The 72,089-nt window shown below is 41.8% G+C and overlaps 1 protein-coding gene across 1 annotated transcript; it reads left to right on the forward strand.

The window, feature by feature from the left end:
• The first annotated feature begins 25,203 nt into the window (after positions 1–25,203).
• Positions 25,204–46,269, forward strand: LOC132406507 (vascular cell adhesion protein 1-like). The gene is made up of 6 exons (XM_059992274.1): positions 25,204–25,431; positions 30,551–30,829; positions 31,033–31,344; positions 32,921–33,214; positions 34,766–35,047; positions 44,358–46,269. Exons 1-6 carry the CDS (start codon positions 25,365–25,367, stop codon positions 44,495–44,497), a joined length of 1,374 nt encoding a protein of 457 aa, XP_059848257.1. The 5' UTR covers positions 25,204–25,364; the 3' UTR covers positions 44,498–46,269.
• Positions 46,270–72,089: the final 25,820 nt, after the last annotated feature.

The raw sequence follows: 72,089 nt of genomic DNA on the forward strand, positions 1-72,089 counted from the left end.
CAGGTTGTTTCCTTGGTTAGGAAGGCATATGTGCATTGGCCTTCATCAATTGTGGGACTGAGTTTTAGAACCAAGAGGTAATGTTCCAGCTATATAGGAAGTGGAAGATGGAGTTCAACCCAAATAAGTGTGAGATGGTTCATTTTGGGAGGTCAAATATGATGGCAGAATATAGCATTAATGGCAAGACTCTAAGCAGTGTGGAGGAACAGAGGGAACTTGAGGTTAGAGTCCGTAGAACACTCAAAGCTGCTACCCAGGTTGACTCTGTGGTTAAGAAGGCATACAGTGCATTGGCCTTCATCAATCGTGGGATTGAGTTTAAGAGCTGAGAGGTAATGTTGCAGCTATATAGGACCCTGGTCAGACCCCACGGAGTACTGTGCTCAATTCTGGACACCTCACTACAAGAAAGACATAGAAACCATAGAAAGGGTGCAGAGGAGATTTACAAGGATGCTGGATTGGGGAGCATGCCTTATGAGAATAGATTGAGTGAACTTGGCTTTTTCTCCTTGGAGCAACGGAGGATGAGAGGTGACCTGATAGAGGTGTACAAGATAATGAGCAGAATTGATTGTGTGGATAGTCAGAGGCTTTTTCCCAGGACTGAAGAGGGCATAGTTTTAAGGTGCTTGGAAGTAGGTACAGAGGAGATGTCAGGGGTAAGTATTTCACTCGGAGAGTGATGAGTGCGTGGAATGGGTTACTGGCAGCGGCAGTGGAAGTGGAAATGATAGGGTTTTTTAAAAGACTCCTGTATGGATACATAGAGCTTAAAAAAAATAGACGGCTATGGGAAAGCCTAGGTAGTTCTGAGGTAAGGACATGTTTGGCACAGCTTTGTCAGCTGAAGGGCCTGTATTGTGCTGTAGGGTTTCTGTATTTCTGTTCTATGTTTCAGCATATCCTTTCTTAGATAAGGGGCCTAAAACTGCTCACAATACTCCAAGTGAGGCCTCACCAGTGCTTCATAAATCCTTAACATTACCTCCTTGCTTTTATATTTTAGTCCTCTCAAAATGGTCTGAAAATCACTTGGACAGGACCATGGATAGGAAAATTTATTTGCATTTCGATCAAGCATTAGCATGTAAGTGACTTTGACTGTGGAATGATTGTTGGTGCCAGACAGGGTGGTTTGAGTAACTCAAGCTGCTGACCTACTGAGATTTTCACGCACAACAAGAGTTGCCGAGAATTGTGTGAAAAACAAAAAAACATCCAGTGGGTGGTGATTCTGTGGACAAAAGCAGCTTGTTAACAAGAAAAGTCAGAGGAGACTGGCCAGAGTGGTTCAAGCTGACAGGAAAGTGACAGTAACTCAACTAACCACTTGTTAAACAGTGGTGTGCAGAAGAGCATCTCTGAATGCACAACACGTCGAACCATGAAGTGGATGGGCTACAGCAGCAGAAGACCACACTGGGCTCTTCAGGTATATCTAATAAAGTGGCCACTGAGTGTGTTTGACTTGCTGTGCTTGGTGGTAGCACAGGGCATTAAAGTAAAAGTCTCTCTTACTCTGAGAAGTGGAACTTGGTCAGCACCAAAATCACCAAGGAACAATTCTGTGCTCTTAACTTTCAGCTTTTAATTTCTATTTCTAATCAACTTTATAGATCCTCCACAGGAAGCACAGATCTCTGGAAAGCAGAACTGGGCTGAAGGGGAATCCCAGATTTTAACCTGTCGCACAGATGCCAACCCAGTTCCCAAGGTGCGCTGGATCAAAGATGGAAAAACTTGCAGTCGTGGTCAGAGACTGCACGTCCCCTCGGTCCAGCTGGGAGACGGTGGTCAGTACATTTGCGGAGTCAGCAATAATACTGGTTCCACCAGCTCCTCTCACAATGTAGAGATCTTGTGTAAGTACAGGAGGTTTCTTTGTGGAATAGACCATAAGACTCAGGAGCAGAATAAGTTGCTTTATTCCCTGCCTGTACAATATCATCACACAGTCAGATCAAAAACAAACAGAATATGCCCAGGGCACAAGGGATTGGCAGCTCTGCAAAATGGAACTTCAGTTTAATGTCTGAGTTAAAGGACAGCACTGGGCCAGTGTAGGACCTCCTCAGAACAACTTGTATATTATGTAACCATTAATAAAAGTATAACAGACAAGATTGAAATAAATGAAAAAAATCAAAAGAATCAAGGGGCATTGCTGCATGCCAACAGAGTTTCTGCATTTGCCATCCTGGCCACACATGCCATAGGTTCACCAACACCCCTGGCCTCGATTTTGTGCTCCATTCTCTGGTGTACAACTTAAATCCAGAACTGTTTGAAACGAGACTGGCGGTGCTCCCGTGAGCCACAGTGGACACGGTGAGTTAGTGCTGAGATTCTTCACCTTGTGTTTCCTGGAGAAAACTGTGGGCTGGTGCCAAATCCCACCCACCAGAGAAGCAGACAGTGGGATTGCTCCCTGCACAAGGCTCTCTTAAAATGCTTCTGGTTGAGAGGAGCTCCTGTGGCTCGAGAGAGAATCTGTTGTTTCTCAGCCTGACAACGATGAGAGTTCTGGGCTCATCACATGGAGAGATGGTTTGTTTACTGAGGGAGGACTCTGGAATGAAGGCTCTCTGGACTTTGACCACAGCTGCTCAGGAGTCAGCTCAGCACACAGTCCAATGTGATTTTCCAGCCCTTTGAATACACAGTGTAATGATGTCTAGTCGCCTCATTATAGGAAAGATGAGGAAGCTTTGGAGATGGTGCAGGGGAGATTTAGCAGGATGCTGACTGGATTAGAGAGCATGCCTTCTATGCAAAGGTTGAGTGAGTTCTTTGGAGCCAAGGAGGATGATTGTATAAGATTGTAAGAGGCGTAGGAAGAGTGGGCAGCAGCGCCTTATTCCCAGGCAGGTAATGGCTGTAGCAGAGGAGATCCTTTTATGGGAGTCAGAGGCAGGTTTTTACAGAGAAGGAGGAAGAGTCTGGACTGCACTGTCAGGGGTGGGTGTTGAGTCGGATACATAAGGGACTTTTAAGACACTTAGATAGGCATGTGAATGAAGAATGGAGGACAATGGGCTGTGTAGGAGGGAGGGGTTGGGTTATTGATGGAATAGGTTTATAAAGGTCGGTACAACATCATGGGACAAAGGGCCCACCCTGTTCTGTGTCCTATGGGAGGGGCTGGTTAATTTCACTCTTTTCACTCTTTTCCAGATAAACCACGAAACACAACTATATCAGTAAATAACAAAATCGTGTCCGGGCTTACAGTCTTCATCAGAGAAGATGATGAAGTTACAATGACCTGTCACTCCATTGGAAACCCCCAAGTAACACTGGAATGGGAAAAGCCCGGTCAGGGCGTCAAAGGGTTCTCCACATTTCCCGGCGGTCCTGCGGTTCTCCACATTTCCCAGGCAACATCAGAACACAAAGGAATTTACACGTGTAGAGCCCGCAATGCACATGGAACAGATGAGAAGCAAGTGGAAATCAAGGTGGAAGGTCAGTGAGTTACCTTGGTCACAGTGCATGGATGAGAAAGTAAATAATTAACCCTTTCAGAGCCGAGATATCATCCCCGTGTGATCATGAGTAAATGTTGAGAGTTATGACATGCCCAGGATAAACAAAGGTGTACAATCTCTCTATCTTTCAATAATTTTATTAATTATGTAAATTGCATGGATATAAATACAAAGTTCATAAGGATACAAGTAATACGAATTACATTACATTTAAATCAAAGTAATCATCACAGTATCACATATTCCAAATCAATCATATAGAAACAAAGATTGAATTATGAAATGAAATAAAGTAGAATGGTGGTATTTTATTTTAAAGAAATCTATTGCCACTACCAAAATGAGCTGGTTGGTGAAAAGAAGAGAGAAAAAAACCATACCATATAATAACATAATGATGATGGCTCAGAACCATACTTCAATAACAGTTCAAAGATTATGAACATAACACAGAAAGGGTCCCCATAACATTAGAAAATCATGTTTAGAGTCAGAAATCGAACAAGGAATCTTCTCTAGATCAAGGCACAAGATAACTTCAGAATGATTGTGTAATGGCTTTTGTGCATGTTCCCTGGGTGATGATTGGAAGTTGCTGCTGAAGATCTTGATACCCATCCTAATACTGTTACTCCTGCTGGTAATCACCTGGTTCCTAACAAACAGAGCTCGGAAAACAGGGCATTACAAGCAGTACCCCACAAAAATCAGGAAATCCCTTCTGGGAATGATCAGGAATCTTTTCCTCTAAAAGAAGTAAAATCAGACAAAGTTCTAAACAATAACCACTCACAGACTAATAGACATGGTGTTACATCGATCAATTCTGCACAGATAAAACAATAATTTAATGACTATTGTTACTGAGGGACATTGCTGATTCCAATACTACAGTCTACCGGCAACATATACTGTGCTAAATGCAAGGACACTTCACTCCCAAGAGTGTTGAATTCCGGGCTGTTTTTGAATCAATTCATCAAAAAGTTGATTTGGATTTCTACAAAGACAGAGTCACCATCTGAGCATGACCATTGGGGCTATTTCAGCAGTAAGGGCATTTGAGCCCGGCAACTTTCCGTCCCCCTCATGGAAATTACCGTTGGATCACAGACTTGTTCACGTGTTGCAAACATCTACTTCCATGGTAACTATTTGCATGAATGACACAAATATTGTCTTTATAGCCTGTTACAAGTGGATAAAATGTGAGACAACACCTTTCACAACTTTCTCATCTTCTTGTTTAAATAGTCGATATCCAATCACTTTCTATCCCTGTAATCTCCTCCAGTGACACAACTCCCCGAGGACTTTCTGGCTGTCCATTGCTGATTCATCCCCGCACTAGGGGGAGCTGTGCTTGCAGCTGCCTTCAGTGTTAAACTCTGCAGTTCCCTGCCCCGACCACACGGTATCTCTCTCTTGTTTTGTTTAACATCCCCTGGTGTCCATTGATGTACGGTTCTGGGAGTGTTATAAATGGAAGTCAGGGGCACTCTGTCCGAGTGCCTTCCCAAATAAATTTGTGTTCTAATCCTACCCAGACCCAATTCCATTGAATATATTTAGTGATGGCACATCCACAACCTGTGCATGAAGAATTCCATCAATTTACAGCTGGAGAGAAGAAATTCCTCCCTAATTCAGTCCCAAATGACCACCCACTCACCCTGAAACTTTGCCTCTCGTTGCACAGTCTTCCATTTTTAGAAAGAGCAGACTTCCTGATTCCTTTCACATTGAGATCGGTTCTTCTAACCTCTAGTGGTTAGTGGTACACCACCTGTTTGTGGAGAGTTGAATTTACAATCTTCACAAATTAACTTTTTTTCTCTAAATCATTCAGAAAAATAAGGAAAACACTGGTAAACTTCTTTGTAAAAGCTGGTTGTACACAATTCTCAGGACTAACATTTCTCATTTCACACAGTCGACAAGCAGGGATATGTCGTAAGCAACACTGAAAAATTTAGGAGGAACACAGCAAGTCTGGCAGCACCTCTGGAAATGAATAAACACTCGACGTTTCAGGCCGAGACCCTTCATCAGGACTGGAAAGGAAGGGGGGAGACAACAGAATTAAATGGTAGGGTGACGGGAAGCAGGATAGCCTGAAAATGAGATGTGAAAACAGGTGGGAAAGGTAAAGGGCTGGAGAGTGGATCAGAGGAGAAAGAGAAAGAGGAGGAGCAGGTGAGAAGAGCTAAGGAGTCAGAGTGGGGAACAGAAGAAGAGGGGGGGATGGAGGGAAAATTCCTTTTACCTGGACAAATTAATATCCATTATAAAGAAATATCATAATAAAGAGAGAATCAGTTTTATTTGTCATATACAATTAGGAATTTGCTGTGGTGTATTGGTGGGACAAGCAACTAAAGACTAACATAAAAATAAAGTTCAAAGTAGAGAACTGGTGTCAAATGTGCATAAATATTGGCATATATTTGTCCAGCCTTCTTAAACACTTGACTACCGTTCATGCTCTGCATCTCGAACAAGGTCAGGTCTGGGAGGGAGAGTACTTCAAATAGTCTTGCAGCCAGAATAGTTCTGAGAGTCCATTGAAATTGTGGTTACTGCCAGAGGCCTCGTGCTCTGGAACTGGAATTGGAATGAGGGCAGTATCGTATGTAGAGAGACAGTGAAAAGCTTGTCTTGCTGACTGTGCGTACAGATCAATTCACCACACGGTGCACTGAGGTAGTACAAGGGAAAACAATATCAGAATGCAGAGTAATGTGTAACAGTGACAGAGGGTGCAGTGCAGGCAGAAAATAAGGTACTAGAGTGTAATGAGGCAGGTTGTGAGGTCAAGAGTCTATTGTACTTATAACAGCAGGGTAGAAGCAGTCCCTGAGCCTGGTGCTGTGTGCTTTCAGACTCTTGTATCTCCGGCCCATATGGAGAGGGGAGAAGAGAGAATGTCTGGGGTGGGAGGGGTCTTTGATGATGCCAGTTGCTTTCTTCAGGGAGGGGGACGTGTAGACAGAGTCTCTGAAAGGGAGGCTGGTTTCCATGATGAGCAGAGCTGTGTCCACACTCTCTGCAGTTTCTTGTGTTGACGGGCAGAGTAGTTGTCGTACCAAGCTGAGAGAGGTTGCTTCCCATGCTGCATCAATTAAAAATCGGTCAGTGTCAACGGGGACATATCTACTTTGTTTAGCCTCGGGGGAAGTAGAGGCATTGGTGACATTTCCTGGCCGTGGGATCTGTGAGTATGGGCAAGGAGAGGCTCATCCACACCGCTAGGAACTTGAAGTTCTTAACAGTCTCCACCACAGTTTGTACAGACAGGTGCGAGTGCACCGCACCACCCACCACCCCTCAACCCCAACCCAGACCTCCTAAAAGTCAATGAGCAGCTCTTTGGTGTTTCCTGCGCTGGGAAGGGTTGTTGCCTATCTGTCCCTTTCCTGCATACTGACTCAGTTATTTGTCTATCTGTCCCTTTCCTGCATACTGACTCAGTTATTTGCCTAGCTGTCTCCTTTGTGCATACTGACTCAGTTATTTGTCTATCTGTCTCTTTCCTGTACACTGACTCAGTGAGATACAGCCCGCTATGCAACCTATCAGTCAGGTGTTCCCAACCTTTTTGATGCCATGGACCCCTACCATTAACTGAGGGGTCCGTGAACCCCAGGGTGGGAGCCAGTGGTATGAGTGGAGTTAGAACAGAATCTGGCAGAGTGTGGAATGTTATATACCAGTGTTAAACAGTGACAAACACACCCCCACCAGTACTGTACCCGGTGTTACACAATTACAGACTCTTCCCCTTCATTATCGTACCCCAGTGTTACACAGTTACAGACACTTCCCCACCAGTACTGTACCCAGAGTTACACAATTACAGACCTGTCCCCACCAGTACTGTACCCAGTGTTACACAATTACAGACCCTTCCCCACCAGTACTGTAACCCAGTGTGATACAGAACTGTCTGATGTTCATTTTATTCCTGTAACTCCTAATTTTTGCTAAATTACTTTTCACGTTAAATTCATCTCATTTCTGCCTCAGTTTTGGACGCACCCAGTTGTGTTTCTGAAATCTAAATAATCAGACTCAGTACTTTTCACTGCCTTGAGCTTTCTGATGTCACGTAACTACATTGTGGACTCAATCGAATTGCAAATAGTTTATACTGTATTGTAAACAGTTTTTGTCACAGCATTACAAGTATAACAGTATGCGTTTCACTGTCATATTTTTAACCTTTTGTTGCAGCCGGTGACTAGTATTTACTGTGTGTTTCATTACATAGACACCCATAAACCATGTCTTGTGTAGACGATATTTTCAGCACTGGTATTCATGTTCCTACCGCTCAGCAACATTGTCGATACTGATAGGTATTGTCGATTATTTAGGTATGTGAAAAGCAAAAAAATAGTTAAGACCAAAATTGGACCATTGAAGGCGGAAACGGGTGAATTTATTATGGGGAACAAGGAAATGGCAGACGAGTTGAACAGGTACTTTGGATCTGTCTTCACTAGGGAATACACAAACAATCTCCCAGATGTAATAGTGGCCAAAGGAACTAGGGTAAAGGATGAACTGAAGGAAATTTATATTAGGCAAGAAACGGTGTTGGATAGACTGTTGAGTCTGAAGGCTGATAAGTCCCCGGGACCTGATGGTCTGCTCTAGAAACCGTGGACGCATTGGTAATCATTTTCCAATATTCTATAGATTCAAGAACAGTTCCTGCTGATTGGAGGGTGGCTGGTGTTGTCCCACTTTTCAAGAAAGGAGGGAGAGAGAAAACATGGAATTGTAGACTGGTTAGCCTGACATCAGTGATGGGAAAGATGCTGGAGTCAATTATAAAAGAGGAAATTACGACACATTTGGATAGCAGTAGAAGGATCAGTCCGAGTCAGCATGGATTTATGAAGGGAAAATCATGCTTGACTAATCTTCTGGAGTTTTTTCAGGATCTAACTATGAAAATGGACAAGGGAGAGCCAGTGGATGTAGTGTACCTGGACTTCCAGAAAGCTTTTGATAAAGTCCCACATAGGAGATTAGTGGACAAAATTAGGGCACATGGTATTGGGGGCAGAGTACTGACATGGATTGAAAGTTGGCTGGCTGACAGGAACCAAAGAGTACCGATTAACGGGTCCCTTTCAGAATGGCAGGCTATGACCAGTGGGGTACCGCAAGGTTCAGTGCTGGGACCGCAGCTGTTTACAATATACATTAATGATTTATTAGCAAATTTGCTGATGACACAAAGCTGGGTGGCAGTGTGAAATGTCAGGAGGATGTTATGAGAATGCAGGGTGACTTGGACAGGTTGGGTGAGTGGGCAAATGTATGGCAGATGCAGTTTAATGTGGATAAATGTGAGGTTATCCACTTTGGTGGCAAGGACAGGAAGGCAGATTACTATCTAAATGGAGTCAAGTTAGGAAAAGGAGAAGTACAATGAGATCTAGGTGTTCTTGTACATCAGTCAATGAAAGCAAGCATGCAGGTACAGCAGGCAGTGAAGAAAGCTAATGGCATGCTGGCCTTTATAACAAGAGGAATTGAGTACAGGAGTAAAGAGGTCCTTCTGCAGCTGTACAGGGCCCTGGTGAGACCCCACCTGGAGTATTGTGTGCAGTTTTGGTCTCCAAATTTGAGGAAGGACATCCTTGTTATTGAGGGAGTGCAGCGTAGGTTCACGAGGTTAATTCCCGGAATGGCGGGACTGTCATATGTTGAAAGATTGGAGTGACTGGGCTTGTATACACTGGAATTTAGAAGGATGAGAGGGGATCTGATTGAAACATAAGATTATTAAGGGATTGGACATGCTGGAGGCAGGAAGCATGTTCCCGCAGATGGGTGAGTCCAGAACTAGAGGCCACAGTTTAAGAATAAGGGGTAGGCCATTTAGAACAGAGATGCGGAAAAACTTTTTCACCCAGGGAGTGGTGGATATGTGGAATGCTCTGCCCCAGAAGGCAGTGGAGGCCAAGATTCTGGATTCATTCAAGAGAGAGTTAGATAGAGCTCTTATAGATAGCGGGGTCAAGGGATATGGGGAGAGGGCAGGAACGGGGTACTGTGCAGCCATGATCACAGTGAATGGTCTACTCCTGCACCTACTGTCTATTGTCTATTAATATAGAAGAGTGTTTCTAGTCAATACGTTAGTGTCGGTAAATTTTAATGAAGTGAATGTATATTTGAAAGAAAACTTATGTTGTCAGTGAAGCTCTATTAAACATCAATGTTGGTGAGAAGAATCTTTTCACACCATGCTTGGTGTTGAAAGTAACTGAAGCAATGTCTCACTCTGATGTGCTTGATCACACATCAGGCACAATGTCCAACACCCACAGGGTTCTGCAGAAGTTTCTCACCGTCTATTTTTCACTTACTGAGATGTAGAACAGGACAGCCTTGAGCCACATCACTCAGCAACCCCCCCCCCCCCACCCCGATTTAATCCTAGCCACATCACGGGGCAGTTTACAAAGACCAATTAACCTCAGAACCAGTACGTGTTTGGACTGTGGGAGGAAACCGGAGAACTCAGGGAGGAAGCCTTACAGAGGATGTTAGGAATGAACTCCTGACGTCCCGATCTATAATAGCGTTGTGCTAACCGCTACGCCATCCCTCCCATCTACACCGTGTCCATATCCCTCCACCTTCCTTATATCCATATGCCTATTTAAATATCTCTTAAAAGTCTCTAATGTATTTGCATCTACCACTACACCAGGCAGTGCATTCCTGGCATTCACCACTCTGAGTAGTTAAAAAAAAACTGACCCCTTACATCCACCTGGAACCTGTTCCCTCTCACATTCAATGCCACCCCCCTGGTACTAGATGTTTCAACCCCAGGAAATAGATACTCTTTGTCCACCCTACGTCTGCCTCTCTTGTAATTCTCTAGCAGATCACCCCTCAGACTTCAGCGACCCAGAGAAAACTGAAGTTTATCCAGCCTGTCTTGTTAGCACATGCCCTCTGAACCAGGCAGCACCCTCTTCTACACCCTCTCCAAAGCTTCAACATCCTTCATATCGATGGGCAACCAGAACAGTATGTAGTACTCCAGATGTGGCCTAATCAGAGTATTAGTGGGCACAGATTGCTGCAGAACTCCAGTAAATACAGACCTTCAGCTCAAATAAGTCCCTTCAACCACTACCCTCTGTCTGCTATGGGCAAGCCAGTTCTGAGTGCAAACAGTAAATTCACCATGGACCCTATGCATCTTAATCTTTTGGATTACCATCCCATGAGGGACTTTGTCAAACACCTTCCTAAAATCCATGTAGACAACATCCATTGCCCTACCCTCTTCAGTCTCTCTCGTCACCAGTCTTTGGTCTTAATCAGCTCAGCCACATTAAGTTCTTTGCTGAGTCACTTCCTCCAGTTAAACTCTGTTACTCCAGGATTGCCGTATAAGTATTGACGACCCCTGTCCTGTTCAGTAGTAAATTGGTCACACAGAGTGATACAGCAGAGAAATGTTCCCATTGGCCACTGTGTTCATGCCAACTGAGATTAAATTCTATCAGTCATGACTCTGCCCACATTACCAACTCATCAATATCATCCGGCAGCCGATAACACTCAGGTCAACAAAGCAGTCAATGTCCATCTCATCTGCACACTAACCAAATACATTTACATCCAAGTTCATACTTTGCGCAGAAGGTAGGAATATCAGCGGTGATCCCTGTGGTAAACCACAGCTCACAAGCTTCCAACCACAAAACCAAACACTTCATCACCCACACGTGCCCATTCAGCATCTAATTTGCCAGTTTTCCCTGGATGCCACTGGCAAGCACCGCTCTCATTCCGTCTTTCTCCATGCACGTCTGCATTATCTCTCTGTAATGCAGTACATTGAATCCGACATGTGTCCATCCATTTCTCCAGAACTTCCTTCAACTTGCATTCTGAGTCCTTTAAGTCTGGCTTTTGTCGAAGATGGGTGGATTAAGGTTTTAGATTGGTTCAAACACTCTGCTCTAAAATTTGGAGATTCTCTCAAGGTGATCCTTGGTACGTAGGTGCTTCTCCCACAATGATTCTCTTTCTGAAGTTTGGTTGGAATTTCTACATCAGGGAAATGAGGTAAGGCTCAAACAGCACAGCTCAGAACTCATTCACGTAGTTCATTAAAACCAGCTGAAGTACCAGATTTATACTGCCCCTTCTGTGTTTAAATGCACTTGCTGGCCTCTCTCTCCCAACATGTAGTTAATCCTGTTTTCAGGTGCCTTGTAAGCTACCTTCCACCTCTAGACATTGCTTATCCTCTGACTCTGCTTGACTTCAGATCGCACTCAGCAAGCTGAGACCTTTTCATTCTGTTGCTGACTGTGCAATGTGCCTCTTAAACACTGTAACCCATAAATGCAAATCTGTCTTCTTAGCACTCCCTATTTAAATCCAAAATCAATTCATTAATAATTTAATAATACAGTCTTGATTGAATCATCTGAATATCAAGTACCAGAGGAAATAACAAACTGGACCACTGTTACACTAAGTTCAAGATTGCCTACCACGCTATCCCGTGCCCTCACTTTGGGAAGACTGATGAACTGGCTGTGCTTCTACTCCCTGAGTATGGGCAGACACTAAAGGCTGCAACGCCAATAATGACGGCCAAGAAGGTATGGACCGGGGAGACACAGGAGCACTTACAGGGCTGCTCTGTACTGTGTACAGGGTGCTATCTTCGAGCCTGGATGAGTATGCCACACTTGTCACCGATTTCTCATAGACCTGATTTTATTCTCACAAATCAATGAATCTGTTGTAAAAAAAAGATCACTCCCTACTTGTACATAGTTCTTTCGTTTTGCCTGTTTTTTCTTTCCACTCTTTTCTATAAGTGTATACCTCAGATAAATACTTTGTGGAGATTTGTGATATATATGATTATATGATATATATGTACAATGTCTGAAATACATCTTATGGAAATGTTTGTTTGATGAACTTCAAAAAAAATTAATTACAAAAAGAAATATTTAAAAAAAGCCTGTGTGGATGAGTGTGTGCCTATGAAAGCTTACTGTACATTCTCAGACCACAAGCTGTGGGTGAAACAGGAGATTTGTAGTCTTCTGAGGGCTGGATCTGTGGCATTTAATTCTGGCAACCCAGGTCTACACAAGAAAACCAGGTATGACTTGCAAAGGACTATTTCAAGAGCCAAGAAACAATTCTGGGAGAGGTTGGAGGTGATATTGGATACATGTCAACTCTGGTAGAGGTTGCAGGGTGTTACTTCCTGCAAAGCAAAACCCAACATCATGAATGGAGCGATGCTTCAGTACCAGACGAGCTCAACATCTTTTCCACTCGCTTTGCAAATGAAAACAAAACCACAGCTATGAGAACACTTGCAGCATCCGATGCCACAGTGATGTCAGTCTCGGAGGCTGATGGCAGGCTGTCTTTCAAGAGGGTGAACCCTCGCAAGGAAGCAGGGCTCAATGGAGTACCAGGTCAAGCTCTAAAAACCTGTGCCAACAACTGGCATGGGGTGCTCAAAGACACTTTCATTCTTTCATTGCTACAGGCAGAATTTCCCACCTACTGCAAAAGCTAAACAATTATACCAGTGCCCAAGAAGGGCAGTGTGAGATGCCTCAATAGTCCAGTAGCGCTCACATGGACAGTGATGAAATACTTTGAGAGGTTGGTCATGGCTAGAATCAACATCTGGCTCAGGAAAACCTGGACCACTGCAATTTGACTACAGCCACAATAGGTCTACAGCAGATGTGATCTGAATGGCTTTCCAGGCAGACTTGGATGTCCTGGACAATGCAAGTACTAATGTCAGAATGCTATTCATTGACTGTAGCTCAGCATTTAACACCATCATTCCTACAGTCCTGATCGCAAAGCTACAAAACCTCGGTTTCTGTACCTCCCTCCGCAACTGGATCCTCGACTTCCTATGAAAGACCACAATCTGTGCAGATTGGAAATAACGTCTCCACCTCATTGACAATTTACACAGGAATACGTGCTTGGCCCACTGCTCTACTCTCTCTATACTCATGATAGTGTGGTTAGCATAGCTCAACCAGCATTCTAAATTTGCTGATGATGCAACCATTGTTGGCAGAATTTCAGAAGGAGATGAGGGTGTACTGGAGTGAGATATACAAGTTAGTTGAGTAGTGTCACAGCAACTCTGCACTCAACATCACCAAGACCAAAGAGCTGATTGTGGACTTCAGAAAGGGTAAGACAAGGGAACACAAACCAATCCACATAGAGGGATCAGAAGTGGAGAGAGTGAGCAGCTTCAAGTTCATTGGTGTTAATATCTCTGAGGACCTAACCTGGACCCAACATATTGATGCAGCTACAAAGAAGGCAGAACAGACGCTATACTTCATTAGGAGTTTGAGGAGATTTGGTTTGTCAAATAAAACACTAGAAAGCTTCTACAAATGTACCATAGAGAGCATTCTGACTGGCTGCATCACCACCTGGTATGTGGGGGGTGGGGGTCTACAGCACAGGATTGAAATGTTGCAGAAACTTATAAAATTAGTCAGCTCCATCATTGACGCCAACCTTTGTGGTATCCAAGACATCTTCAAAGAGCAGTGCCTTCAGCAGGCGAAGTCCATTGTTGAGGATCCTCACCACCCAGGGCATGCCCTCTTATCATTGTTACCATCAGGAAGGAGGTACAGGAGCCTGAATGCACACACTCAGTGATTCAGGAACAGCTTCTTCCCCTCGGACATCTGATATCTGAAAGAATATTGAACCCATGAACACTACCTCACTACTTTTTTACTTCTGTTTTTTGCACTACTTATTTTAATGTAACTATTTAATGGACATATATATACTCACTGTAACTCAGTTGATTTGTCATGTATTTCATTGTACTGCTGCTGTAAAGACAACAGATTTCACACCATAAGCTGACGATATTAAACCTGATTCCAGTTCTGATCTCACCCTTTGCACAGCAAAGATGTTTTGAAGCAGAATAAGTTTTGTTCTGGGCTTTTCAGCATGTTAAAACTTGCTATCTCATTTTCCACTAATCTTCACACCAGCATACACCCTTTGAGCTGCACTAGAGTGGCTTGCTGTTAATGTGCTGACTTGGTAACAGGTGCAGCAAATAACAGTAACACAGACCAGAAGTCTCTTTGTCAAGTAAACAATCTCTTCAAGGCTTCCCTTCCAGCCTGTTGTCAGTTTGAAAGGTTCAGTTCTGACACTAAGAAAACACAGCACCTAAGGAATAAGAGCTTCAGTCCAATTTTTCATCTATTTTTGTTTCTCTATGAGTTATGCAGGCATCTAGCTGCAAGTTCTGACATGTACAATGCTGGCATGATGTAGATTTTAACCAAGGGTACAGACCAACAGGACTGCACTTGCTGACAGGATGACAGATCAGATCCTGAGTGTTCTGCAATGAGGCTTCACGTTGTCTTGCTGTGTACTCAGAAAACAGAGGAGGACAAAAGAAGCAGTCATGGCATCCTTTGTTCCAAACACACCTGATAACAGAACATTAAAAAGATTCAAGTAAAAAGGAACCAGAATAGAAAGATATTGCCATGCATGAGGTTGTGGTTACATGCTGAGAAATGGATTTTCACTTCACACCCAGACAGTGAGTTCACAGTCTGAGACCGGTTCAGGGGGGATGACAATTCTCCAGAAACAAAGTGAAGAAAAACTCAAACTCGGGCCAGGGTTGGCGTGCTGCGATTTCACAGTCCAGGGTGCTGATACACAAGGACACCGTACCAACTACAACTTCAGACAAACAACAGAAGGAGATCTACGTAAGGTGGCGCAGACTCTGTTTCCCGAGACTCAGTCTGGGCTGTCTGCTAGCTCTGTGGTGACAGGCCTAGGCTTGGCCAAGTTCCCTTAGGCCGAGCAGTTGTGAGCAGGACTCTTGCAGTTTTCAGAGAGAGTGCTGATTTTCCTGAGACCTTTGTTCGTGCATTTGAAATGGATTGGCTGCTGCCCCCCACCCCCCCCCCCCAGCCACCTTGGTAGGGTAACATCCTCGAAATAAGGCTTTAAGCCATTCAGGACAGAAACAAAAAGAAATCTTCACCCAGACAGCAGCAGAGATTAGCGCAGGAATGCACTAATTAGAGGTAATTTTTTCGGCAGTTTGAACAGGGCACGACTGTGCAAGCATGTGAAGGTCGGCCTGTGAGACAACAGAAGAGTTTAAAAAGCGTGCAGATTAATGAAACAGGCGTTGGAGGAGCAGGCGATAGAGTAGTGGGAGACAGAGTAGGAAGGCTTTGGCTCGAGAGGCTTTGGCGAGCAGAGGCTGAGGACGAGCTTGCTCCCAGTGAGGTAAGGCCGGGTAAGTTCGTTTAATTAATTTAATTAACTTAGGAGTAAGTAATAAAGGCAGCATTTAGGGCATTTGGGTGCTCCATTAGCAGTATGTGGGAAATCAATGGGAGCACAATTGTCCCTGATGACTACACCTGCAAAAAGTGCATCCAGCAGCAGCTCCTGACAAACTGAGTAACGGAACTGGAGCTGGATGAACTTCGGATCATTCGTGAGACAGAGGCAGAAATAGACAAGAATTACAGGGAGATAGTCACCCCTAAAAGTCAGGAGACAGGTAGCTGGGCGACTGTCAGGAGAGGGAAAGGGATTAGACAGAATGATCAGAGCACCCCTGTGGCCGTTCCCATCAATAATAAGTACACTGTTTTGGATACTGTTGATGGGGACAACCTACCAGGAACAAATTGGAGTAGTTGCATCTCTGGCCCTGAGACTGGACTCTCAGCTCAGAAGGGAAGGAGGGAAAAGAGGAGAGCAGTAGTGAGAGGGGATTCGATAGTTAGGGGGACAGATAAGAGGTTCTGTGGAAGAGATCAAGAATCCCGGATGGTCTGTTGCCTCCCTGGTGCCAGGGTCGGCGATATCTCGGATCGAGTTCTCAGTATTCTCAAGAGGGAGGGTGAGCAGCATTAGGGTTAGGGTTAGTGCATGGAGTAAAGCCAGATCTAACATATAAAGAGGATTTGAGGAAAGAGAAGCAGAATAAAGGATGTAAAGGCAGTAAGGTTGAAAGGCTAAAGTGCATGTACTTCAATGTAAGAAGCATCAGGAACAGAGCTGATGAACTGAGAGCTTGGATACATACATGGAATTATGATGTAGTGGCCTTTACAGAGATTTGGCTGGCACCAGGCCAGGAATGGATTCTCAGTATTCCTGGATTTCAGTGTTTTAAAAGGGATAGAGAGGGGGGGGGAAGGGGAGGAGGGGTGGCATTACTGGTCAGGGATACTATTACAGCTGCAGAAAGAGTGGGTAATGTAGCAGGATCCTCTTTTGAGTCAGTATGGGTGGAAGTTAGGAACAGGAAGGGAGCAGTTACTCTATTGGGAGTATTCTATAGGCCCCCTGGTAGCAGCAGAGATACCTAGGAGCAGATTGGGAGGCAGATTTTGGAAAGGTGCAAAAATAACAGGGTTGTTATCATGGGTGAGTTTAACTTCCCTAATATTGATTGGCTCCAGATTAGTTCCAATGGTTTAGACGGGGCAGAGTTTGTTAAGTGTGTCCAGGATGGATTCCTGCCGCAGTACGTTGACAAGCTGACCATGGGGAATGCCATACTGGATCTAGTATTAGGTAACGAACTGGGTCAGGTCACAGATCTGTCAGTGGGTGAGCATCTGGGGGACAGTGATCACCACACCCTGGCCTTTTGCATTATCATGGAAAAGGATAGAATCAGAGAAGACAGGAAAATGTTTAACTGGGGAAGGGCAAATTATGAGGCTGTAAGGCTAGAATATGTGGCTGTGAATTGAGATGATGTTTTTGCAGGAAAGTGTACTATGGACATGTAGTCGATGTTTAAGGATCTCTTGCAGGATGTTAGGGATAAATTTGTCCCAGTGAGGAAGCTGAAGAATGGTAGGGTGAAGGAACCATGGGTGACAAGTGAGGTGGAAAATCTAGTCAGGTGGAAGAAGGCAGCGTACATGAGGTTTAGGAAGCAAGGATCATATGGGGCTATTGAGGAATATAGGGTAGCAAGAAAGGAGCTTAAGAAGGGGTTGAGGAGAGCAAGAAGGGGGCATGAGAAGGCCTTGGTGAGTAGGGTAAAGGACAACCCCAAGGCATTCTTCAATTATGTGAAGAACAAAAGGATGACAGGAGTGAAGTTTGGACCGATTAGAGATAAAAGTGGGAAGATGTGCCTGGAGGCTGTGGAAGTGAGAAGGTCTCAATGAATACTTCCCTTCAGTATTCACTAATGAGAGGGAACTAGATGATGGTGAAGACAACATGGGTGACGTTGATTTTCTGGAGCATGTTGATATTAAGGGAGTGGAGGTGTTGGAGTTGTTAAAATACATTAGAATGGATAAGTCCTCGGGGCCTGACGGAATATTCCCCAGGCTGCTCCATGAGGCGAGGGAAGAGATTGCTGAGCCTCTGGCTAGGATCTATGTCCTCATTGTCCACGGGAATGATACCGAAGGATTGGAGGGAGGCGAATGATGTCCCCTTGTTCAAAAAAAGCAGTAGGAATAGTCCAGGTAATTATAGACCAGTAAGCCTTACATCTGTAGTGGAAAAGCTGTTGAAAAATATTGTTAGAGATAGGATCTATGGGCATTTAGAGAATCATGGTCTAATGAGGGACAGTCAGCATGGTTTTGTGAAGGGCAGACTGTGTCTAACAAGCCTGATAGAGTTCTTTGAGGAAGTGACCAGGCTTATAGATGAGGGTAGTGCAGTGGATGTGATCTACATGGATTTTAGTAAGGCATTTGACAAGGTTCCACACGGTAGGCTTATTCAGCAAATCAGTATGCATGGGATTCAGGGAAGTTTGGCAAGGTGGATTCAGAATTGGCTTGCCTGCAGAAAGCAGAGGGTTATGGTGGAGGGAGTACATTCGAATTGGAGGGTTGTGACTAGTGGTTCAAAAGCAGTTCTGGGACCCCCTACTTTTCATGATTTTTATTAATGATCTTGTTGTGGGGCTAGAAGGGTGGGTTGGCAAGTTGCAGATGACACAAAGGTTGGTGGTGTTGTGGATAGTGTAGAGGATTGTTGAAGATTGCAGAGAGACATTGATAGGATGCAGAAGTGGGCTGAGAAGTGGCAGATGGAGTTCAACCCGGAGAAGTGTGAGGTGGTTCACTTTGGAAAGACAAACTCCAATGCAGAGTACAAAGTAAATGGCAGGTTACTTGGTAGTGTGGTGGAGCAGAGAGATCTGGGGGTACATGCCCACAGATCCCTGAAAGTTACCTCACAGGTAGATAGGGTAGTTAAGAAAGCTTATGGGGTGTTAGCTTTCATAAATCAAGGGACAGAGTTTAAGAGTCACGAAGTAATGATGCTGGTAAAGCCTCACTTGGAGTACTGTGTCCAGTTCTGGTCAACTCACTATACGAAGGGTGTAGAAGCATTGGAAAGGGTACAGAGGAGATTTACCAGAATGCTGCCTGGTTTAGAGAGTGTGCATTATGATCAGAGATTAAGGGAGCTAGGGCTTTATTCTTTGGAGAGAAGGAGGATGAGAGGAGACATGATAGAGGTGTACAAGATATTAAGAGGAATAGATAGAGTGGACAGCCAGCGCCTCTTCCCCGGGGCACCACTGCTCAGTACAAGAGGACATGGCTTTAAGGTAAGGGGTGGGAAGTTCAAGGGGGATATTAGAGGAAGGTTTTTTACTCAGGGAGTGCTTGGTGTGTGGAATGCACTGCCTGAGTCTGTGGTGGAGGCAGATACACTGGTGAAATTTAAGAGATTACTAGACAGGGATATGGAGGAATATAAGGTGGGGGGGATATATGGGAGGTGGGGTTTAAGGATCAACACAACATTGCGGGCTGAAGGGCCTGTACTGTGCTGTACTATTCTCTGTTCTATGTAATGTGGTGGTGCTGAGGATAAAGGCCATTAGCTCATAGTTTTTTAAGTATTGGGGAACTGTTTGATATCTTCTAACCTGTAGGGAATGCTCTCAAATCAGTGTCAGCCAGCATCTCCACACTTGGTCACCTCTTCAAAACCATCAGATGCAGTTCATCAGGACTTGGCCTTCATCTGTGGCCTTTTAGTTCACTCAGTCCCTCCCTCTCAGTATTTTTCACTGGCATCTCTGTCAATTCCTTCTCTCACAGGTTATTTCCCCCAACCCCGCTTCAGCCGGCAAAAGGCCTACATCAATTTTCTTTATATATTCATTAAAGGGATATGCTTTTGCGGCTGAGCCAGCATTTGATTGCCCATCCCTCCCTGCCCTGAGAGGGTGACGATGAGCTGCCTCCTTGAAATGCAGCAGACCTTGAGGTTTGAACTTGCTCACTGAAGAATTTCTTACTGTCTGTTTTCATATTCTGTGTCATTTTGCTCCTGTATCCTGCCTCACTTTTCACGAGAAAGCCTCGGTCCTCCTTTGCTGATTTCTCAAACCTCTGGCTCTAGCATTGTCATCAGCCTTCTCCTGTGATCTAATACAACCCTCGACTTCTCTCGCTAGCCACGATCAGAACTCTTCTCTGTTTTGTGCCTTAATGAGAGATAAATATATAGCTTACAACTATATATAAATTACTTGAAAAGTTATCCATTTCTGGTTTATTGGCAAATCTTTAGTGTTAATTTCCAAATCTATCTTAGTCATCTCACAACTCATGACTTCCCAAATTTGCTTCCTTTAGATTTAAGACCCTGGTTTCATACCCAGCCCACATGATAAGAACTATTTAAAGGCCAATCTGCTACTTGATTTTTTGAGTGACATTTTTTCCCTTTACTGTCTTTGTCTCATCCTTTAAAACCATTGCTGCCCAATTCCTTTTCCATTTCTCTATCACTTCTAAGAGTAAACATAAATACTTCATTCTCATCCTTGGCCATGTTACAACCCAACTACAACTGTGCCCATTTGCTTTTGATTATTCTGTTACTTCTTCACATAAAGAACCTTCAATTTTATCCTTGTTTCACGAATTCTCATTGGAGTTACACCTCTCTGTCCCTTCCTGATGCATTCGGGTGGACTTTACCCATTCTGGTCACCTACTCTACTGCTTGGTCCTTTAACTTTTAAAGCTTCCCCTCACCCTGCCCCTCCCCTGTCCATGCCTCCAATCCCAATCCCTGATGATTAGTTTTAAGCCACAGTTATTTAATTCACCTAGTCTCTGGCCCTCGCCCATTTCAAGTGAAAGCACCAATGTGACACTCCCCTCTTTCCTAGTATTGGTGTCCCTTGAACTGGAAGCCATTTCTCCCACAGCAACCTTTGCACCATGCATTCTCTCCTCCAAAATCATTCTCCTTGTAGTCAGGTCCTGCTTTTCCAATTCATCCTTAGCTGTTCATGTTTCTCAGCAGAATCTTCATCCTTGTTTTATCAATGTCTTTGGCTCCCAAATGGAGAAAGTCCAGAGTGTTTCTCAACATAAAAACTAACAAAGGACTTTATCGCTATAATAGAGTGACACCTGCACCTGCACTCTGGCTGGAAGTTAGGGACCAGGTGCTGCAAGGCTGCCCAGGCACTCACTGTTACCTGGATGACATCATTATTACTGGTAAAGATGACAAGGAACAACTCCAAAATCTCAAGAAAGTGTTAAAAAGATGAGAAGATTATGGGTTCAGAGCATGATGCGACAAGTGTGAATTCTTTAAACCAAGCATCACTTACTGTGGCCGCAAGATTGATGCACAAGGATTACACAAGTGCACTGAGAAAACTCAAGCACTGATGGATGGCCCAAGGCCAAAAGACATGTCACAGTTCCAGTCCTTTTTAGGATTTGTAAGCAACTATAACAGGTTCCTGCCAAACCTGCTCCACCTCTTGAACTCATTCCTATAGATTGAGAAGAAATGGCAATGGACAAAGCAGTGTGAGGTGGCTTTCAAAAAGGTAAGGGAAATGGTGACATCACATGCTGTACTCACACACTATGATCCCATCCTCGTCACCATCGTGAAGTTTTGCAACTTCAAAACATTAAACTAATTCAAGGAAGACGCAAGTGTCCGGGAATATGTGTGTAACTTCACATTTACTTTAAGCAAAGGACACACATATCACATGTAGAGTGATGACATGCGTGATTATCGTATTTATACACATAACCTGTAATTAATTCTTTAATGAACAAGAACCCCTAATTAAACAACATATATACATAATTACTCAAATATCATTGAAATATCACATACACGACAGAAGTTAGTTGAAAACTTTGTTGTCAGGAGCACAGCAGGGGTGTGAGGAAACACAAGGGTTTCAACCACAGCTGCAATCTGGAACCTGATGACAGGGGAAGAGGAGCTACACACTGTTGGTGCAGAAGAGCGTTGTTGAAACTGTAGAAATACTGTGTGTAACTTGTGTACGAGGACTATTGTGTCAATTGTGCAAGATGTTCAGAAGGGGAGGCTGCATCTTGTGGTCTTTCAGATTCTGTTTGCTGGTTGGGAGGATCGCAATTTTTAACAAATAATATGGTGAGACTGTGCTTTATTCCGAGACATGAGCACTGTGACTGAAATAGTTTTCCTGACAAGGAGTGTGATGCTCAGTTTGTTTTTATACAGGCAGTTTTGCACTGGGGCTGATAGTAAGTAGTTTTCTGATGGGAACCTCCAAGCTGTAATGTATTTTGGACTTTATTGTGTTTGCAGGGACCTCCTCTGCTCTGAACTGCATATATGCACAACTGGACAATGAATGAACCCATGAACAACATCCCACTTTTTTAGCTCCCTTTTTGCACTAAATCCTTCTTTTTTACATATACGACTATTTCTTATAGTAATTTATAGATTTTTATTTATTGCCACAAAACACCAAATTTCATGATGCCATATATGGCAGTGATATTGAATTCTGATTCTGATTCTAAAGAGGGAGATCAGAATACAGGACGTGATTGAGTTTGGGCTTCTTTCATGGGAGACACAGTTTAATCTAATCCTTTGCCAGATATCCCACAAAGCATAACTACATGGTAAATACAGAAACTGGATTTGACTTTCCAGGGCTTTGTGCATTAGAGATGATCTCAATCAAGGTGTTCATCCTTCAGGAATTCTTCCCATTTCTCTTCACTAATAACTTGGATGAAAGCAAACATAGAGGGCTATGTTCTGTGTTGGAGGGAAGGGTTAGATCGATCGGGGTGTAGGTTAAAAGTTGGCACAACATTGTGGGCCAAAGTGCCTGTATTGTGCTGGATTGTTCTCTGTTCTCTGTTTCCTGAGCAACATCAGAACATGAAAGAATTGATACTCTTGGAGCTGGAAACAGACACTGAACTGATGAGAAAGAAGTGGCAATTCAGGATTAAAGGTCAGCTATTTTATCTTATTCACAATTCACATTAGGGGAGATGGTATATAATTAGTGTATCCTTCACACCAAGTAAATCTTGAAAGCTGCTTTGTTTTACAAAGTTATATTAACTGTAATCCATATTTCAGCTTCTTCCATCTATGAGACTGAAAGTGGAACAAATGGGGACCACCCTGCTCTGTAACCACTCTCCAGGCTATTTATATCAGAGCTCAAGCAACCTCCCATCCGGTCATTTCTCATCGGTTGAAGAAGCTGCTTCACTGCCACTCTGTTTTCCCAGACTGCCCGGGCAATAATTCTGTAAGAGGACAGTGGACGCTATGAATCCACACACTGCCAAACTGTGGGCAGTTCACTCATCTGTATCACACAACTGGCCTTCCAGCCCAGGACAAGTCCAGTCCAAATCTAACACAGAAATTGCTGCAAACACCAAGTAGCTTGACCTTGGAAATGTCACGAGGAAGGAGAGACCTGATGTGCTCTGGAGTTGTGAGGAAAGAGATGAATTACTTTCCTAGGATGAGAAGCAAAATGCGAAGTGAATCAATAGAGCGGAGGCCTCTGATCATGCGATCTGTTGATGTTGAAAGGAAAAAGGAGGAAATAGTTGATGACAAATAGTCATTGAGCAGTACAGCACAGAATATGGCCTTTTGGCCTTTAAGTCCATGTTGGCCTGATTTGGTGCCTTATCCCATCTACCCACAGCCAGATCATAGCCCTCCACACCCCTCTAATACCTATCCAAGGTATTGGATACCCTCCAATACCTATCCAAACCTCTCTTAAACTTTGCAATTGAACCTGCATCTACTACTTCCACTGGCAGCTTGTTCTATATTCCCAACACCCTCCGAGTGAAGAAGTTCTCCCTCAGGTGGATCTTTCACCCTGTAACATGGGTTCTCAACCTTTTTTATGCCATGGACCAATACCATAAGGCAAGGAGTCTGAGGACCCCAGGCTGTGAACCCCTGGTATATGACCTCCAGTCTTAGAAGAAGTCCGTATGCATTCACCCTATCTGTATCTCTCAATATTTTATTTACTTCTATAAATCTCCCCTCATTCTCCCTCATTCCAAAAAATAAAGTCCGAACCTATTCAACCTTTCCCTATAACTCAAATCCTCAAATCCTGGCAATGTTCTTGAAAACTTGCTCTGCACTCTTTCAACATTATTGCTATCTTTCCATAGGTAGGTGACCAGAACTGCATACAATACTCCAAATTTGACCTCACCAAAATCCTGGTGAAGGTACAACAGTGGATATTGTATATACGGATTTCAGTACGGCGTTTGATAAGGTTCCCCATGTGAGGTTCACTCAGAAAGTAAGGAGGCATGGGATTCAAGGAGACCTCGCTTTGTGGATCGAGAATTGGCTTGCCCACAGAAGGCAAAGAGTGGTTGTAGATGGTTTGTATTCTGCATGAAGGTCAGTGACCAGTGATGTTTTGCATGTATCTATTCTGGGACCCTTCCTCTTTGTGATTTTTAGAAATGAGCTGGATGAGGAAGTAGAAAGGTGTGTTAGTAAGTTTGCTGATGACACAAAAGCTGGGTTGTTGTGGATAGTCTGGAGGGTTGTCAAAGGTTACAGTGGGACATCAATAGAATGCAGAACAGGGCTGAGAAGTGGCAAATGGAGTTCAACCCAGATAAATGTGAGGTGGTTAATTTTGGTACATTGAATATGATGGCAGAATATAGTATTAATGGTAAGTTTCTTGGCAGTGTGGAGGATCAGAGGGATCTTGGGGTCCGAGTCCATTGGATACTCAAACATTTACGGACGTTTGGCAAATCTTGCGGATGTTCAGCCCAGTCTACCGGCCTCTTGCTCTTTTCCACCGGAGGAAGGTGTTTGCGTATGGCGGTCTCCCTCTTTCACGCTCAATGCTGCCGGAGTTCCGGTTTATAGATTGGACTCTGTAGTTTATCGTTATGATGTGTTTCCAGTTTCTGTTCACTACTTTTGTTCTTGCTATTTTGGACGTTTTTGAATTGGAGCAGCCTGTAGCTAGCCAATGCAGCTGACCTGAATATGCCTGGACTCTGTTAATTGTGCGTTTTATATTCTGTATTTTTCGCTTTTATTTGTTGCGTTTGTGCAATTTGGTTATTTTTCCTCGTGAGGAGGGGTGAGGGGTTGATGTTTTTTTCTTTGAACGGGTTCCACGGTTTTCTTTATTTCGTGGCTGTCTGTGCGGAAGATGAATCTCAGAGTTGTACACTGCATACGTACTTCGATAATAAAAGTACTTTGAATCTTTGAATCCACCCAGGAAGAGAAGTCCGTCTGAGCTCCCCTGGTACCTCGTACTGACCGTGAGAAATTAACCCTGTCCCAGCATCACGGATGCTGATCGATGGCCGGAGCTGCTGTGTTTGGTGCCACCCACCGACATCGACAGCCGCGGATCACAAGCACAAGGTCTGAAACCTCGTCAACTCCGGATCACGCCCTCTTTGACAGGCACTCATTATGGATTACACACCGATTTCCGCGGGCGGTTATGTTTTAATTCTCACAGCACTTGCCATCATAACAGGTAGGTCAAATACCTCTAAACGTGATAAGTGTCCATTCTTCTGTTTGAGCTCCCAGAATCAGATACTGAATGTTTATAACTGTGTGCTTCTGCGAGACAGTTAGAGTATCGATCTGTGCGTCTCATGAACGGATCTTTAACCTGCCACAGTTGATGAATGTGTCTCTTTATTATGCATAACGTCAGGGGCGTTTCAGACCATTTCTTCGATACTCCTTTCTTTTTTCATGTTCTCTGTTTTACGCTGGACAAAAGCTGACCGGTCGCAGACTCGGCGTTTCGTTGGGCTCCTTCCTGTTCTCTGTCTTGTCCAACTTCTATTAAGCTTCAGGTGACGGACTGCTACCCTTACATTCTCCTGTAAAATGTTCTGGTACAATTTTAAATTCATTGTTCCCTCAACGATTGCAAGCTGTCTGTGCCCTGAGGGAGACAAGCAGCCTCAAACCATGATGCGCTTTCCACCACGCTTCACATTTGGGATGCGATGTGCAGTGCCATTTCTCCTCCAAACAGTTTCTGCCGAAAAGCTCAACCTTAGTTTCATTTGTCCACAGAACATTGCCTCAGAAGTGTTACAAAATATCCAGGTGGTCTTCTGCAAACTTGAGACCTGATTTCCTCCGTGGTGTCCTTCCAGGAACACAATTCTTGTTTTTCTTATAGTGGACACATGTACAGAGACTTTAACGAGTTCTAGAGATTTCTGCAGATCTTTTGCTGTTACCCTTGGGTTCTTTTTCATCTCCTTCAGCCTTGCACGTTGTGCTCTTGGTGTGTCTTTGCAGGACGCCCATCCCCAGGGACAGTAGCAACAGCTTCCTCCATTTGGAGACAATTTCTCTTACTATGGACTGATGAACACTCAGGTCTTTAGAAATGCTCTTGTAGCCTTTTCCAGCTTCATGCATCTCTACAATTCTTCTTCTAAGGTCCTCTGAAAGTTGTTTTGATTGCGGCATGGTACACATAAACAGATCTTTCATGAGAAGAGCAGGCTCTGACTTTATAGGTCAGGGCACCTCTACAACCCACATCTCCAATCCCATCTCATTGATTGGAACAGCTGACTCCAAATAGCTTTTGTAGAAGGCATTACCCAGAGGTTCACGTACTTTTCCCAGCAAATACATACAATATTGGCATTTTCCTCAATAAATAAATAAATAAACATGTATAATGCTTTTGGTGTTACTTATTTAACTGGGCTCTCATCACCTGGTTTTATGATTTGCATGAAGATCTGACCATATTTTAGGTCATATTCATGCAGAAATAGAGAACATTCTGCAGGATTCACAAACTTACCAGCACCACTGTGTTTTATAAGATGGGCAGTTGCCGGCTTCCTATCTCACTTTTTGGCTTCACTTTATGAAAACTGGCAGAAAATTTTTGTTACTTTATATTGTAAAGTTGGTCAGCTCCATCATGAGCAGTAGGCACCGTAGTATCCAAGACATTTTCAAGGACTTGTGCATCAGAAAGGCAGCGTCCAGCATTACACACACACGTCACACAGGACATCCCTTCTTCTCATTGTTACCCTCAGGGATGAGGTACAGAAGCCTGAAGCCACACACACAGATTCAGGAATAGTTTCTTTCCCTCTGCCATTCGAGTCCTAAATGGACATTGACCCATGAACGCTACCTCACTACTTACTATTATTTCTGATTTTGTACTTATTTTAATTTAACTATTTAATAGTTAAATCGTTTTACATGACATTATATCCTTCAATCACACAACCAAGCAGGGTAACTGTAAATAGTGCTACACTCATCGTTAACATACTTAGAAATGTTACTGATGGGAAAATAACAGGAGGTTTAGTCATAAATGATGTTAGTGATTATCTGCCTGTTTTTGTAGCTTTTGAGAGCTGCATCATGATTACTAATGAAATTAACACTAGTAGGTTAATTCGACATATAACAGAACGTACTATTAAATCTCTTAAGGAGGAGTTAATTAAACAAGATTGGAATACAGTTGATGTAGATGAAGCATTTGTTTCTGTAATAACTAATTTGTGTGATAAACTAGTTAGTTGACAACGAGAAGTATATTGATAAGCCTTGGTTAACAAAGGGAATACAAAATGCTTGTAGAAAGAAAAATGTATTATATAAGTAATTCTTAAAACATAGTACAAAGAAAGCTGAAATTAAATATAATATATATAAAAATAAGCTAACATGTATTATGAGATCTAGTAAAAGGAGTTATAGTAAATTATTGGAGAATAATAGAAATAATATTAAAAATACTTGGAGAGTTTAAAATGAAATTATTAAAAAGGATAAAAGAAAAACAATTTACTCATATTACTTTAATTCAAACAATGATATGGTAATAAAGGACACTAATTTGGTTGCAGATAGGTTTAATGATTTCTTTATTAATGTGGGAACAAAATTAGCTAAATTAATTACTGAATCCAGCAATAAAGATGGAGTAAATAGTAATATTATCAATATAAACACTCACACTATGTTTCTAACAGCAACTGATGAAGAAGAGTGATTATGCAGAATGTTTGGTTAATAACTCATCTCCTTCTACATTAGGCCGCAAACTTATCAATCACCCCGATGAGTTATTAGCTACAAATTTTCTGCATAATCACTCAAAGAGTTGAACTGCATATGTATGTAAAGAGAGCTGTATAACTCATCTCCTTCTACATTAGGCCACAAACTTATCAATTGCCTCTGCTGTGGACACTTTCTGGAGTCCAAGATCTGTATTCTCTATGACCACTGGACTAAGTGTGTAAATGTAGGAGGGGACTACGTTGAAAAATATTTTTTTTCTAAAATTGACTCCTACTACCTTAGGCCACAAACTTATCAATCATCCCTCATATATATGGTTTCTCAGACATTAAAATATATATTATTTACTGATGATACAACTATATTTTGTAGTGGGGAACATCTGAAACAACTTTTTGATAGAGTGGAGAAAGAACTAAAAATTATAAAGAAATGGTTTGATACTAACAAATTATCACTGAATCTAAGTAAAACTAAATTCATAATTCTTGGAAACTGTGTACCAAACTCATATAGTAAACTTAGAATAAATGATGTTGAAATTGATAAGGTATCTGAAACAAAATTTTTAGGAGTGGTAATCGATAATCAATTAAGTTGGATACTACATATAAATTATGTCAAAGCAAAAATGTCAAAATCTATTGCAATACTGTACAAAGCGCAAGATTTCTTAAATCAAGAACCTTTGTATACATTATACTGTTCACTTATAGTCCCATGCATGATTTACTGTGTAGAGGTATGGGGAAATACATACAAAACAAATACAAACTCAACTTTTCTACTCCAAAAGACAGTTATACGAATTGTAATTAAGACAAGTTATTATGAGCCAACCAATCCACTATTTATTCAACTAAACATTTTAAAATAATATAAATTATGTATAAAGTAAAAAAATGGACAGCTGCCACAAAGTATCCAAAGGTTGTTTAAAATGAGAAAAATTCAATATGATTTAAGAGGAACATGTATATTTCAAAAACAAAGAATAAGAACAAATGTATAAGATCATTGTATTTCAGAGGGGTGAATCTACGGAACAGTTGTAGTGAGAATTTAAAAACATGCACCACACTGAACAAGTTTAAAAAGTTATTTAAAAACTATTTAATGAACAAATATAAAGTATATGACTTAAAATGAATGGCTGTAATGTAAATAAATTATACTTGGAATTGGATTTTGTGTAAAAAGATTATGAAATTTTTGTTTTGATGTGATGATTGATGCTAAATACGTTTTGTATAAGTAAGAGGAATAGACATAATAAACTGTAGCTACAGCCTACACCATTTTGGTCTGTTTTAAAGATTTTTATTATTTAATTTTGTTTTATGAAATCATCATTGAAAATGATGCTTTTTGTTATGTTTGTACTGACCAAAATAACATTTCATTTTCCATTTCCATTTCCAATATCCATATACCTTTACTGTAATGTAGTTGTTTTCTATATTGATCATGTATTTCATTGTGCTGCTGCAGCAAAGTTAACAAATTTCACAACATATGATATTGATATTAAATCTGAATCTGGTAATTTCTGCTGAATGATGCTTGGCAAGATAGACCCTAATTATCTCAAGGCAAAACTTTTGCAGAATTCAGTACTGGGACATAATACTGTTTGACATCAGATCCACCCATTTTAGAACAGTAGTATTTAATGTCTTTGACTGAAAATATACCTTCAGTTTGAATGTGCAAGGTCCAAAATTATACTGACAAAATCATCCCATCTGGAATGTTGATGTGTTGTGATGGACAGTAGTTTCTGATGGACTCTAGACATTGGTCTCTGGGGGTTTTGCTTTTGTTTGCGTGGTGGGTGGTGGGAGCGAGGGTTGATGTGTTTGCTGGAGCAAGTGGAGTCAGAGGGATGGGGAGACTGATGCTTTGGTTGCTTGTGCATGGGAGGAGAGGGGCTTTGGGGTTAAAATGTTTTCTGTTATTCATTCTTCGGGTTTTTTTCCTTCTGTTTCGTGGATGTCTGTAAAGAACAAGAATTTCAGGTTGTATACTATATACATTATCTGATATTAAATGGAACCATTGAACCAAACATCTATTTTGTGTGGAACAGACGGCAATGAGGTTTGTTCAAACTGTTGCACACAAGAGGTGCCCGTGTTTTCCACGTAAGTGCCACTGGTGTCTCAAAGTCTGTCTTCCTATTTAAATATGTTTAGTGATTTGGACTTCAATATATGTGTGTGAAGATTTTTCTCCACAGCTCAATCCCTGCACCCTGAATTTGCAATACCTTGTTTACACTCTTCAGCTGGGGAAAATGTACATCCTGCATCCAACCTCTCGAGATCCATTAAAACGTTATGCATTTGATTCAATTTTCTCTAATTCTCCCAAATCTCAATATACATGGGCATAGTTGACTCAAACTCCCTTCAAGTACCAGTCCTGCCATCCCCGGAATCAGTCTGGTGAACCTTCCCCTCATTGTCTGAACGGTAAGTTTATCCATTCTTAGCTGAGACTGAACTGCACACAACACTTCACTGAACAGATTCCATTTCCCTTTGTGTCTCTGGCAGGTAAACTGAATGGATTTGAGGTTTCGGTCAAAACAAACCACCCAGTGGTGGAATTTGGACACTCCCTGGAGGTGACCTGCAGTACAACATGTAATAACCCAACGATGATTATAGAATATAAACCAGGGACAGATCCCAACAGAACTCGCGGTGATACGTGGATTACAGACCGATTTCCAAGTGTCCAGCAATGGGATTTCTCAGCACCCTGTACTGTAATCTGTCGATCTCCAGGAGGACAAACAATGAAGGAGGTCAAACGGGTGGTCCCAGTGTACAGTAAGTGAAATCTCTTGTTCTAAATACATCCCATAGCAGATTATAACAGGATGAAAGGCAGCAACATTAAATTATGTATAACTTGAAAATGCTTCACAGAAATTGAGGATGTCATAGAATGGGAAGATCCACAGGCACATTGGTTGTTGGGTTAACTTTTGATTTGGAATGTTCCAATCTCTACCATCTGTCATGATTAACAGATCGAAACTTAAGCATTGCTCCGCCTCCTGAAGTGCTGGAAGTTAACAAACCATATCAGCTGGAGTGCACTGGCCCGAAGGTCTATCCACAGAACAGACTCGTACTCACCTGGCTCAGAGAGAGTGAGGTTGTTCAACGTAATTCCACAGAGGACCCAGGGTTCCCAGAAGATGGTCCATTGAAGAATGTCCTGAATTTCACTCCAAGTATTTCAGATGGTGGAATTGTGTACACCTGCCTGGCAGAGTTGAACTTGGACTCTAACTCCACAACACCCATCACAAGTGCCTCTCTGACTCTGCAGACTTACTGTAAGTTCCACTTTAACAATTTACAGCAGCTTCGGGAATAGTTTGAATGGAAATATTTTGTTAAAAATAAATACAGTACAAAGATGCTACCTTCTGATCATTTTCTTATTATTCCTATTTGATTCATTCCATCAGATCTTGTGAAGTGAGAACCTGGGTATTTTTGAAGCTGTCCAAAAGTTTTTTTCTTAGTGTAAATGTAAATAACCTGCACATTTATTTAACATCCTGACCAAACTCTGGTTAGTTAAGCAACTGAGAGAATTTTGAAGTATTTAAGACTTTGCTTGTCCCATAGGTTGGGAGCTCAGACTCTGAGCTCAAGCATTGCCTCAATGTCCTTGTATCTAATGTAGTGGACCACGTGAGCTATCAACATGGTCTGCCCAAACCAGACCTGTTCTGATGGGGAAAAGGTCCATTGGCAAAGGTGGCCTAATTTCAACTGGAGGAAAGGAGATTTGCGTCATAAGTACAACCAATCTTTATGAAACAGAGGTTGAGGGTGCAAGCTGGCTAATCCAATAGAGGAAGTGAGATCCAGGCTTCCTGTAGCAGCAGGAAATAGGCTGAAACTGAATAGAAGGGAAAACAGTAACTCTGAGGATAAAAACAAAAGTTAACACCATGAAGGAATTGAAAACTCAGCAGATGTGTAAATCGTATCTGGGTGGTGAAGGGGGACTGGAATCAATCAGAAAGCATGAAAGGGACCTGTGCCTACAGGCAGAGGGAATGGAATACAGAATGAATACTTTGTTCACTCTTTACCAAGGGGGAATATGATGCCAACACTCAGAGAAAGCAGAGGAAAGAATGAGAATGGATGGGTAAATATGAAAGGGAAGTTATTAGTAAGATAACCATGCTCGAAGTTTATAACTCACCTGGTGCAGAGAGGATAGAGAAGGATGGAGAGTGTGGAAGGGCTTGACATAATCTCCCAATTCTCCCCGAATAGGGAAGGTGCCAGGGAGGTGGGAAGTGTCAAAAAGCTCATAAGGAGGTCATCAGAAGCTGCTGGTCCATCATTATAGTCGCAGTGATGGGGAATGTGTTGGAAACGTTAATGTGGGAATACTTAGAAGGCACGAAGACAGCTGAATTCACATAATAACAAGTTTGTAGATGAAATTAGTTTTTATGATGATGAAATTGAGTGATATCCTGTTGAGGACTTTCACACTGTGTTTGACATAGTCCCTTATTGAAGAGTGGTGAGTGAAAGCGGCTCATGGAATATTCGGCTCAATTGGACTAAGGAGTAAAAATTGGCTTAAAGACAGAAAGAGAAAATTTAAGTCTCGTCTGTGATGCGAAAACAAGATTCAAGTTAAGGTTACATTGAGATTGATTCATGAGTGCAGGATGTTGTATGTACCACAGCTTGTGGTGAGCCCCAGACAGAGTGAGAAGCTGAAAATAAGAGAAAATGTTCTAATGAAGCATGTGGCCATTAATTGGTGGATTAGGTATAAAGGGCTCCCAGATGTGTGACCCAGCCAGTCTCCAGCTCCGTCCATCTGTATTTACCACTGCAAACTGAACTGCAGTGAATTTCTTGTGTGTCTTGCAGATTTTCCAGAGCCTCCGAGGATCCTCAGCAGTGACCCTGTAGAAGTGAATCAGAATGTTACGTTAACATGTGAGGTCCCAAACGTCTATCCAGCTGAGAAGATGAGAGTACGATGGTTTTGGGACAGTAAACAACAGAATTCAGTAACAAATCGGTCAGATGCCACCACTGTCAGGGCAACAACTACATGGACACCACGAGAGACCGATGTGACTGAAGTCTCCTGCATGGCAGATTTTGAGGATTATCCATCAATTCCACCGAAGATCAATAACATTTCCATTGAGGTTTACGGTGAGTATGTTCACAACACTCAGACAAGGACCAGAACTCAGTTTCCTGTTGTTTCTCAGTGGTGTTTCCTCAAGTGATTGTGTATCTGTTGATTGAACTATTAGTCCGAATCACAAAACAACCCCAGTCAATGGGTCCATTTCCCAGTGAAATTACTAGGTTGTAATTGGTAAACTGGTGCTCAGGAAAGATGAGCATAAAGCTGCAGATCTATATTGAATTTTGATCTTACAGAGTGGTGGAGCAGGCTCATTGGGCCGTGTCATTAGGTTCTGTTCCTTGTTTCATCTTTGGTTGATGATGTTTCCTGAATATACTTACCTGAGAAGCAGTTAACTGTAAGCAAATTTCTCCACAACTTCCACCATCTTTAGCAGAATCCTTGCGCGAGGGACATCTATATCTTCGCACGCCCACACCCCATTCTCCACATTTCACAGGATCCACTGTTTATGTGATCCCCTTGTCCATTTATCCCTCCCCATTGATCTCCCTCTTGGAACGAACCCCTGCACGTGGAACAAGTGCAACATCTGCCCATTCACCTCCTCCTTTACTACCACTGAGGTCTCAAATTTGTCCTTCCAGGTGACTCAACACTTCAGCTGCACGTCTGTCAGGGTTGTCTACAGTATCCGGTGTTCCCAGTGTGTCCTCCTCTCCATCAGTGAGACCTGATGTACTTTGGGGGATCACTTTCTCGAGTACCTTTCATCTGTCCACAACAGGGATGACTCTCTGGTGGAAAACCATGTTAATTCAACTCCCCATTCCTATTGTGACAGGTCGGCCCCTCTCTGTGACACGATGAGGCCACACTCATGTTGGAGAAGCAACACATGCTATTCCATTCGGGTAGCCTCCAATCTAATAGCATAAACATCCCCATCTCTAACTTCTGGTCATTTATTTCCTCTCCCCCTTCTGTCCATTTTCATTTCCCCTTCTGGATCCCCTCATACCCCCTCTTTGTCTCACCTGCCAATTAACTGCCTCCGTTCCCCCTTCCTCCTTTCCTTTCTTCCATGATCCACTCTCCTCTCCCAGCAGATTCCTCCTTCAGCCCTTTCCATTCTCCACCTCTCACCTGACAGCTTCTTACTTCATCCCCATCCACCTTCTCCCTTACCTGGCTTCACAGGTCGCTTTCCAGCCTGTACTACGTTCCTCTCTCCTAACTTCTTATTCTGGCTTTTTCTCTCTTCCTATCCCATCATGATGAAGAGTCTTGACCCAAATTTCAACTGTTTATTCCTCTCCATTGATTGTGGCTGATCACTGAGTTCCTGAATTTTGTTTGTGTTACCAGTAAGAACTGTAAATCAGTCACAATTTCCAGTGTAATGAAAGCTAAAATTGTACACCAGGACATCAGCATGCAGGAGTCTCAACTGAACATTAATGATAACCCTCTGCTTGTACAGTATGTGAACTCCTCACGCATGGGAGAGGCTGACCGCACAGTTGCTTTATCTACATTAGTCCAGTCAGGCACAGGGAATGCGGGACTTGTTTTGAGAAAGTTTCTAACAATGTTTTCTGTTGTTACAGTTTTCTCCAACCCTGAAATCCACATCATGAACACCACTGAGGGTATTCCAGTGAATATTACCTGCAGTGTGTTTAACGTCTCAGGGGAACTTCAACTCAGTCTGAAGAAGGGAAGTGAGATATTAGTGAGCAGGTCAGCCAGTACTGGGCTGACTATCTACCACACTGTGAATCCACGAACAGAGCTGAATGGACAGCAGTTCACCTGCGAGGCCGAGCTGACACTTCACCCTCACTCCAACACCATTGTTAAACGACAGTCTGCCACTCTCACTGTCCCTGGTGAGTAGCAGCAACAGATCAGCACTAAGGACTTGTGATGGTCTGAGGTTATCTTTTCTAAGGTTCAGGGACAAGAGAGGAAAAGATGTTCAGGATCCACATCCCATCAGCCCAACGAGTACACCGTTGTCAGCACAAACTTCACAGTGACCTATAGTATTTTTATATTAGCACAAAGATTTTATTTTAAGGAAATGAGATTTCCAAGTAGTAAGGCTTATTTATTCTCTGCCTGGGCGCCGTTATTGCACAGTCCAACCCAATAAGGGAAAAATTATTGAACAGAATATAAGGAAGGGATTCTCTTGTCTTTTACATAATGCAATCTTAATTCAGCATCTTATCAAAAGACAGCACTCAGTAATCCCTCAGTACCACATTAGATATTCAGCTGAGATTTTACACTCAAATTGCTAGAATGCGACTGAAATCAGAAACAACTGACTGAGAGCAGACAGAGTTCCCGGACACAACAGCCGACAGATTTGCATGTTTCGCTGTTGAGACTCAGCATGTTCGATGTTTTAAATCCTGACTCTAATCGAAGTTCAAAGTAAATTTGTTATCAAAGTATGTATATGTTGCCCAGTGTTACCTTGAGATCCATTTCCCTGCGGGAATTTATGAGGGCAAAGTAGAAATATAGTGGAATTTCATGAAGTACTATGCATAACTTCATAAAAACTAAAAAAAAAGTGCAAAAGAAGTAAAATCATGCAAATAAAAAAATACCGAGAACAAGAATTGTGGAATGTGTGGAATGGTATCTAACTTTAAGAGCCCAAAAATTTCAAGCAGGTGACCATTCTGTTCTGTTCCTCAGACTGAGCTCACTGCCCACAAATCGCAAGGGTGGGTGATGCGTAACCCTCACATCCATCAATTCCCTTCGAAATATTTAACCTCTCACTTTCCCACATCCTAATGCATCTTCAACTTCCTTAAACACTTCTTAACTTGTTTAACACACACAAAATGCTGGAGGAACTCAGCAGGCCAGGCAGCATCTATGGAAATGAGTGCAGTCGCCGTTTCAGACCGAGACCTTTCAAATGAGTGTAGTTATCCTCTCTTGTTCAAGAACCTGTTGCTTGAATATCCAGCATCTGCAGATTTCCTTGTGTTTGAGTAACGATCAGTTATGTTTTTAAAAATTTTATTGAGATACGGAATAAGCCATTCTGGTCCTTCAAGACACATCGCTCAGCGATCCCTTGATTTAATCTGAGCCTAATCAGGGGAGGACTCACAATGACCAACTAACTGACCAACCGGTACATCTTTGGAATGTGGTAGGAAACCAGAGAACCCAGAAGATACCCATGCATTCACGGGGAGAACGTACAAACTCCTTCAGACAGTGTCAGGAATTGATCAATGAAGGAACTGAGCTTGCTTAACCTGAATATGGAAAGTAGTAGATGATTAACCTCATTTATGTCTGACTATCTGGGAGCCTCATTGGGTAGTCCATTTCCCCAATATGTAATTCAGGTAAACACTAACTTCAGACTGACTGTTAAGAATATTAGAAGACCTAGAAGCAGTTGTGCTATTGTACAGAATGTCTCTTTAATACTAAATAGTGAGCACAATCCAATCTATTAATTCTAACATCTGCAGCTAAAAAGTAAATCAAAAAAACACACAAACACGAATCTCTCCCACCTACACAATGTTCATCCCCTTCCATTTACTTTACAGTACATCCATGTGCCAATCCAAACGTCCCTTAAAAGCATCCAATGTATTTGCCTCCACCACCACACCAGGCAGCGTATTCCAGGCATCTGCCACTGTCTGAGTAACAATCAGGTTTAAGATTAAATCACAGTCCAGCAATTGCATTGCTTAAAGTGGTCAATGACCAATGGCTTAATGCTGACACAGGTAACATCAGGTCTTGTTCTCTTCGATTAGAGCACAGCAGTTGATACCATAGATCACAGCACTCTCATAAACTGTCTTAGTTAATGGATAGGTCTTTCTCATACTGCGTTAAGCAGGTTTCAGTCTTATATAACAAGAAGAAAATTCTTTGTTAGTTGTGGTGATTGTGTGTCCAAAATCCATGAGATAGTGTTTGGTGGGTCACAAAGATCGGTTCTTGGGCTGTTGTTGTTCCCAGTCTTCATGCTCCCAATAGGTCAGAATATTTCAAAATGTGAAATGAATTACCAGAGCTATTCAGGTTTGTCCCCCATTTGCTGTGAAATCAGTGGCATCGCTCTGTCGAGACAGACAGAGAGACAGAGGCATGTGGAAGTGTTGGGAAACAATAGTCTGTGTTGACTGTAGATCGTGGTTGATGCACCATCAATAACTCTTGGAGACGTGAGGCGAGATAGGCATTTATTAGCTGGAAGAGAGCAGTCAGCATCAAGAGACCATCACACAACATCCTGGAGACTGAGGAAGGGGCAGTGCCTCCAATCGCCTTTATACAGGGGTCTGTGGGAGGAGCCACAGGAGCAGTCAGCAGGGGGAGCATGTCCAGACAGGTATACGTAGTTCACCACAGTGGTCTCTGTTTGGGTGCTTGGCTGTTGTGCAGTGGGTGGTGGGTGCTGATGATTTTTGCTGGAATGGGTGCTGGGGGTGGAGGGTGTTGAAGCTTTGCTGTTGCTTGTGCGGGGGAGGGGGAGAGGGGGATTAGTTCACAAACCCTAAGCACACCCCGATTAACCCTTGCTAAACCCCCACAAACCTGATGTCCTATGTCAAGAGGGGCAAGATTCAACAAAGGCAAGAGTTGGACATGGTTAATGAAGGCATGGGCAAGATCAAAGTGGCAGGGTCGCGTGAAACTGAATCTCAAGTGACGAGATCAAAAAGCACAAGAGGGCTGATTCGCCCACTGCCCGCATAATCTCAACCTAACCTTACAGTGACATGCTCTTCATTCTCCCGGCCCACGAAATGTCAGTAAGAAAGCCCAGATATTCAAACCCAAGCTGGAGCTCATAAAACAAGTCAGTACTAAACTCAGGTGCAGTTCTGCTGAATGCCCAGTAAACACTGTCAATTTATCCCATGCAATCCCAGGCATACAGATGCCAGGTAATGATGTTTAAAAATATCATTACCCTCAAAATTACATGCCTCTCATTATTCTGTTCCATGGGAAAAACACAAGCAGTGTTTGAGCCGGACACTGCTAGGCCACCTCGGGGAGGATGGTTAGTGATTAAAGGCCCAAAACACCTGATGATCCGAGGGTGCATTACTGATGATGTGTCCCAGTGCACACCCGGTTCGTTGAACCAAATGGTGTCGGACCACGATAGTGAAAGGCATGGGCCAGATTAACCTGGCTTCACCATATAAGCCTATCCACCATAGCAGTTCATACATCACCACTAAAAACTCTGCAGCCCAGCCTCTCCCAACCAAACATATACATCCACCAGCCCAACACTCAAACCTAATCCTAAAGTCCAAAAGGGGCACGCACCCCACCAAACCCTAATGCAAGGGAGAGGGGGATTTGGGACTCCAAAGTTTTTCTGTTGTTTATTCTTTTGGAGGTTCTTCTGTTTCTCGTGGATATCTGCAAAGACTAAATATTTCAGGTTGCATACCATATACTTTCTCTGATAATAAACAGAACCTTCGCGACCACATGAACACACAACTGCACCCAAAACCCTGCGGCTGTAGTCTAAATCTGCTGCTCTGGTGCCTTAACATTAAAGAATGGATGAGTTTGAATTTCAACAAAAAGGAGAAATTTTGGTTATTGATAGTAATAAAAAGCATGAAGCTTAGAAATAAATCAAGCCAGAAGTAAAGAATGCGGGTGTTATTATTGACTCTGAGCTAAATTTCCAATCACATATTAGCCCTAATATTAAGACTGCATTCTTTCATTGAAGGAACATTGCAAGAGGAGTTTGATTTCTTATAACATCTCAAGATGCAAAATAACTGATTGTAATAACTGATTGAATAACTTTTGTATTTAGTCAATTAGATGACTGTAATGCACTCTTTTCTGGATTTCCCAAGAAAGATATTTTGGCTGTAGCTTGTTCAAAATGAAGCAGTAAGAATCTTAACCAAAGAAAGAAAATCTGAGCACATTTCACCAGTTTTGACATCATTACACTGGCTGCCTGTGTCCGTTAGGACCAATTGTATACAAGGCTCTGAATAATCTACTGTGATCCTTTGAATACAATGGAGTGTCTATCCCCTTGCATCCCTAGTCGTAATCTCAGATCCATGAATACTGGTTTACTTAGTGTTCCTGCAGCCAAGCAAATAAACACTGTTGATGCGGCCTTTTGCTCTTGTGCACCGAAAATCTGGAATATTCTACTGACTGATATACGCCAGGATGATACTGTTTAACGTTTCAAAACACTTCTAAAACCCTACTTAGTTTCAAAGGAAGTTTCTTGGTCTAACGAGGATGACGACTCTCCCCCATTTGAATCAACACCTTTCCAGCATAGATCACCATTACCTTATGTTGCTAGTTATCTTCATTTTATTTTTTTTATCTTTGTGGTATACATTTTTCAAACAGAAAGGTTTAATTAAGAATTCTGGATCTGTCTTGACAGTGGGGATGTGTGTGTGTGTGTGTGTGTGTGTGTGTGTGTGTGTGTGTGTGTGTGTGTGTGTGTGTGTGTGTGTGTGTGTGTGTGTGTGTGTGTGTGTGTGTGTATATGTATATATATATATATATATGTATCAAGGGGGAAATAAAGCAAAGGAATACACAGTAAAAGAAACATAGGAATAAAGGGACACAGTGTTGCCCACCGATCCCTGAATATTGCGGATAATTGAGCTGAGGACATCAGAGGCATTCCTCCCTCTGAGTCAGATCCTGAGGGGAGGCCTGATAGAGGTTTATAGAATTATGAGAGGCCGAGACAGGGTAGATAGTCAGTCATTTTCACCAGGTAGCAATATCAAGTGCTAAGGAACGTAGCATCAAGATGAACAGTTAAAAAGTTTAAAGGTGGTGTGCGGGTAAGTACTTTCCAGAGTGGTAGGTGCAAAAGGGCTGCAGGGTGGTGGTAGAATCAGTAGTATGTAAGTGATTGATTACCCTGTGACCACACAGGGAATGAAGGCGTTATTGATCACTTACAGGCAGATTGGTTTAGTTTAACTTGGCTTCATCATTGACACATGTTATGGACTTAAGGGCCAGTCCCTGTGCTTTATAGTTCTATATTCCATCCACTGATGGCCTGAGCACCCCCAGAATGGAGAATCTTGTGCCCCCCTGCATTGTCAAGGTTCTCATGTTATCCCTCCCCACACCCCCCTGAAATCCTTCTCCCTCTCTTCTCCTTACCCTCCCCCCCCACTTTCTGTTCTCCTCCCTGGCTTCCATTCGTTCCTCATGTTTGCTTGGTCTCTCTATGCCCTCTCCCTCATCTTTTTTTCTGGCACCTCACTTACTCCCTTCACCCTTCCCTACCCCCTTCCTCTCACTCTCTGTTCTCTTATCGCTCGTCTTTTTTACCATCTGTACCCCACCCACATCTTTGCTTGTACTCTGTCCCAAACTCTTTCATCTCCTGCACTCTCTTCCTAACCAGAGTTTCGGATTTATACAGTAAAGAAACAGAAACTTTGGCCACCTGACCATCGCACGCCCACTTGTATCGATCCTGTGCTCCTCTCATTGTCCTCCTCCACCTTCTGCCTCTTCCCTCTTGCATCAAGTTTCATAATTGTATGACCAATTTAATTTTTAATCATTCTCAGCAAATTTTAAAGTTACCTTCAGACATCATACTACTGTGTGCTGTAAAAATCTTTTAACAAATTTTACTTCTTGCACGCGTCTTTTACTTTTGCAGTTTTTACCCTGTGATCTTGTGTTAGATTTCAAACCTGGCATTTGCAACTGAGTTGCCCAATGTTTGGGAGTTTCCTTTAACAGTTTCTTCATGGTTGTCAACTCCAGTTATTGTGAAAACAACTGCATTGGACACTTTCAAGTCCCTGAGTGTCATCATTGCGGAGAATATATCCTGGGCCTAACAGATCAATGCAGTTACAAAGGAGGCAGGACACTGGCTTTATTTCATTCAGAGTTTGAGGAGATTTGGTGTGGCACTGTGACAAAATAGGTTGGCAATGCTAATTCTCCCGCTAACCTCGCCCGTTTGCCCGGTTAGTCACTCTTCCTGGTTCTGCAGTTTTTGGGCGTTCACCTTTTGCACACCCCAACCAGTAAGACAATCGCTAGCTTGGCTAATCAAAATAATCCCCTCAGTTAACGTGCTCTAGTGGTTTATAATAGATAAAAATAACGATTCTGGACACAGACATTTCAAACAATTCATTTACTTTCACTCACACCATTATATCGGTTTGTGGACAGCACAACAGCCCCAAAAAAACCAGAGGGATGGTTTGGGGCATGTTAAGGTAATATCTGGGTTAGTGGGAGCAGGTGCACTGTGCCCCACACAGGCAACAACACAGGTGGAGAGGCATTATTCTTTTATATTCATCCGAGTATGTGGAGACTGATTTATAAATTTAACCAAGGCATTTGTTGTGGAATAAGTCTGTAGGAAGTTAGAATCCACATTTGAAAACTTCCAGTTCTGCATCTGAAATAACTACTGTGGTCTGGTCATGAAATTACCCCCACCCTCTGATGCACCATCAATAACTCTCTGAGACGTGAGGTGAGGTATCGGCTTTTATTGACTGGAAGAAAGAACAAGCAGTTAGTTGACCACCATACTACATCCTGGGCACTGAGGGCCGGGCTCAGGCCTCAATCGCCTTTATACCTGGGTCTGTGGGAGGAGCCACGGTCAGTGGGAGGGGCCACAGGAGCAGTCAGCAGGGGGCATGTCCAGACAGGTTTCTGTAGTTCACCACACCCTCCCCCGACTAACAGTAGAATTTCCGGTTCCTTCTCGGCCAGGTGGAGGCAAGTTTAAATCCTCAGTCTGGCTTTGCTGGAGAGGTGTGGAGGTTGGAGTTGACAGTTATATTGGAAAGTTAAAGACAAAATGTGTCACAGAGAAAGCCTCAGCATATTTGAAAATTTTTGAGCAAATATGTTTGTTCTCATTTCTCTATTTGTAAATATTATTTTCTTTCAGAACTTTTGGCCAGCTTTTGCATTTTTTTCTACCTAGCACTAAATAAAACCTCTTGCCTTGCACTATCATGCTGTTGCAACTTACCATCTGTTGTTTTTCAACGGGTGACCCTCGACAGGACGCTTACTCACGCCTGATAACGAGGTGTGACAGTCACCAAAGACACTCTCGGGTTTCTACAGACGTACTGCGGGGAGCATTTGAACTGTCTGTATCACCGTCTGGAATGGTGGGGTGTTACTGCTGTAGCAAGCTGTGAACTCCATTGTGGGCAAAAGTGTCCCCAGCATCCAGGACAGTTTTGAGCAGCAAACACTCAAAAAGGCAGCATCCATCATTAAGGACCCCCAACACATACCCTCTTCTCATTGCTGCCATCAGGAAGGAGGTACAGAAGCCTGAAGGCACAAACTCAACAATTCACGAAGAGCTTCTTCCCCTCCGCCATCCAATTTCTGAATGAGAATTTAGCTCATGAGCATAACCTCACTACTTTTTTTCACAACTTACTTAATTTAAATATTCAGTATATTGTATAAACTAGCTAAGTTTTAGTCGTATTACAATGCTCTGCTGCTGCTAAAATAACAGATTTCATGACAAATGCTGGTGGCATTAAACCTCGGTCTGACTTTGATCATTTCCTGGTAGAAGCCTGGGTTGATACTCAGCTGTAGGGAGAGGCTCCACGTGCCACCAGTCCCATCGTGACACAGAGCCCTGTACGCATGAAAACTCACCAGTGAGTTTGAGTCCAGCCTCCCCTCTCAATGAGGACATTGCTTGTGGTCACACATTACAAGCGTTTTTTTCACGATCCAAGTTCCTTTTTCAACTCCATCTGCAGAAACCAGGGCACCAGGTTCTAAGCTGACCCCCCAATGAACGACTGAGGCAGCAGGTTCACATACTGCACCTACTGGGTGATAAATTAAACTGAGCCACTGCGGATTATCTCTGTTCTTGTTAATGAAAACATTAACAAAGCAGGTGGCGTAATAGTGTAGCAGTTTGTGGAATGTTTTACACCACCAGTGATTAGGGTTCAATTTCTGCTGCTCTCTGTTCATAAGGAGTTTAAGATATAGGAGCAGAATTAGGCCATTTGGCCCATTGAATCTGTTCTGTCATTTCATCATGGTTGATTCATGGTCCCTCTCAGCCCCAACCTCCTGTCTTCTCCCTGTATCCCTTCATGCCCTGACTGATCAAGAATCTACCAACCTTTGTTGAGAATATGCCCAATGACTTGGCCTCCACAGCCACCTGTGGCAATAAATTCCACAGATTCACCACCCTCTGGCTAAAGAGATACCCCCTCATCTCCGTTCTAAAAGGGCGCCCGTCCATTCTGAGGCTGTGCCTTTTGCTCTTAAACTCCCCCCGTAGAGTAAACATCCTCTGCGCATCCACTCTATCAAGGCCATTCAATATTTGATAGATTTCAATAAGGTCATTCCTCATTCTTCTGAATTCCAGTGAGTAGACATCCAGAGCCATCAAACACTGTTCATATCACAAACCCGTCAGTGCTTGAATCATTTTTGTGAACTTCCTTTGAACCTTCTCCAATGTCAACAATATCTTTGATTGTAGCTCTCCCCCGTGACCACGAGTTTCATCTGGGAGTTCCAAGTTCCTGCCACACAAGCTTCAAAGACAAATGGGTTCACATGCTGTGAGCATGCTGCATTTGTGGTGGAAGTATGGCAAAGCTTGCGGAATGCCACCAGCACAAATTCAAATTGTGTTGCTCATCGACAAAAATTACAAATTTACTGTATGTTTCAAATTTGATGTACACATGACAAATACACTGACTCTCCATCATCATATGGCATCATTTCAAAGCTGATCAAAAGATTTCTCCAGAGTCCTGAGTGACAGTTACCTCTCATACTGATTATTTCATCATGGTCTTCTTGTTTCTGGGTTCTTTCAGTATACATATTGATTTCTGAATTTCTGACAACAGATACTCTTCAAAATTCTATTTATTAGCCGTAAAACCCAGTAGGATTTTGTGAAATTCATTAGATAGATGTAAGTCCATTTTGAACATGAAGATGTGGAAATGAATATAAGGCACGAGAATTGAGAGGGAAATGTGAGAAAGCAGGGGGAAATGTGTGTTTATAAAAATGATCAAAAACTTTAAAGTGAATGTGTTTGTTTCCAATTGTCAATCTTGTATCACCGCCTTTGTGGTTGTTTTATAGATTCACCCGGGTTACTAAAATGGATAATTCCAGTAGTTCTACTTTTGGTAATTGTAATTCCACTCGCTCTGACACTGTTCCTCTACAAGAAATACAAATGCCGAAGGCAGCGAGCTATGGAAACGATGCCGGGAATGTAATGTAACGCACAAATATTGAAGTCAAGAATATCCAATATGAATGGCATAACATACTGATGGTGGACAGATATTCTAATGATGCTGTAAATCATATTCTTATTGAGGGAAGCTTCTGACTGCAGTGTTAATACGTAGCCCCGCCGTACCTGCTTATTGCCGAGAATGCTCAGCTTTGGGGGTCCGTGTGTTACAATGATTCCCACAGACACTGGATCATCACTGGAGATCTGGAACAGCAATGAAAACCACAGATTACAATTGTCCTGCATACCAGATGGAATAAAGTTCAGATCAAATACATATTTCTGATTTACTATGTGCTCTATTAACACATCCTGTCAACTGGATTCAAGCATGTGGCAAAAATCTGATGTCAGTTCGACTGCAGTTTAATTAAATATATTTCTCTCTATTTCTCACTGAATGCCATGTTACATTTTCTACCTTTTCACTTTACTGAGGCTGTTCCAGAGTCATGGGAATTTTGGGACATCATAAAAGGAACCATTACCTCTCAACCAATTCTTTAACCCCTCGGGATAACAAGTATCTAGCAAGTATCTAGCGTGCGTGACTGGTCTGTTTTTATTCTCCTCACTCTCTCCAGGATTCATTCCTTAGTGACATTAATTACTCTGAGGTCTTCATGGTCACTTTCAATCTCCCTTCCCGGTGCAAGTGCCAGGAATGGCCCAGACTCAATTCTTTGAAATGATCGGGCAAAAACATTACTGCAATGATACAATGATTCTCATTTAAAGTGTGAGTTCCTTATGTAACGTCACTTTCCTCCTTCTAATCTTCTTCTGTTCTTCCCATTTTTATTCCTTTTCCTTCAACCACAACAACCCCCACCACCCACCATCTAGCTCTCTTCCTATGTACATCCTGGTTCCGTCCAACCTCCACTCACAGTTGACCCACACAGCTCTATCTCCTTACTCTTATCTGGTCTTCCATCGTCCAGTTACTTTTCCTCCTAATGTTCCCCATTCTCAGCTCCTCACTTATCAGATTCCAGCACTTGAGGCCCTTTGTGTTCCCACTTATCTACCTGCTGTAGCTGTCTCTAGACTTCACACTTCTCTCCGCCATCTGCTCCTCATTTTTTCCTCTCTTTTTCTGCCTCCATGTAATTCACCTGCCATTCTCCAAACTCTGCTCCACCCCTTCCCTCTCCTATCTGGCACAGCAGCCTGTCACCTTGAGCCCCTCATCAGCCCACCTATCACCTTGGACTCCTGTGTCACCACTCCTCCTCAGGGGAAAGACCATCTTACTTCCCCACTCAGTCACGATGAAAGGATTCAATTTGAAGCATCAACTCTCCCCCCACCCCCATTCCTCTTCAACCTGCTGCAGCTCACTACCATCTGACACCTCTCCTCAGCCCAAAAATCTCTTTGGACTCCTGTCTCACCGTTCCACCTGAGAGACCATCCAAGCTCTGCTCCTCTCAGTACTGAGGAAGGGCTTCAAATCGAAACAACAATACTTCCTTCTCTCCCACAGACACTGCTCGACCGACCCACAGATTCCCAGCAGTTGATTGTTTGATGCAGTCAGATATTTTCCTTCATTTTAACTCATTTATTCTTGTATTCTGAATAATTACTCTTTATCTTTTCTTGATCATCATGCCTGCTACCAAAGCTCCTCCAGTCCTCGGGCTTCTAGATTTATTGGGACACCTTTGATTTTTGATAAACTGCTCTAAATTTGGTTACTCTGTATTATGTAGTTTTGCTATGATATTAAAAATTATTGACAAATAAATAATATTAATCTTTTGCTTCCACAACTCTCATTAAGTACTGTGTGTTTTCATAAAGACTTACCCACAGTTTAGAGTGTTTATTGTCAGGATGAGTTTGTCCTTGTCTGGATGAAAGAAAGTCATGGGAAACCCTGGTGAACTTGAGTGACAAGAGTTATTTAGTGAAAGATAGAAAGGCAACATACGTAAGGTTCAGGAAACTGAAATCTGACAAGGCCATTGAGAATATAAAGGAAGCTGGAAAGAAATTAAATCAGAAAATTTTGGTGGGTTACAAAGGGACAAGGAATGTACTTGCCACATAGGCTTTCTTTAAGATATATTTGGAGCAGGACAATGGGAAAAGTTGAGTCCCATCAAGATGATCCCTATGGTAGTCGGGGATTTGTTAGTTAGGGCAACGGACAGGAGGCTCTGAGGGTGAGAACGAGATTCCCACATGGTATCTTGCTTTGCAAGTGCCAAGGTTTGGGATATCTTAGGTCGAGTCCTCAGCATTCTTAAGTGGGAGGGTGAACAGCCAGAAGTCATGGTCCATGTAGGTATCAATGACATGGATAGGATGAGTGGTGAGGTTCTGCATAGGGGGTTCAGGGAGTTAGGTGCTAAGTTAAAGGACAGGACATCCAGGGTTGTGATCTCAGGATTGCTACCCATGCCATGTGCTAGTGAGGCCAGAACTAGGAAAATTTTACAGTTTAATACCTGCCTAAGGAGTTGGTGTAGGAGGAAAGGCATAAGATTTTTGCATCATTGGGCTCCCTTCCCAGGAAAGTGGGACCTGTACAGAATGGATGGTTTGCATCTGAACTGGAGCGGGCGTTATATCCTAGTGGGAAGGTTTGTTAATGCTACATGGTGACATTTAAACTGGAATTTCAGGGGGATGGGAGCCAAAGTAACAGAACAGTTCATGGAGAGGTTGTGGAGGCAGGTTTTAGTAATTTTTGTGGATTGAGATAAAAAACATTAAATAGACCCTGATGAGAGTTGTATACAGACCCCGAGACAGTAGTAAGAAAGTGGCGTACAAATTACAAATTACAATGGGAGATAGAAAATGCATGCCAAAAGGGCAATGTTACAATTGCTATGGGAGGCTTCAATATGAAGGTAGATAAGGAGAATAGTTTGGTGCTGGATTACAGGAGGGGGAATTTCTGAAATGCCAACGAAATGGCTTTTTAGAGCAGCCCATGGTTGAGCCCACCAGAGGATCAACTGTTCTGGACTGGGTGTTGTGCAATGAACCAGAATTGATTATTGAGCATCAAGTAAAAGAACCCTTGGGGCAAGTGTTCATAATATAATCAAATTCACCAAGAGATTTGGAAAGTAGAATTGTTACGTTCCCGTGACACGTAGCAGTGGTGTTGAAGCTATACTGGACTTAAGGTAGTGGTCTTGTGATGGTGGAGTGATGTCATTTCCCCGCCAGTAGAGGTCATGTGACAGGTTTTTTTTTACAGGGTATAAAAGGAGGACCCCTCCCTGTGAGGAGGGGCAGTTCATGGCTGGATTCGCCATGTTGACTTCATGCCACTGTGTGGTCTAATATTATGACGCAGTTTGGTTGAAAGATGGAGTTTTATTTAATGCCTAAAGTTTAAAAGGTCATTGCTGGCAGTTTCTTTATAATGCTGCCAGTTGAAAATCAGTGGAGAGTGAAGATCGGAGTTCGGGAGTTAAAAGATCGAGGAAAGTCGATTTTGACGGTGAAACAGGTTCGACCTTGCTTGATCCTCATTCGGAAGGAATTTGTTGGCTGTCCCCATGTTAATCCCTGCGAAATAGCAGAAAGGATTGGGAAAAGTTTTGTAAAGGAAAGGTCAGTGCCTTTAAGCCGTTTCATTTCCATCTTCGTAAATTCTCTGTGGGAAAAGTATAGTTTGACATGGAACTGCAGCAACATGACGTGAAAGAGAATTTAAATTGTCTAAAAAGTCTCTCCTTTAATGGACTGTAAGCATTTTGAACTTTTGCAGTACTACTTAGAAGAACTGTTTTTGCAACATCGCTTTAAGAACTGTTTAAGCTGCCGCACAGCAGCTGACTTCCGGTTACGTTAGTTGTTTGTTTACTTTTGGGGGTTTGTTTTCAGTGTTTAATAAACGTTTTGTTTGTTATAAAAACCCTGCCTCACTTATATATTTATTGTTGCTGAATCCGTAACAGAACCTAAAGTCAGATATATCAGCATTACAGTGGAGTAAAGGAAATTACAGAGGCATGAGAGAGGAGTTGGCCAGAATTTATTGGAAAAGAACATAGGCAGGAATGATGGTAGAACAGCAAAGTCCGGAATTGCTGGAAGCAATTTGGAAGGCACAAGATATATACATAGAACATAGAAAGCCTACAGCACAATACAGGCCCTTCGGCCCACAAAGTTGTGCCGAACATGTCCCTACCTTAGAAATTACTAGGCTTACCCACAGCCCTCTATTTTTCTAAGCTCCACGTACCTATCCAAAAGTCTCTTAAAAGACCCTGTCATATCCACCTCCACCACCGTTACTGGCAGCCCATTCCACGCACTCACCATTCTCTGAGTAAAAAACTGATCTCTGACATCTCTTCTGTACCTACTCCCCAGCATCTTAAACCTGTGTCCTCTTACGGCAACCATTTCAGCCCTGGGAAAAAGCCTCCAACTATTCACACGATCAAAGCCTCTCATTATCTTGTACACATCTATCAGGTCACCTCTCATCCTCTGTCGCTCCAAGGAGAAAAGGCTGAGTTCACTCAACCTATTCTCATAAGGCACGCTCCCCAATCTAGGCAGCATCCTTGTAAATCTCATCTGCACCCTTTCTATGGCTTCCACAACCTTCCTGTAGTGAGGCGACTAGAACTGAGCACAGTACTCCAAGTGGGGTCCGACCAGGGTCCCACATAGCTGCAACATTACCTCTCAACTCCTAAATTCAATTCCACGATTGATGAAAGCCAATACACCATACACCTTTTTAACTACAGAGTCAACCTGCTCAGCTGCTTTGAGTGTCCTATGGACTCGGACCCCAAGATCCCTCTGATCCTCCACACTACCAAGAGTCTTACCATTAATACTATATTCTGCCATCATATTTGACTTACCAAAATGAGCCACTTCACATTTCTTTGGGTTGAACTCCATCTGCCACTTCTCAGCCCAGTTTTGTATCCTATCAATGTCCCGCTGTAACCTCTGATAGCCCTCCACACTATTCACAACACCTCCAACCTTAGTGTCATCAGCAAACTTACTAACCCATCCCTCCACTTCCTCATCCAGGTCATTTATAAAAATCATGAAGAGTAAGGTTCCCAGAACACGCACGGGGTCACAGCGAGAGTGTACAGACTCCTTCCAGGCAGCGGCGGGTCGCTGGTACTGTACAGCGTTGTGCTCACCACTACACTACCGTGTGACTGTGTGTCCGACTGGATGCTTTGGGAGTAGGTCTGTGTACGTGAGTCCTCTCAGTCTCGTCCACCCCCCCAACTAGCATTTCCGACTCTCCCCGTATTGCCCGCACGGTGTTCCATTTCCCGTTCTTTCAGTCTAACCCACACCGGCACCCACTCATTGCCAGGAGGGTTCGGGCGATGTGATGGGCCGGACCTCACACACAGTCTCCCTTTGCACTGGACTCGATTCGTAGCTTCAGCGACGGTGACGTGGGAGCAACGCGGGATGGAAACTCCCTGACAAAGCGAAGCTGCGCCAGAGAGTTGGGAAAGACTCCGAGCGGAGGTTTCTGAAGAGAAATGAAGATCGCTGTGGGATTCGTTTGTGTTGTTGTAAGTTAGCAACCAGATCAGTCTCTATGGGGATTTGTCCATTCCTGGGAGGCGAGAGAATATGTAAGAATTGGCCAACAAAATTTGAGTAATAACTGTTTGATGACGGTCGCAGGGTGAGGCGGGGCTTTTCCCTGTATGTTGTCGCTGGACGGAACTTCCCGGAAAGGCTGGAACTTCGTGCGCTCAGTCACGCCGCGGAGAAACTTAGTGATTGCTTCGAAACAAGTACCCCTTTGGGAGCTTCTTAAGGTTTGCCAAAGATTGAGGATCTTTGCAAGACAACATACCCCGGCCACGCTTTCCCCTGAAATTCGAAACCTATGGATTTCAGGCCGACTTCACCGAGAGAATATATTCCCATTCTCACTTTACTCTTCACTGCAACAGGTAGATGAAGTGGTTTTAAATATAAGCAATATACACATCTTTACACAGACTCACACAGTATCAGACGGTAAATGCAGACATTTTGTAATGTGTGATGCTGTCAGGTTTACGCTAAATATATTGATATTGGATTTTTGAGGCGGTATATGTCATTAGTCAGACAGCGCTAGGAGTACAGTGGGCAGTTTTGAACACCTTGTCTGGGAAAGGATGTGCTGGTATTGGAGGAGGTCCAGAGGTAAATGGACTCACTCAGTATGAGACGGTGAATGCACACAATAACTGTCCCAGTCAGATCCTTCCTGCATGCCCGGGGCATCACCCGCTGCCGGCGGGAGGACTCTAGTCTGAAAGAGACATTGCACACCCGGGTGGTGAAGAGGCTGTGGAGAAAGAGGAAAGGACTCCTGTCGCATTTCATCCCGAGCCGCAGCGTGGGAGCGGGCTCTCTGATCTACGGGTTGTTCGCAGGGACACACACACTGACGAACACCCAGGGCTGCTGGCAGACCTTCAATTCGGTGAAAGACGCCGTTTGGTCGGAGTGAAACTTGTTGGAGGTGATTGTTGGAGAGGATGCCGCTGACTGGCGCATTTCAGGCTGCGGGAGTAGGTGCTGAGCGACGTACTGAAGCTTGGTGCAGCCGTAGCAAGGGCTTGGAGGAGAAGGACTACGTGTAGAGTTCTCCCACTCGAGAGGGAGGGGCAGGAGACTCCTCAATTATTGTAGCATTTATTATAAAACCCCAGAGTGCCACACGAGTGGCAGCAGTGTTGGAACAGTATCAAAGGCACTGACCATGAAAAGCCAGGGAACTGTTTATTCTTGCTTGTAAATATTTTTACTGTAAATCGTTTATTTTGTTAAAAATACTATTGTGTGATACTGTTACATTTAGGCTAAATACACTGTTACTCAATTTTTTGGGGCTGTATACTTCATTGGTCAGATCACACTTGGAGTATTTTGAGCAGTTCTAAGAAAGGATATGCTGATGTTGGAGAGGGTCCCAGAGGGTCGTCAAGTATTAATGTATCAGGTGTGTTTGATGGATTTGAGCCTGTACTTGCTGGAGTTGAGAAGAATGGTGGTATCTCATTGAAACCTACCAGTATTGAATAGGCCTACATACAGTGGAGCAGATGTCAACAACAGTGAGGGAGTCTAGGACCAGAAGACACAGACGTGAGGAGAAATTTCTTTAGCCAGAGGGTGATGAATAGGTGGAATCTGTTGCCACAGAGGGCTTTGGAGGCCAAGATATTGGGTGTGAGGTTGACAGGTTCTTGATTAGTATCAGTGTCGCAGGTTACTGTGAGAAGGCAGGAGAGTGGGATTGAAAAGGGTAATAAATCAGCCATGATGGAATTGTGGAACAGACTCAGTGAGCCAAATGGCCTAATTCTACTCCTTTGTCTTATTCTCATATGGTCCATGATCATATTCGGGCTGGAGATCTGTAACTAGCCGTGTGGCACTGCCACCTGAACTGGGACCTTTGCTGTTTGTGATGGATAAATGAGAGTTCTAATATCGGTTACCATGTTCATTGTTGGGGACTGGACAAGGGCTGATAAATTACAGGCCACGTGCCGTTCGTTGATCCATTCCAACTCCCCATCTGAGTATCAAACTGTGGACCAGCCGGCAAGAATCGAATGGCCACAGACCCAATGTGATTAACTTAGTTTACCTTTCCACTCCAGGATCGGTAACCACGACGTGTGAACATTCTCCTCTGGCACAGCAACACTTAATCACTCACACGTTACCCTTGTACAGTGTGACAGGGGCCTCAGGTGCAGTGTGTGTTTCAGACAGGATATCAGTGTCGTGGTTTAAATAGCTAACATTCCATCTCAGGCCTCTTTCACTAATTTGGCATGTCTCTGAAATCAGATCTAAAGGATGAGTCAAAGCAGATCCACCATTTAAGAAGCGAATGACATTTATTGACTTTATGACCAAAAATATTCCTTCTGTTTGAATATGCAAGGCCAAAATCATTGAGACAAGCGTTTATATTTTGTGTAAATAGATGGAAATGGTGCGCAGGCAACTAACTGTACTTTTCAGAGCTTTGATTTTTTTTGTCATTCGTTTTGTAGAGTCTCCTGTTTCATGGAAGTCTGTGACGAGTATGAATTTCAGGTTGTATACTTTATACATTCTCTGATGTTAAATGAACAAAAATGAAATGCATAGGTGCCCAGTAGTCCGTAAGTACCTCCAAGTTCGATTGGTGTCACCAAATCAGTTTTGCCCTTCATAAATACATTCAGTGACTTGACCTTTCACTATGACTATGTGAGGTTTTTTCTCCACACCTACCCCCCCCCCCCCCCGCATTACAAAACTGCAATCGATTGTTTACACTCCTCAGCTGGGTAAAGTATACCCCCTGCATCCAACCTCTCAATCTGTCAAAATGTTATATGTTTGATTCAATCTTCTCTAATTCTTCCAACCCTCAATGTACGTGGGCCTAGTTGACTCAATCTCTCTTCATATCTCAGTCCTGCCATCCCAGGAAACAGTCTGGTGAACCGTCCCCTCACTGCCTGAACTGCAAGTATATCCATTTAGCTGAGACTGAACTGCACACAACACTTCACTGAACAGATTCCATTTCCCTGTGTATCTCTGGCAGGTAAACTGAATGGATTTGAGGTTTCCGTCAAAACAAACAACCCAGTGGTGGAATTTGGACACTCCCTGGAGGTGACCTGCAGTACAGCATGTACAATCCCAGAAATAACTGTGGAATATAAACCAGGAATAATTTCCAGGGATAGAACTCAAGGTGATAAGTGGATTACAGATCGATTTCTGAGTATTCAGACATGGGATTTCACTGTGTCCTGTACTGTAACCTGCAGATCTGAAAACAATGCAGTGAAGGAGGACAAACGGGTGATCCCAGTGTACAGTAAGTGAAATCTCTTGTTCTAAACTTATCAGGTAGCAGAGTATCAAAGGATGAAAGGCAGCAAAATAAAATTATGTATCACTTGATAATGCTACACAGAAAGATGCTGCTGTGTGTCGGGTGAGGTAGTGAGTGGCCATTTCACTCCCCGAAATGCATTCACAGTCTAAGATGGGTTCAGGGAATAACATTGAACAGAGGCAATTTTACAGAAATGGAGAAAGGCAGTTCAGAGAGTCTCAGGTCAGGAAAAATGTGTTGCTTTTTCACACTCCGAAGTGTTGAACCAACATGCTGAATCACAGGATTAGTTAGTTATTGGATATTCACATCTGAGTCTCACAGTGACAGATGAATGATTTTCTTTTGGTGTAGAATGAAGAGATTCATCAGACACGGAATGTTACAGGGTGGGAAGCTCCACAGGCACATTCCATTCCACACCTTGTTCGTCAGTAGAGGTACTGGTCAAGGAGCACCCCTTGATACAAGATCAACAAAATAACCTGATAAGTTTACACTGGTGATCACCAAACTGAAGTCTGATACTCAACTGGGATGGTAAAGCAAAGTGCAAGTTAAGTTTCAATTAATGAGAGCAGAAGGTCATAAGTACTACTACTTGTGACCGTGGCCACAGCCAGAGTGAGAATGTGAAAGTTAGGGAAAACATTCTAAAGAGTATATGACCTATGAGTGATGGACTGGGTATACTGGGCTCCCAGTATCAGCTGACCAGACTCCAGCTCCATCCATCAGTATTTACCACTGCAAACTGAACTGCAGTGAATTTCTTGTGTGTCTTGCAGCTTCCAGGGATCCTCAGCAGAGTCCTTGTAGAAGTGAATCAGAAGATCACATTAACATGTGAGGTCCCAAACGTCTATCCAGCTGAGAAGATGAGAGTACGATGGTTCTGGGACAGTGAACAACAGAATTCAGTAACAAATTGGCCAGATGCCACCACAGTCAGGGCAACAACTACATGGCACCACGAGAGACCGGTGTCTCCTGCATGGCAGATTTTGAGGATTATCCTTCAATTCCACCGATGACATTTCCATTGAGGTTTACAGTGAGTATGTTCACAGCACTCAGACAAGGACCAGAACTCAGTTTCCTGTTGTTTGTCAGTGGTGTTTCCTCAAGCGATTCTGTCTCTGTTGATTGAACTGGTAGCCCGAGTCACAAAACATCCCCAGTCAATGGGTCCATTTGCTAGTGAAATGACTAGTTTTTAATTGGAAAATGGTGATCAAGGAAGATAAGCATAAAGCTGCATATATAAAACAAATTATGGTCTTACAGAGTGATGGAGCAGGCTCAATGGGCCATGTGACTAGGTCCTGTTTCTAGTTATATCTTTGTTTGATGATGTTCTCTGAATAAACTTAACTGAGTTACCAGTTGTGGTGTTTGTTATTGAGGGATAGTGCAGAACACAGCAGGACACCAGCATGCAGGATACACAACTGAGCTTTATTAATAACCCTTTGCTTGTACTATATGTGAACTTCTCCCATGTGGGAGTGGCTAACTGAGTGGCATAGGAATAACACTATTAGCTAGCACTACATCTCCCCTTCTTGGAAAAAAGGAGAAACTGCGCATGTACTGCGTGAGTGTCTGGTGTGGTGAAAGGTTTTCCAGGAACATGTTCAAAATCATAGCCGTACCACATAAGCTTCATTCTGAATCTTTGGAGATGTGGAGGCATCATCCAAGTTTCCAGCTGAGGATGCTGAGAAGTGGCTTGTGATCTGTTACAAGTCGGAGTTTAATGCCTGTCAAGCAGTAGCTGAAGTGTCAACAAGCTCACATGAGAGCCAGCATATCCTTTTCGATTTGCCCGTCATTCTATTCAGTAGGAGTCTGTGTTCTTGATGCATGTGCCACCGGTTTCTATGCACCACTGCAGTATTGCATGAGCACTCCCCCAATGGAAAAGGCACCTGCTTGGACCTTGGTTGCTACTCGCGGATCAAAGTATGCCAACGTTAGTGGAGAGGTAATCTCTGCTTTAAGTGATTTGAATGACTTCTCCAGTGGTGTGTCCCGAATCCAAATGTTTCTGTTAGAGAGGAGGTCTCGTAGTGGTTTTGTTTTCTCTGCCAAATCTGGAATGAACCTTCCCAGTTGATTTTCCATGCCAAGGAAACTACGGATCTCTGATACATTGTTCCATGTTCTGAACTCCTCCCAGTTTGTCTGACTCTGGTGACCCTCCCTCTGAGAACAATTGGTGGCCTATGAACTTCAGCACCAACTTTATGAATTTGCATTTCTTTTTGTTCAGGGTGATTCCAGCCTGTTTTATTTTCTCAAGGCAGCTTCCACTCTTTGGTCATGTTCCTCACATGAGTCTCCAACGGTGAGTATTTTGACCATATGGCAGGGAACTCCTTCTAGTCCCTCCAAAATTTGGTTCACCCTCATCTGAAAGAGTTGAAGGGCTGATGAGAAGCCAAAAGGGAATCTCTTGAAGGCATGCCTTTCATATGGTGTGACAAAGTTTGTGAGCTTCTGCGACTCAAGAGCTAAATGGATCTGGCAAAACCCTGAATTTGTATCTAGTTTGGTGAAAAACTTTGCTCCAGCCAGCATATCCAACATGTGCTCAACAGAGGGCAGAAGAAACTTCTCCTGCCTCACTGCATTATTCAATTTTGTTGGACCAACACAGATCTTCACTGTGCCATCTGGCTTGGGAACAGGAATAATGCTCACAAAGCAATCAGTAGGTCTGTCCACTCTTGTTAAGATGTCAGAGGGATCCATTTTCTCAAGTTAAGCTTTTGCTTTGTTCATCAGTGGGACTGGTATCTGCATTGTTCAGCACATCCAACCTTGCAATGAGGTTCAGCTTCTTAGTGGCATGTCGTCCCACAGTTGTGTTGAGAAGAGATTCTGAACAGCATAGACTTCATCGTCTTTTAACTGTTGTTCATTTTTATGGATGGAAGTAGTAAGCATTCCTTTCACACTGAGCTTATGTTTCCCTGGCCCCATGAGCACTTTCTTTGTTCAGTTTAGTGTAATGTCTGTTTTTTTCACCAGGTTTGTGGAACAGCCATTCGAGGATGGCTGTGGCACCTGCCCCAGGGTCCAATCTGAACATCACTGCCTCATTTTGCAACTGAACCATAGTACACCAGCCTTGTCTGTTTGAACCCCAAGGAAAGCTCTCTTCGTCTGACTCGTGGTCATTTTTGACCTCCTGAAGAGCTGTTCTTGAGTGACACTGGCTTTTATGAAGGGCAACTCTATTGCACTGGTGGCATTTCACTTCATTTGCTGGACAGAGCTCTTCAACGTGGAATAGAAACTTGCTGCATCTCATGCACATTTCATAGACATTTTATCTGCCCTTTGTTTTGCTTCTGTGTTCTACTGTCACCTCTTTCTGACTGCATCTTGTTTGTCTCCTTCATTCCGAACATCTTCTGGCTTTAGCACAGCATTGTTTTTGTGCCAGAGTTCTGCCTGTTGCTGACGAACACTCTCACTCTATCTGACCTGAGGTGATAGCTGTTTCTGGTATGAGATTTGTCTGCAACTGAAGTCTCTCTAACAATTTGTTTTCTAGTAGCCCAGCAACAATCCTGTCTCTAATGAGCTCATCTCTCTGATTTTTGTATGTACACAGGGCACAAATTGCTGTGATGAAGTCATCAACACTTTCATCTGGCTCCCATTTTCACGAGTTGAACTTTGTCCTCTCATACATCAGATTTCGCTTTCCTGTGAAATAATTCTTTGAATTCGTCCTGCACCGTTTTGTACTGCTTTTTCTAAACACCAGTCATTCTTAACCCGCCCATGACGTCATCTGCATTCTCATCCATGGAGTATCTCAGTGTGTTTACTTGATGGTCTTCTGAAGCCCAAGTAAATTTTTCAAAGTGCCTGAGCCATCTCTCAAATCCCCTGGTTTAGAGATATCAAATATCTCAAAGCGAGGGGGCAGTGGAGAGGTTTATTAATTAGGTAGATCTCAGTAGCGTAGACATTTGCTCTATTTTCATGTTAGTTTATTGATTATTTTATTTATTTGGACTACAAGATTCTTTTCTCTTTCCCTGAGAGTTTGACTGATTTCTCTGCCACATCTGTGTCTCTGTACACTTCCCCAGGCTAGTGGCCCACAGTGTCCACTTCTGGGTGCAGTTTGAAGGTGTTGCCTAGCAACCCTGGCCCTTTCTCTGCTCATGCCTCACGGTGCACACATTTAGCAAACTAGCATAGGCAGTTTAGTTTTCTAAGTCCCTGTATATTTTTCACAGATGTATGCAAACAAGAACAGTTTTTCTGTAAATTTCTTTTTCTTGGGGTTCTCACTTAGTCTGTAGCACCAATTTATTGACGATCAATATTTCTGACCCCATATTATGTTCATTATCAAGGAATAGTGCAGAGCACACCAGCACCCCAGCATTCAGGAAACTCAACTGAACATTATTGATAACCCTCTGCTTGTATGTGAACTCTTCCCACATTGGAGTAGGGGACTGAGTGGCATGGGAATAACAATATTAACTAGCACTACTCCAGGAAGTAACTTTCATTCCTGGGTAATGAAAGCTGAAATTGTACAATCAAAATCAAGAAACAAACATCTCACAGAGAAATAAAAAAGCAATTTGCAGTCAGGCAATTGAAAAACGTAAAATAAAAAACTGGCAGGAATCAAGTGTCCTGGGTCAGGGATGAATGTTGTCTGGGATATTGGGAATTGTGTGGGGATTTTGATAATTATCAGCCACATGACACACAGACGGCGGATGTGATGTTACAGACTGACCATACAGTTGCTTTATCTACATTAGTCCAGTCAGGCAGATGGAACGCAGGACTTGCTTTGAGAAAGTTTCTAACAATGTTTTCTGTTGTTACAGTTTTCTCCAACCCTGAAATCCACATCACGATCACCACTGAGGGTATTCGGGTGAATATTACCTGCAGTGTGCTTGACGTCTCAGGGGAACTTCAACTCAGACTGAAGAAGGGAAGTGAGATATTAGTGAACAGGTCAGCCAGTACTGAGCTGACTATCTACCACACTGTGAATCCACGAGCAGAGCTGAATGGACAGCAGTTCACCTGTGAGGCCGAGCTGACACTTCACCCTCACTCCAACACCATTGTTAAAGGACAGTCCACCACTCTCGCTGTCCATGGTGAGTGACATCACACCGGTACCACCGGGTAGTGATGTGTGACGTTAACTGTTGCTAGTTATATTCATTTTATTTTTTACCTTTGTGGTATATATCAATGATTTTTTTTAAACACAGAAGTTTAATTAAGAATTCTGGATATGGGTTGATAATGGGGAAGAAAGCATAAGAGTACAGGGATTATCAATCAACACACACAAAATGCTGGTGGAATGCAGCAGGCCAGGCAGCATTTATAGGAAGAAGTACAAACGATGTTTTGGGCCGAGACCCTTCATCAGGACTAACTGAAAGAAGAGATAGTAAGAGATTTAAAAGTGGGAGGGAGAGGGGGAGATCTGAAATGATAGGAGAAGACAGGAGGGGGAGGGATGAAGCTAAGAGTTTGAAAGTTGATTGGGAAAAGGGATACATAGCTGGAGAAAATAAAGGATCATGGGATGGGAGGTCTAGGGAGTAAGTTATAGTTCCACCCAACCTCAGAGGAATTATCAATAGTCAAGTCATGAGGTTCAGGCTTTAAGTAAACAGTGGGCTATGACACTTAAAACTTTAAGGTTTATTTGTTATCATTTATTTTAATTTACAACCTTGAGATTAGTTTAACAGGTAGCCTTGAAGTAAAGAAACACAAAAGATCCCATACAAACACCATCCAACCTACATTGTGCAGAAAGAGAGAAAAAACAAATCATGCAAACAATAAACACAAGCAAATAGCATTTTGAATAAAAATCCACAGTCTTTTCACAGTTCAGCACAGAGATGAGTAAACTTTGAGGAGTAGTGAGCTGAACTGGCCCAGCCTTCATCTTGGTCCCCAACACCCTAATCTTTTCAGTTGGGCCCAGCACCTAAATCTTTGTCCAAACATTGGGTTCGGTCACTGTACGCTGTAGGGCCGGGATGCCACCATCTCGATTAGACCTGTCCCCGAGTGTGTGTGTGAGTGTGGAGGGAAAATAAAACAAAGGAATACACAACAAAGGAGAAATACAGGAATAAAGGGACACAGTGTTGCCCCCCGACCTTCTGAATGTGGCAGAAGATTGAGCCGGGGACATCAGAGGCATTCCTCCCTCTGCGTCAGATCCTGAGGGGAGGCCTGATAGAGGTTTATAGAATTATGAGAGGCTGAGACAGGGTAGATAGTCCGTCATGTTCACCAGGTAGCAATATCATATGCTAACGAATATTCCATTAAAATGAAACAGTAAAACATTAAAGGTGATGTGCGGGTAAGTATATTACACAGGGTGGTAACGTATTTCACACAGGGAGGAGGTGTCTGGAATGTTCTTTCGGGGTGCTGGTGGAATCAGACATAATCGTAATGTTGAAAAGTTACTGATCAGCATGTGACAATTCAGGAAACGGATGGATTATGGATTGTGTGCAGGTAGGTTGATTTAGTTTAATTTGGCATTATCAGTGGCACAGACATTGTTCCTGTGCTTTACTGTTTGATATTCCATCCACTGAAGGCCAAAACTCTCCTCAAATGGAGAACCTTCTGCTCCTCTGCAATGGGAAGATATTTGTAGTATTCCTTCCTACACACCCTCCCAGACTCTCCTTAACACCCCCCCCCCCACAGATTCACCACTCTCTGGCTAAAGAAATTCCTCCTCATCTCCATTCTAAAAGGTCTCCCCTCTATTCTGAGGCTGTGTCCTCTGGTCTTAGACTCTCCCACCATAGGAATCATCCTCTCTACATTCACTCTATCAAAGTCTTTCACCATTTGATAGGTTTCAATGAGGTTACCCCTCATTCTTCTGAATCATAGTGAATACAAGCCCAGAGCCATCAAGCACTCTTCAAATGACAAGCCATTCAAACCTGGAATCATTTTTATGAACTTCCTTTGAACTCTCTCCAGTTTCAGCACATTCTATTCTATCCTTTCTAAATTAAGGAGCCCAAAACTGTTCACAATACTCCAAGTGAGTCCTCACCAGTGCTTTTAGAAGTCTCATCATTACATCCTTTCTTTTATATTCTAGTCCTCTTGAAATAAATGCTAACATTGCATTTGTCTTCCTCACCACAGACTCGACCTACAAATTAACCTTTACGGAATCCTGCACAAGGACTTCCCAGTCACTTTGCACCTCTGTTTATTGTTTTCTCTCAAAATACTCACCCCTTTCATTCTTTCTATAAAAGTGTATGATCATTTACTTCCCAATATTTTATTCCATCTGCCATTTCTTTGCCCATTCTCCTAATCTGTCTGTCTTTCCGTAGCCTCTCTACTTCTTAAAAACAACCTGTCCCACCACCTATCTTCATATTGTCTGCAAACCTGTCAACAAGTCCATCAATTCAATCATCCAAATCATTGACATTTAACTTAAAGACAATCAGCCCCAGTGTAGAGCCCTCTGGTACGCCACTAGTCACTGGCAGCCAACCATAAAAGTCCCCTTTTAATCCCACTCTTTGCCTCCTGACAATCAACTACTGCTTTATTCATGCTATAATCTTTCTTGGAATACCACGGGCTCATAGCTTGTTCAGCAGCCTCATGTGTGACACCTTTGCTCTGCCAGTGTTCTTTTCCAATCAATTCTGGCGAACTCCTCTCTCATGCCTCTGTTATTCCCTTTTCTCCATTGTAATATTGATACATCTAACTTTAGCTTCTCCTTCTCAAATTTCAGGGTGAATTCAATCATATTTTACCTTAAGCTGTCTAATTAATTCTCTTTCATTGCACAACACCCAATCCAGAATAGCTGATGCCCTCAACCTGAAGCTAACCCCTCTTGGGATCCAGCACTGACCTGATTTCCCCAATCTACCTGCATACTTAAGTTCCCCTTGACTATAGTAATATTGACCTTTTGGCATGCATTTTCTATCTCCTGTTGCAATTCCTTACTACTGTCTGTATACAAATCCCATTAGGGTCTATTTATCCTTGCAGTTCCTTAGCTCTCTCCACAATGATTTGACACCTTCTGACCCTATGTCATCTCTCTCTAATGATTTGATTTCATTTTTTACCAGCAGAGAAACAACATCCCCTCTAACTTACTGTCTGCCCTTTCAATACAATGCATATCCTTGGACATTAAGCTCTTAGCTGTAATGTTTCAGCCATGGTTCAATGATGCCTACAATATCATACCTGCCAACTTGCAACTGTGCTGCAAGTTTATCTATCTTATACTGTATACTCCATGCATTCAAAATACAACACCTTCAGTCCTGTATTCACCCTTCTTGATTTTTTGTCTGCCTTTTACATTACAGCTCATCCTGTTTACTGCAATTTTGCCATATCAACAGCCTGTCCTCACTACACATTGCCTCTGTATATCAGCTACCTCATCTTCAGGACCATTATCCTCCTTTCCTATGATACTTCTTGCATTGAAATATATGCAGCTGTGGACACTAGTCACACCATGCTCAAACTTTTAATTCCTAGCTTTGTCTGAGGTCTTACCAACATCTGCCTCCACAACCTTTCCACTAACTTTTCTGGCACTCTCGTTCCTATTCCCCTGCAACCCTAAACCTCCTTGTGCAACACCAGCAAACCTTCCCGCTAGGATGTTAGACCCCTTCCATTTCAGGAGCAAACCATCCCTTCTGTACAGCCCCGCCATCCCTGGAAGAGAGCCCAATGATCGAAGACTCTGATGCCCTCCCTCCTGCACCAACTCCTCAGCCACATATTAACTGTATAATCTTCCTCATTCTAGCCTCACTGGCACATGCCATGGAATGCAATCATGAGATCACAACTCTGAAGGTCCTGTTTTTAACACCTAACTCTCTGAACTCCCTATGCAGAACTTGTTCCTCACCCTACCCATGGCATTGGTACCTACCTGGACCATGACTTCTTGCTGGTCAGCCTGCCACTTAAGAATGCTGAGGACTTGATCTGAGATATCTCAGACCTTGGCACCCAGAAGGCAACATACCATCTGGGAATCTCGTTCTTGCCCACTGAACCTCCTATCCATTTCCCTAACTAATCAATCCTCTATCACCACAGTGTGCCTCTTCTGCCCCCTTCCCTTCTGAGTCACAGAGGCAGACTCCCGGCCACTGTGACATTCATCTGTTAGGTCATACCCAACCCACAGTATCCAAAGTAATATACCAGTTTCTGAGGGGGATGGCCACAGGGGAATGCTGCACTTCCGTTCCTGACTGTCACCCAGTTTCTTGTGTCCTGCACCTTGGGTGTAACTCCTTCTCATTTCTGAACTATTACTTGCACAATGTTTTTGTCTTAGATTTCATAACCGTCTTTCAGAGCTGAGTTGGATAATGTTTGGGAACTTTCTTTAATGGTTTGAGTGCCCTTGTGCACATCCAGGTATCAAAGTGTTCGCAGATCTGAAAATGTCTCTTTCTGCCGATGGGGGGAGGTTTCTCTACTCTGACCATATGAGAACATCAGTACCCTATGGTTGGCAATGGTTCCACAGGCTCACGGCTGACTTCAACACAAAACAAACTCTTTGATTCTGACCTGCACGTAAACTCCCAGCACTCTTCCCTCATGGTTGCCAGCTCCGATTACAGTGAAGGCAACTGCACTGGGCTAAGTTCCTGTTACAAGCCTGGGTTGATAGGCAGGTTCCTCATCTCATCAGATCCACATGTGCACACTGCGCTTAACAGTAAATTCAAAGTGAGATCTGAATTTCAGACTCCAACGTCTGCCTTTGAATTTGTTTAATGTTTTGAACTCACAAAATGTAACATTGGCATCAAAGTGTTTTTAAATTAACATGAAGCGTCCTTACACTTGTTAAAGCACAATAAGATGTTTGAACTAAAAAAAAGACAGCAAGTAAGAGAATGCAGCCCAGCACTCGCAGTGATGGTGAGTTTGAAAAAAGGCCATTAATGGAAGAATTCAGTGTTCATAAAGTGTGAGAACTGAGTGATAATAATCATTAAAAATAAGAAATGGCTGGCTATTTCAGAAAGATCAACTTGTTGGATTACACAACAGGTAATTGGCTAATGTATACTGAGCTATTTTAATAGTATTTTGAAACAAATGAAATAGCCAATGAGAAATGTGTACCAATTTTGTTAAGTGCATTGAGTTTCAAGGCATACAGTTTGCTTCAAAGTTTACTGCTCCAACTAAACCAGCCAAACTGACCCTTCCTGATGTTGTCAAAGTAATGCAGGAACTCTTGAAACCAAAGCTATTGTTGATTGTAGAATGTTTTGGTTTTCAGAACGGGAATCAAAAAGAAGGGGAGTTCTTTTCAGCAGATGCGGCAGAATTGAAGAGGTTGTCTGAGCATTGACAGTTTGGTAATTGGCTTAATGGTGCGCTAAGAGATTGTTTAGGTTGTAGAATCTTAAAAGAAAGCATTTTAATACTGCTCCTAACTGAAGCACAGCTTGTATTTGAAAGTGCAGTTGAAATGGCTGTTTTAATGGAAACTGCAGACAATGATGCAAGTGAGTTGCACTCGGGAAGGAAAGTGAGCATGAATAACTTTGCAGCGTCGATACAGAAACCAGCCTGATCAAACAAGTTATGTTACTGTTGTGGCAGGGGCTCATATACACCAAACAAATCCAGAGTTAAAGGCCAAACTCACAGAAAATGCAACAATTAGGTCAAATACAAACAGCATATTGGATAGACAAAAGTAAATGGATTGCACAGGAAAGAGACAAAGATAAAAAGTCAGACGTCTCAAGATGGCGCTTATAGAGGTCTCAAGATGGCACTTATAGAGGTCTCAAGATGGCGCTTATGGAGTAAACCACTTTTGGCTTTGCTCCAAACCTTTTACGTCTTTTTAACCTACAAACACCCCTTAAATGATCTTTTTTTACTTATTCTAAAGGGGTTTAAGTATATAGAATTTTTCTTTTTAACTATTCGATCTATTTTCAACTCGCTGAAATGTCTAAAGCAAAAGAATCGAAACAGACGAAAGAACCGATAACTTTAGAAACTATTGTAAAGCTTATAGAAGATAAATTTGCGGGTCTGGAGAGAAAAATTACCGAACAGCTTTTTGCATTTGATGAGCGTTTAAAATCATTTGAAGGAGAACTTAAAACGCTTTCACTGGAACTACAAAAACAACAAGCAAGTATTTTGGTACTTGAAGAAGCCGCTCGGGAGAAAGAACATATTATCGAAACTTTGAAACAAGAGCACGCTTCGACTTCTCAACAGATGGATCGTTATAAATCTAAAATTATTGATCTTGAAAATCGCTCTCGAAGGCAAAATCTTCGGCTAATTGGGATTCCGGAAAAGTTTGAGAGCGGTGATCTTACCGTTGTCTTTTCTATACTTCTAATGGATGTCTTCTCCAATAATCGATCGTGCTCACCGTATCTCTCGCTATCATTCTGATTCAGACAAACCATGGCATGTAATTTTCCGGATCCATTACCCTCATATCAAAGAGCGACTGATTCAAGCCGCTCGGAAAAAGGGTATGATTAATTTTCAAGAATTCAAATTTCGTATTTTGGAAGATTATAGCCCTGAAGTTTTAAGGGCAAGAATGGCTTTTAGACCAGTTATGTCTAAATTTCACCAGGAAGGCTACAAGCAAGCGTTGTTATTTCCAGCACATCTGAGAGTTACTTCTGGAGACGGAACTGTTCGGCTGTTTAAATCTCCAGCGGACACTCGAAGTTTTTTGGAACAATGACACTCTATTGCATTGACTAATGTAATAATTAGTCTATAAATATCGATCTCTTACAGAATGATGGGTTTTTTTTAGGTATGGCTGACATGTATTTTTTATATATTGTAAAAGTTCTCTTTTTTTTGGTCTATTCTGATTTTATTATTTTTTTATATTTTACTAATCTATTAACCTTGAAAATAACTGATTAGGGTTCCTTTTTTAGGTTTGTATAAGCTTTTTTTATATTTTTAACATTTAAATATTAAGATTTTTAAAAAATAATAATAATAAAATGGCGTTTCTTCTTCCCGACAGACTTTAGTGCCTGGAACGTCATATTCGTTTTGATGAGTTTGAAAGTTTTAAATTCTCATTTAAAATACTATTTCAGTTGTATTTATTTATGGGTTTTATCAATTTAATTTTTAACCCTTTTTATATATATATAATACTAATTTTATATTTTAACTTTTGTTATATTAATCCTTTTTTATAATATTGGTTGTTTGTATTTTTTTCAATTTTTTTTGTCTGAGTTGCCGTCTTGAGACACGAAGGCCTGCTTGCCTCTTTTTGGCTTTTTTCCTGGGGTTTTGAGGGTGGAGGGAGCGGGATTTTTCTTTTTCTTTTTTTTCTTTTTGCTTGCTTTTTGCATAGTTTTATTTCATGGGCCTATATGAAACTACAAAAATGGTTGCAGTGCCGTGACTTCTGGTTTCTCCTTGAACTCACTTCCTTCTTCCGGGTTCATGAGTTCACTTTTTTTTTAAACTTATGTGTTAACTGTAATAAATATTGTCAATATGGATAGGATTATTAATTTTGTTTCTTGGAATACTAATGGTTTAAATCATCCGATCAAACGGAAAAAAATATTCGAAGTATTCCATAGAATGAATGCTAATGTTATTTTTGTGCAGGAGACTCATGTAAGGAAGGTGGATAGTCAACGTTTTTTTTTAGGTTTTGGAAGGGCCAACAGTATCACGCAAATTCGCAAGCCAAAGTAACAGGTGTTTCTATTTTTATAGACTCATCAACTTCTTTTATACATCATGAAACAATTTCAGATCCACAAGGTAGATTTTTGCTTATTACTGGTCTACTTTTCAATCAAAAAGTTGTTCTAGTTAACGTTCATGCTCCAAATACTGATTGTCCTGAATTTTTTAAATGCTTATTTACATCTTTTCCTAATCTGAATCAATATAGACTGATAATGGGTGGGGATTTTAACTGTTGTTTAAACCCTGTGATGGATAAATCCAAGCCTACCCAAACTCTTCCGAATAAATCGGCTTCTCTTATTAACTCTTTTATGATTGATTCAGCTATTTGTGAAATTTGGCGTTTTCTTCACCCTAATAACAAAGAGTTTTCATACTTTTCCCATGTGTATCATAATTACTCAAGAATTGATTACTTTTTCATTGATCACTATTTACTCACAGACGTTACTGATTGTAAATATGATTGTATTACCATATCTGACCATGCACCTCTGAAGTTATCTATTAAAATAACGGATTCATATGTCAATACTAAATTTTGGAGGTTTAATCCTATTTTATTGCAGGATTTAGATTTTGTTAACTTTATTAAACAACAAATTGATTTTTTCGCAACAAATTCTACAGTAGAGATCTCTAGTGGAATTTTGTGGGATACTTTTAAAGCATATATTCGTGGACAGATTATTTCATACTCTGCTGGAGTTAGGAAACGAACTAATTCTAAAATATTAACATTAGTTGATAAAATCAAGGCAATTGATAAAATTTATTCAATGACTCCAAGTAAAGAACTTTATAAAGAAAGAGTGGAACTTCAAATGGAACATAGTTTATTATTATCCTCTTCGATTGAAAGTCAGTTAATTAAATCAAAAACTCAATTCTATATGCATGGAGATAAGTCTGGTAAATTATTGGCTAACCAATTGAAAATTGTTTCGGATAAACAACAGATTACTAGAATTCGTAAACAAGATGGTACTCTGACGATCGATCACAAAGAGATAAATAGAGCCTTTCAAGATTTTTATAACTCCTTATATCAATCAGAATTCACTAAGGACTCTTCTATAATAAACGAATTTTTAAGGAAATTGAATATTCCAAAAATAACTGTTGAGGATAATGTAATTTTAGATACACCTATTACGGAATCTGAAATAGAAAAGGCTATTTCTTTAATGAATTCTGGTAAAGCTTCTGGTCCAGATGGTTTTCCTGTAGAATTTTTTAAATCTTTTTCTTCTATACTTTCTCCTTGGCTTTGTAAAATTTTTGAAGATGTATTAATTGTAGATAAACTACCACAATCTTTTTATGAAGCTTCTATTTCTTTAATTCTTAAAAAAGATAAAGACCCTACTGAATGTGCATCCTATCGACCTATATCCTTATTAAATACGGATTTTAAGATTTTCAGTAAAATTTTGGCTACTAGATTAGAAAATATATTACCTCGAATTATTTCTGAAGATCAGACTGGATTTATTAAAAATCGCTATTCATCTTTTAACATGAGAAAATTAATTAATATTATTTATACTTCTTCATCTAAAATACCAGAATGTGTTATATCTTTAGATGCTGAAAAAGCATTTGACAGAGTTGAATGGCCATATTTATTTACTACAATGCAACAATTTAATTTTAGTTCAAAATTTATATCATGGATTAAATTAATATACCATAAACCTTTAGCTTCGGTTTTTACCAATAATCAAAGATCCCCTTTTTTTCAGTTATTTCGTGGTACGAGGCAAGGTTGCCCTTTAAGTCCTTTACTATTTGACATTGCTTTAGAACCGTTGGCTATAGCTATTCGGGAATCACCTAATATTCTGGGTATTACCCGTGGGGAGAGGACGTATAAAGTATCATTGTACGCTGATGATTTGTTATTATATATATCTGACCCTGAAATATCTATCCCTGCTATTTCGTCTTTGCTTGCTCTATTTAGTAATTTTTCTGGTTATAAATTGAATTTTAATAAGAGTGAACTATTTCCATTAAATATGCAAGTTCCAATTTATAAAGATTTACCATATAAAATTGTTACAGATTATTTTACTTACCTAGGTATTAAAATTACTAAAAAACATAAAGATCTATTTAAGGTTAACTTTTTACCTTTAATTGATCATATTAAGCAACTTGCTATTAGGTGGTCTCCACTATCTTTGTCATTGGTTGGTAGAGTTAATGCTATTAAGATGATGATACTACCTAAATTCTTATATTAATTTCAAGCATTACCAATTTTTATTCCTAAAGCTTTTTTTGATACTATTGACTCTAAAATATCTTCTTATTTGTGGCAGAACAAAAAGCCTAGATTGGGTAAAAAATATTTACAGAAGCCTAAGAAGGAGGGCGGCTTGGCTTTACCAAATTTAAGATTTTACTATTGGGCAGTCAATATACGGTATTTAATATTCTGGACACAAGAATGGACTATAGCTATTTGCCCACAATGGGTAAATTTGGAATATAAATCTGTGCAAGATTTTTCATTGATTTCAATCTTAGGATCTTCACTTCCTTTTTCTTTATTCAAATTGAATAAACAGATAACTAATCCTATAGTCAGATATACATTACGAATTTGGTTTCAATTTCGTAAATTTTTTGGTTTGAATAAATTTATTTTATCATGTCCTATAATATCTAATTATTTTTTTCGGCCTTCATCTATGGATCAAGCTTTTCTTTTATGGAAAACAAAAGGTATAACATGTTTTCGTGATCTGTTTCTGGATGATAACATTATGTCCTTTGAACAGCTATCTAATAAATATAATTTACCTAAAACCCATTTTTTTAGATATTTGCAAGTTAGAAATTTTTTGTATAATGAGTTACAGTCTTTTTCCAAAGAATGTCCATTGGACATTACAGATAGAATTTTAGCTCTTAATCCTTATCAAAAGGGTTTAGTAGCCATCATTTATAAGATGATCATGAATTTACAGTTAGATGTATCAGAAAAAATTAAGAAGGAATGGCAAGAAGAGTTGCATTGTCTTATATCTACTGAGCAATGGGAAAAAATTTTATTATTGGTAAATTCGTCCTCTATCTGTGCTAAACATGCCCTAATACAATTTAAGGTTGTACATAGAGCTCATATGTCTAAGGATAAACTGGCTCGATTTTATTCTCATCTTAACTCAACCTGTGATAGATGTCATTCTGATGTTGCTTCATTGACTCATATGTTCTGGTCTTGTCCTTGTTTACAAAATTATTGGAAAGATATCTTCAGTATTATTTCAAAAGTCTTAAAAATTAATTTTCAACCACATCCTCTTACTGCAATTTTCAGTTTACCAATGACGGATAATAATCGTTTATCTGCTTCATCTCAACGAATGATTGCATTTGTTACATTAATGGCTAGATCTATATTATTGAATTGGAAAGAAGTTAATCCTCCAACTGTATTTCAGTGGTTTTCTCAAACTATTTCTTGTTTGAGTTTAGAAAAGATTAGAAGTGTGGTTTTTGAACCTTCAGTTAAATTTGAAGAAATTTGGAGACCTTTTATTCAACATTTTCACATGAGTTGAATTGTCTTTTCCTAAACCTTACTTATATTATCCTTAATCAATTGGATGGAGGTTCGGAGTTATTGGCACTACTGTATATGTACTTAATATTATTCAATGGCCCATGTTGGTTAGTGTTTCTTTTTTGTTTTTTTTTTCTCTCTTCTTTTGGGGGACTTTTTCCTTTTTTTTCTTTATACTTCTTTGTTCATTATTGTTCTGGGTTTAAGAGGTTATATATTTTTATTATTACATATCTGAATGTCTATTTAAACTATTAATTATGTACTCTCAAACATTTTGTATTCATGTTTCATTTATGTATGTTTAAAACTAATAAAAAGATTTAAAAATAAATAAATAAATAGAAAATAAAAGAAAGAAAGATAAAAAGTCAATTTTAATTCCAAAAAGAGCACCAGTCTATGTGTTGTTGATGAAAAATGTGATCGTGATGAGAGTGAGCTATGTAGGCTTGAAATTTACAGTGTGTAAACAAACAACAGACAGCGATATGGTTTACACCAAAAGTGAAAGGAAAGTTTATGAAACTGGAATGAGATACTGGCTCAGCTGTTTCAATCATTTCACATAGTAAATTTGAACAATATTTCAAAGACACTGAACTGAAGACTGCAGATTTCCAACCAAGAATTTTGTACTGAAGAGATTATTCCTGTGAGAAAGATGTTATCCCATAAGAGTAGGAAAGCCTCCACGGCATTCTAAAATGATTATCTCATCATGGTCTTGTTGTTTCTGGGTGGTTTTAGTATGTTTATTGATTTCTGAATTTCTCACAACAGATTCTCTTCAAAAATCTATTTATTAGCCGTAAAACACTGTAAGATATTGGGAAATTCATACAGAGATGTAAGTCAATTTTGAACATGAGGATGCGGAAATGAATATCAGGCATGAGGATTGAGTGGCAAATATGAGAAAGCAGGGAAAATGTGTGTTTTAAAAATAATCAATAGTCTTATAAATCAGTATTTCTGTTCAATTGTCCTGACTTGTATAACTACCTTTCTGATTATTTTATTAATTCATCCGTATTACCAACATGGATAATTTCAGTAGTTTTACCATTGGCAATTGTTGGAATCCTCATTGCTCTATCATTGATCATCTGCAAGAAATGCAGACACCAAAGGCAATGAGCTGGGAGTCTCATTTAGAGAAGCAATGCTGGGAATGTAATGTAATGCACAAGTGTTTAAGACAAGAATATTCAATATGAATGGCATAACATGCCGATTGTAGACATATATTCTAATGATGGTGTATTCTTATTGAGGGAAGCTTCTGACTGCAGCATTAATACGTAGCCACACTGTAACTGCTTATTGCTGAGAATGGTCTGCTTTGGGGGTCCAGTCTGAACCCATGTGTTACAATGATCCCCACAGACTCTGGGTCATCACTTGACAATTGGAACAGCAATGCAAGCCAATGCGGTTACAATTGTCCTGCACAACAATGGGAATGAGGTTTGGATCAAAGACATTCCTGATTTACTTTGAGCTCTATTAACACATCCTGGATTCATGCAAGTGGCAAAAATCTGATGTCAGTTTGACTGCAGATTAGTTCAATATATTCTCGCTATTTTTTACTGAATTGCAATGTTATATTTTCTACCTTTCAGTTTACTGAGGCAGTTCCAGATTCGCGGGCATTTTGGGATATCATAAAAATGTACCGTTATCTCTGCAGCCAATTCTTGAACTTCTCTGGATAAAGACTGTCAGGCCAGAAGGACTGGCCAGTTTTCAGTCACTCTCTCCATTCATTCCCTAGTGATGTTAATTACGTTAAGGTCGTCAGGATCCTTTTCAATCCCCCTTCCTCATGCGAGTACCAGGCTCAATTCTTCTAGAAGGAGCTGGCAAAAATGTTATTGCAATGATACAATGAGTCTTGATCAAGATGTTAGATCTATCTAGTGGGGGGCAGGGGGCTTTGGGGTTCTTAGTTTCTTCTCTGTCTTTCATTCTTTAGGGGTTTTCTTCTGTTTCAAGGATGTCTGTGAAGAGTAAGAATTTCAGGTTGTATGGTGTAAACGTTCTCTGATATTAAATGGAACCATTAAACCATTGAACCCTCACCCCTCCCCTTCAAATCCCTCAAATGCTGTAACCCTTCCCCCACCCTTGCTATCAACCCCCATGATCTCTCTATATTCCCTTCACCATCCTTGTTCCATCCACACACAGTTGGCCCACAGACTCAGCCTCTCTTCCTTATCTGGTCCTCTATCTGCCATTCACCTCCCCACTAATAGATCCAAATCTCAACTCCTTGCTTATAAG

The sequence above is a fragment of the Hypanus sabinus genome, chromosome 16 (assembly GCF_030144855.1).
Source record: "Hypanus sabinus isolate sHypSab1 chromosome 16, sHypSab1.hap1, whole genome shotgun sequence".
In the NCBI taxonomy this organism is placed as follows: Eukaryota; Metazoa; Chordata; class Chondrichthyes; order Myliobatiformes; family Dasyatidae; genus Hypanus; species Hypanus sabinus.

Bases quoted from the DNA above. Each gene is read 5' to 3' on its own strand.
- LOC132406507 (XM_059992274.1), top strand. From the start codon at position 25,365: ATGGATTACACACCGATTTCCGCGGGCGGTTATGTTTTAATTCTCACA. The intron at 30,830-31,032 runs GTAAGTGAAATC...CATGATTAACAG, and splicing joins ACGGGTGGTCCCAGTGTACA to ATCGAAACTTAAGCATTGCT. The intron at 33,215-34,765 runs GTGAGTATGTTC...CTGTTGTTACAG, and splicing joins CATTTCCATTGAGGTTTACG to TTTTCTCCAACCCTGAAATC.